Source organism: Caretta caretta, chromosome 1 (assembly GCF_965140235.1).
Source record: "Caretta caretta isolate rCarCar2 chromosome 1, rCarCar1.hap1, whole genome shotgun sequence".
Lineage (NCBI taxonomy): Eukaryota > Metazoa > Chordata > Testudines > Cheloniidae > Caretta > Caretta caretta.
This window is the reverse complement of record NC_134206.1, coordinates 197814876-197885598: the sequence shown is the minus strand read 5'-3', so window position 1 is coordinate 197885598 and position 70723 is coordinate 197814876. Positions and strand designations below refer to the sequence as shown.

The 70723-nt window shown below is 43.4% G+C and overlaps 3 protein-coding genes across 9 annotated transcripts in view; 2 read left to right on the top strand and 1 right to left on the bottom strand.

Moving 5' to 3' along the window:
- The window catches only part of RPL24 (ribosomal protein L24), a 6268-nt gene extending 4786 nt beyond the window's left edge, over window positions 1–1482 (bottom strand). Inside the window, exons 1-2 of the mRNA XM_048816676.2 lie at window positions 1368–1482; window positions 1164–1239 (exon numbers count right to left, since the gene is read on the bottom strand). Of these exons, the coding sequence (XP_048672633.1) occupies window positions 1164–1239; window positions 1368–1372 (81 nt within the window). The 5' untranslated portion in view covers window positions 1373–1482. The remainder of the gene's footprint in view (window positions 1–1163; window positions 1240–1367) is intronic.
- A 104-nt stretch (window positions 1483–1586) lies between these two features.
- CEP97 (centrosomal protein 97) lies at window positions 1587–20710 on the top strand. Of its 3 annotated transcripts, none has more exons than XM_048816461.2 (11): window positions 1587–1760; window positions 4587–4729; window positions 7062–7220; window positions 7677–7778; window positions 8882–8995; window positions 10116–10255; window positions 11013–11177; window positions 11469–11602; window positions 12192–12966; window positions 14657–14732; window positions 15600–20710. In XM_048816461.2, exons 1-11 carry the CDS (start codon window positions 1709–1711, stop codon window positions 16323–16325), a joined length of 2586 nt encoding a protein of 861 aa, XP_048672418.2. In that variant the 5' UTR covers window positions 1587–1708; the 3' UTR covers window positions 16326–20710. The 3 variants fall into 3 exon arrangements, with proteins under 3 accessions (XP_048672418.2, XP_048672409.2, XP_048672427.2); XM_048816452.2 differs by having other exon boundaries at window positions 10089–10255; XM_048816470.2 differs by lacking the exon at window positions 1587–1760 and adding an exon at window positions 3970–4391 and having other exon boundaries at window positions 10089–10255.
- A 7823-nt stretch (window positions 20711–28533) lies between these two features.
- On the top strand, window positions 28534–56753 carry NXPE3 (neurexophilin and PC-esterase domain family member 3). 5 transcript variants are annotated; one of them, XM_048816547.2, is made up of 8 exons: window positions 28545–28684; window positions 31810–32011; window positions 32985–33204; window positions 43066–43255; window positions 43697–43826; window positions 44973–45046; window positions 52079–52285; window positions 53804–56753. In XM_048816547.2, the coding sequence occupies exons 3-8, from the start codon at window positions 33112–33114 to the stop codon at window positions 54352–54354; spliced, it is 1245 nt and encodes a 414-aa protein (XP_048672504.2). In that variant the 5' UTR covers window positions 28545–28684; window positions 31810–32011; window positions 32985–33111; the 3' UTR covers window positions 54355–56753. The 5 variants fall into 5 exon arrangements, with proteins under 5 accessions (XP_074974512.1, XP_048672473.2, XP_048672504.2 ...); XM_048816524.2 differs by lacking the exon at window positions 28545–28684 and adding exons at window positions 28967–30287; window positions 30452–30595 and having other exon boundaries at window positions 43066–43826; XM_075118411.1 differs by having other exon boundaries at window positions 28534–28684; window positions 31876–32011; window positions 43066–43826.
- Window positions 56754–70723: the final 13970 nt, after the last annotated feature.

Below are 70723 nucleotides of genomic sequence, written 5' to 3'. Positions count from 1 at the left end.
AACTCCAACTTATATCCCTGCTTTCCATTTAAGCAACTGGGTGACCAATGAAAGCATAAACATTAAACACAAATTTCAAGACTTGAGTTGATGGTTATACTGCGTATCAAGCTAAATGTCTGACTCCTCCACTAAGTACAAACAACTTCCCAGTACACAGGAGCTGGAAGCAGGCAGTTCTTTGATAAAACTAACGATTAATGCTTTAATACTGATCCTTGATCACATGATAGTGAATGCCTAACATCAAAATTTCACCAAAATCCCCCCTCTCATAATGTTCACCACGTCAAGCTATGCTCTCAAGAGTAAGCAGGCCGATGTGGTACCAATTGTGTAGTACAATCTATGCTTTAAAAAAAAGTCATCCCCACCTGGGGGGCGAGAAGGGAAAAAGAGATAACGCCAAGATAAAAAATGTCAGTACATTTAGGCCAGTGTTTGCAGTGAGATTCACTACTGTACTACTCGAGGTGGGGTAAACCCTACTGGTTACAGGGAAACAAAAGACCTTCAGTCTCCAAAAAATGATCATCTGTCTGAAGTTTGGGGGAGGGATAGCTCAGTGGTTTGAGCATTGGCCTGCTAAACCCAGGGTTGTGAGTTCAATCCTTGAGGGGGCCATTTCGGGATCTGGGCCAAAATTGGGGATTGGTCCTGCTTTGAGCAGGGGGTTGGACTAGATGACTTCCTGAGGTCCCTTCCAACCCTGATATTCTATGATTCTAAGTTTAACCTTAGCGAGCCAGACACAGCGAACTCCTTTCCACTCAGCGTATTGGCCTTGGCAGCACAAACGGGTGAATCAACCTACTTGGGATTCAAAACTTTCGGCAGGGCCTAGTGATTTTCAGACCTGATGCGTAAAGCCACCCCTTTCCCAGCCCCGAGTGAACTACTCAGGCCACAGCATGGACCCTGCCTGCCAGACCCAGGCGCACCACAGACCCCTCGCCAGGGCGGCCAGGGCACGAGGCCCCAGCGCGCAGGCCCCCCCCCCGCTCGGGCAGCCGGGGCCGGCCCGTTCACCCAGTGGCCTCGGGCCGCCGGCCGCTTCCATCCAGCAGCCAGGCGGGATTCGAGCCGGTGCCACGACCCCGCGCAGGGCAGCGCTTGGCCCCACCCCCCCGGCCCTGGGCCCCGCTCCGAGCCCGGCCCCTCACCTTGCCGTCCGTGCGGGCGTAGCGGCGGCCGTGACCCGGGTAGATCTTGTAGCCGCTGAAGCTGCACAGCTCGACCCTGCGGGGGAGGGGAGGGGAGAGAAAGCAGAGCGGGTTAGCGCCGCGCAGGAGCCCGGCCCCGTGGCGGGGGCTCGGCCCGGAGGATGGGGCCGGATGGTCTCGCCGTTCGCCGGCGGCGGCACTTACTTCATGATGGCGCCGCCAGCCCCAACGACTCCAGCGGCCAAAAGAAAGAGAGGATCATGGGAAACTGCCTTCTATACCCGGCGCAGAGCACGCTGGGAAACGCCTGCCGCGCGGTGCATCACGGGAGGCAGCGGCCCGGCTTCAGTCCGAGAGGGAGTTTCTCTCCCCCCCGCCCCCCTCCCAACTCCTTTAAAAATGGCCGTTGGCGGCGACGCGGGGCTTCTCGTCCAGGGGGTTCGCAGCTAAAATACCCAGAAATTATTTTTTTTTCCTCGCGGCTTAAAGCAGCCAATCAGCGCGCGCGGCGCCCGGTTGCCTGGTGTCGTTAGCAAGCGGGAAGTATGGCGGCGGCAAGGAGCGAGGCGGCTACGTCGGCTCTGGGAGCCAGGGAAGGTATCGGGGGCACTGGGGACCGGCCGGGTGGGTTACAGGGATCCTGGGGACTCTTGGTAGCCGGGCTCAGGGGTTTACTTAGTGTCTTTTCTCCTACCCTTTTAGTAGGTTGGTCGCGCGTTGCATTATGGGATTTGTAGTGTTTTCCTTGGCACAGCCTGGGTGTTAGCTCAGGGAGTGGACTACAAATTCCAGAGGGCTTTGCGCTCCCCCCACAACAGTGCTGGTGCATGGGGCGCAGAGGGATCAACTAAAGGGGGGGCTGTGGTCGCTCGCGGAGCCCATTAATGGGGGTGCAACTGGGGGAGGGGAGGCTAGGCGAGTCGGTCCCTTCCCCATTCAGGTCATGTCAGAAAGGGGGGGGGGGGAGTTACCTGTCCTTTTCTCCCTTCCCCCACAAACGGTGAGCTGAGAGAGACCATGAGACAATAGCACTGGTTGCCATCCACCTTCCCGTTGCCGGAGTGGTGCTGAAATCACCCCACGAGCTGTGGCTGGGTTTCGGGTGTGGGGGAGGCTCTGTTGCAAGTAAGCAGCTGACATCCAGTCCCACAGGTGTATGTAAATAACAACAAACAGTTCCTAAAATATCCTGTTCACTGTTCGGGGGGCTTTCCTTCATGAGTGAGAGAGCTAAAATAGAAGTTGTTTTATCTGTTTAAAAATGTAGGCCTTATTGCAAAGATAACCTTATAAATAAGAAATATACCATGTTTCCCTGAATTTCCAGACAGCTTTTATGTTTCTATTGCTATTATAGCTTTTGTAGGTAGCATTGCCACTGCTGCTATTCAGAATTCTGTGGACAAGTGTGAACTTGACAAAAGTAATGTGCGGTTAACTCTGATTCTGTTTGGGAAAGCGACCAGCAGACATAACTGTTAATTTTGTATTTAGCCTATCAGTTCAGTGCTTGAAGACTGTTCTTCACCAACAGTCTCTTTTTAGCCATAGCATGCTTCCAGCAGGAGTATAAGAGTGTAGTCATATAGAACCTATATTGATTGTCAGAACTGATTGTTTCCTACTACCACAGAGTTTGACACTGGAGGGTCATGGTCTGCTACTGAGCTGATGGTGGGAGGGGAACCAGCAGTGGGTAGGAATGGGAGAGTGGTTTACATGTGCTGTAAATAGGATACAGTCAGTACCTCCTCCTAAGCTGGGCTAATATCTGAAAGAGATAATTGGAAGCTGTAGATCCTGAAGCTTTAGTGGTCTAAGTTTCACTTATTTTGGAGACTGCCCCTCCTTCTCAGCTCTGTTACGACAAGTGCTTTCATCTGGAATGTTTTAACTCTGTCCCCAGAGTTAAGTGGTGGGTCTCAACTTTTTAGAATTTTGTCTTGCCCAAAATATATCTGGACTCAAGCACTGCATACTTTTACTGTGTACTGTTTGCTCAGGCTTTCCACTAGAGGCAGTGCTGGAATCTGGAACAGTTAGCCCATCAGTTAGCATTTCCCGATTTCTGGACCTTATGGGAAAGTTAGTTTGATGCTGTGTAGAGTTGTAATATGCATTACAGCTGGCCAGAGAACAACTGTTCTGTTTTGTGACAACTTTTAAGGTTTTGAAATTTTTTGTTTCACATTGGAATGAAAACAAAACCTTTTGGACATTTTTTGTGAAACAGAATTGTGTCAAGTTTCCACCCAGAAAGTCCACTCGAAGATCAGAAATCTTGCCATCAGAAACTTTGTTGAAATCTGTGTCTCCTCAAAACATTAAAGCTTTGATGAAACAGCATTTTTCAAAAACAACAATAAAAAAATTTTGTGAAAAAAATTCCAACCAGTCTAGTATACATGCTCCCAGTTTAGCGGGTGGGGAGTGGGGAAAATCTTTCCAGCGACACATGGGAAGATTTCTCTGTGTTGGGACTTAAGCCATTTAAAAGAAAAAACTCCTTCCCCTTAAGTTGGTGTAAATAGACAACCTTCCAGATAAAAACAATGCAGTCATTTTCCTGAATGTGCAGACTGCCCCCAGCACTTCTGCTGCTCGTAGCTTTCCTAAGAAGCCACAGAATGAAATTAATAAGACTCTGCTCTGTTTTGTTATTGCTATTCAGAGTAGTGTCATGAATCTCCTCGACTTCCTATTAATGGGATTGCTCGCTGGGAAAGAATTACAAGTCTTTGTTAGCTCCTATTTCCACTAAATATAGTGATCCCTTTTTTGCAGTTTTCAGAGTAGCAGCCGTGTTAGTCTGTACTCGCAAAAAGAAAAGGAGTACTTGTGGCACCTTCTCTTATGACTACTACAACAAAGGTGATCGGATTTTTTGAAAGGCAAGGGTTATATTAAATTTTTCATTACCAGAATCATGGTAAAAGATGGTGAGTAGATTTGGTGACTGGGATGGAAAATTTTCACAGCATTTTTTCAAGGCTGAAGCATTATAATATTGTTTGTAGAGCCATTATAGCTACCTGTCAGTCTGAGATACTTATATGGCACCTGTTACTTTATTATCACAGTCTTGAATGTTTTACATACCCCTACATATCTGTGAGGTAGAGAATTATTGCTGCTTTAGAAGGGGAACTGAGATGCACAGAACCTAAGTGACTTGCCAAAGATCACACAGGAAAGTCTGTGGTGGAATATGGACTCCCAAGTCTCAAGGTAGTGTCCTAATCGCTGGGTCACCCTTCTTCTCGTTTATTCAGTCTGAAATATTCATTTGACAAAGTCTCAGAGATGCAAATGATAGAATTCAGTTATTTCTCTCTAGTCATGAATACAAGTCTGTTTATATTGCTTGCGAATTGGCCGCACACGTGCTCATAATTTACTTCTTTTTCCCCCCCTTTCTCCAAGGTTCGGTAGTTAATTGGTCAGGTCAGGGGTTGCAAAAGTTGGATCCAACATTACCCTGTGATGCTGACGTTCATACTCTAATTCTGGATAAAAACCAAATAATTAAACTGGAACACCTGGAGAAATGCAGGAACTTAATGCAGGTCAGTATTATATGGTTCGAGTTGGCCATGAAATAACTTAACCACACTGTGCTTGTTAAAATAATTCTGTCACAAGAATGAATTAATTGAGCTCAAAAAATTCCTTTTTCATAGTAAACTAACTACGCAACTTCTTATATTTCTGAATGGACGAGGTGATAGCTAAAAATTAGAGACTTTTTTTCAGTCCAGTACAGGTCTGCAGCTGATAGTAGCACAAATTGTCTCCCTGGTTACCTATATAATTCAGAGAAAAATTATTTCATTGTCTTAAAAAAATGCTGGTGCCTGGTACTCGGATATTGAGTGAACTCAGTTCCTAGTGAAGTCAAAAGTAATCTTAATGCTTAATGCTTGACTCAACCATAATAATGTTCTTTTAACATAAATTTTCCATGTGTAATAAATATGTATGTATATAGTACTTTCCATCCTTGGATTTCAGAGCAGTTTACAAAGAGAGTGCATCATTATCCTTATTTTACATGTGGTGTAGCTGAGGTGCTAGGAGGTTTAGTGTCTCAAAAGATCACACACACTGGCACAGCTAGATGTAGATGCCTATCTCATGACTGTTAGTGCTATGCCCTGTCACCAGACCATGCAGTCCTCCTTTCATTTGCACTCTCTTAAACAGGACTCTTTTCAGTTTAACCTATAGTTCATCTTTGTTCCGTTTTGTCAAAAAACTTTTTATTGGTGCTTAAAAAGAAAAATACTTAGTTTATTTTCATGCCTTTATAACTACTGCTATCACAAATTCCAATATCACTTTTAGGGCAATCTGTCTAATAGCCAGGCCTTTGCAACATAAAATGTAAGACCATAGTTATAAGTGAGTCCTGTGCTAACGTATGTAAACTTCCAAGTTACACAATTATACAACTGCTAAAATGAATTGACTGGTAAATTGAAATATGGTGTAAAAATTTATTAACACAAGTAGAGGTGAAGAAAAAAATAAATGTAAAACAGGATAAAATACAAGAAGCAAAAGTACTAACTGTAAAATTAAATGGTTTTACATTCTGACACTAATGCCCTGAGCCACTTAGGCCTTGATTCTGCAAATACTAATGTCCATGCTTAACTTTAGTCCCAGGAGTAGTCTGTTGAAATGAATAGGGCTATTCATAGTAGTAAAGTTAAACACGTGCATACGTGTTTGTACGATCAGGGCACTGGTCTCCACAGGACATCTCTAACAAGTCCAAGTCCATCATTAACTATCATTCGACGTACTTCCAGCCAGACATGAATAACAGTCTTTTTGAGTTCCCTTATTAGCTTCCAGAGGAGAATCTAAACTAATACATGAAAGGAGTCTTTCAAGCCCAGTGCTCACAATATTGGCTTAGGAGAATGTTGTTTTAATTTGTGCTTTGACTGTTCATGTAGGAATTCATCATTCCTAAAGCCCATACATTACATTTGAGATGGACTAGGATTTAGATTTATTATACTTGCTTGGAGCTACAAATGCACTGGGAGTTCACACAAGTAAATTTCAATTCCGGCTAAAATTACAGTAGAAAAACAGAGTAGTTAATCCTTTTCACAGCTGAATCACAGGTCCTATTGTATCAGAGTAACTATAACGAAGAAATTATCGGTTTTACTACTTGGTGTTGACGTATCAAAAATATGTACGAGGTCAGTTTTTCATGACGCTTTCATATTAAAGCATATATTGGTATCAGTGCATGGTAGCTTCACCATGGTTAAAGGGCAGTAAGTGTGTTTTCAATATGGATTCAAGTTTTCTGAGAGTTCTTGACTGTAGAATTAACATTTGCCTGGGTCTTAATCCTTGCTGACAAATTCTTAGAGTAGAAAGTGGCCATCATAAGTGGTCTGTATTTAAAACATAATTAAAAATTACTCTTTTCTGGGGATAAAAACTATTTTTTAACAGTTGTGTAAAATATTTTATTTTTTTATTCTCCACTATGGTGGGGATAAGCAAGTAGACTTTGATCCTGGAATAGTACATTTTCATGGTGAGTTTGCAAAGCTGATTTAAAATACTGATTAGCAGTTACTAAATTCATTCTAGGTTTCAGTTTCTTTGGTTTCAGCAGGTAAAAGCCCAGGTGAATTTGTCCCAGTTTGTTGTATGAGATTTTAAGAGTTTGATGAAGAAAGAGTCTGTATAGTTCTGCAATTTGTCTTGTCCACCTTATCCTTTTGTGTGAAAATGGAAAATCTAGATTCATAGTATTTTTGCTGGATTGGATATTTAGCTGTTAAATCAGAGCAAGATCTCTGATAGGCTGTGTTGTTCATACGCTTTGATAGTAAATATAAAACATTTCTTATATTCAATCTACAGCTATCTGTAGCCAACAATCGACTTGTAAGGATGATGGGTGTGGCAAAACTGACGCAGCTCCGGGTATTAAACTTGCCTCACAACAGTATTGGTTATGTGGAAGGGCTGAAGGATCTGGTGCACTTGGAGTGGCTAAACCTGGCAGGAAATAACCTTAAGGTGAAATATTTATTCTTTGTACGTTTTCTGAAATCTGTATTTCCGACGGTAGTGGGTAAATTGGAAAATACTGAAAAAACATCCCAGCATAGCCTGATTCTGTTCCATTTTTGTGCCCACTAAATTCCCATTCACTTTAATGGGATCATTTGTGTCTCTCCAGTCTCTGAAGGGGAGAAAGGTAGTATTTGTGTAAGGGATCTCCTAGAAAAACTGACCTAAATAACTGAATCCCAAAATATAAAGGGATTTGGGTAATCTTTTGACATGCAGGTTAGATACTAAACTTAATAATCTCATTTTTAATATAGTTATATTAATAATGTAGTTTTGAAATGGTACAGTTTGTCCAGTCTAATTGGCTTCAGAAAAGATTGCAGAATGTTGATATCAACTTTTATTTAATAGAAAAAGAAAGTCTTAGAGTAACTAATATGATTATTTCTCTTGTTGTAGACCATAGATCAGATCAATAGCTGCACATCTCTTCAACATCTTGATTTGTCAGACAACAATATACCTCAAATAGGAGATCTCTCCAAGCTTTTGTCTCTAAAGGTAAATGCTTCCTTACCTTTCTGTCTTTGGACTATTCTTTGCAAAAAACAGTTGTGACAGTAACTCTAAGCAGATAGCATTTTTCATTATCCATTCACTTTTAAAAGCATTTTAATTAATCACCATAATTGCTGTACTACAGAGGTATGTAAAAATTTATTATCCCCATTTTAAAGATGAAGAGATTGAGGCAGAGCATTTGTGATTCACTTGTGATCAATCTTTAATTTTTGTCCCAGGCCACATAGTGAATTGGTATGAGAGTAGTGGTGAGAACTTAAGTTCCTGGCTCCCAGTTCTCTTCTCGGGCTATGTCTACACTACTGCAGTAACTCCTAGAATATCAGGGTTGAAAGGGACCTCAGGAGATCATCAAGTCCAACCTCCTGCTCAAAGCAGGACCAATCCCCAATTTTTGTCCCAGATCCCTTAATGGCCCCCTCAAGGATTGAACTCACAACCCTGGGTTTAGCAGGTCAATGCTCAAATCCCTCCTCCCCCAACGTAGCTGGCGTCGACGTACCTTAGGTCGAGTTACTGTGGGGTCTACACCGTGAGGGGTCGACGGAAGAAAATCTCCCGTCGACTTACCTTACTTTTCTCGTCATGGGTAGAGTACAGGGATCGACTGGAGAGCGATCTGCAGTCAATTTGGTGGGTCTTTACTAGACTCGCTAAACCGATCGCTGGTGGATTGATCTCAGAGCGTCAATCCCCTCGGTAGTATAGACCTGCCCTCAGAATAAACTACTCCTCCTCCTCTTAAGTACTGGATCGGAACAAAGCAAGTTCTGCTACCTCTTTTGCACTGAACTATCTGCATAGGAGAAAGATACGTTTCCAAATGTACTTTTAAAAATATCGGTAGTTAGAAACTTTAAAACCGTACATTTTATAAAGGGAAATTTTGCTTTTAAATGTGAGGTTTTATCAAGGTATTGCTATTTCCCTGACTATAACAACCAATAATCTCTTTGCAAACACTGGCAAATCTTTACATTGTCATTTCACTGTGTGTGTGTTCTGCAGCTATCACTGTTCACAACGTTCATGTTTTGACAAAAAAAAGCATACATTTCATTACAATATTTTTTGTTTCATAGACTCTGCTGCTGCATGGAAATATTATAACCTCACTTCGTATGGCACCTGTTTGCCTGCCTCAAAGTCTGATTATTCTCTCTTTAGCAGAAAATGAAATCAGAGACTTGAACGAGGTAAGAATGTGGAATATTTATCCTCAAATTTTTACTTACAATAAAAAAGGATAGTTCTTTTGAGAGCAAAGTATCAAGAATGTATGTAAAATTGGCTTTGCTTTCTCCAAATATGCTAGACTACTGGAGTTTATTTGTACTCATTTGTTTCTGTAGTAAAGATTCATGCAGTGAACTACTGCACGAACCAGCTGATCCTCTGGTTTGGATGTTTTCCTTAAAACCAAAAAGAAATGTGTTGGGATGGAAGTTTTAACTTTCAGCTGTCATTTTTCCCCTTCCTTGTTTAATTGCTCAAAGATCCCAAAAGTCCAGTCCAAGGGCGAGATGTTGCCTACAAATTGATAAAATAACCTCTCCTGGCTTTTCTTCCTGTATCTACAGAGTGAGAACAAATCTGACCAGCTGCTGGCTTTCACAGCTGAGAAATCCAACAAACAATTTCTGTTCTCAAAAGGATAGGTCTGAAGTGCACAGCCTGGACCCAAACTTTTCCTAAATTTTGTATTCATAGTTTTGGTTTGGGCCCATCTCTGTTCTGTTCTTTTACCATGAAGCAGATGGCAAATAGTCTGGCTATAGTTGTTTGTTGTTGTTGTTTGTTTTATTTTAAAAATTATATAAATAAGTAGTTGCTCCTGCCAAATTGTCAGCATAGCCTTCGTATTGGAGGGACCCCTTAATTTGGTCGGATTTACGTTCCTCCGTCCTTTTCCTTAGGATCACATGGTCACAGTCCATCTTTTCTACTGATTGGCCTGACCATCATAAAACATTCTTCTCTCCTGTGCTGATGCAGAATAACACAAATATTTAATCATACTATACCTATCCGGGCACTGAAAGGAGGTGATTCTTTCCAAAGGCCATGGGAGTTGCTGTGTTACAGGAAAGTGGATGGTTACATGACAGTGGTGTTCACAGTATTGTTAGTATTTCTTTCTTTTTTTGAAGTAGTGTATGTGTTGCAAGTAAAAGTTACCGCATCTATAATGCTGGTACTCTGCCCAAGATGTCTAACCAATGGAAATGCATTACGTTTTATAAACATGGAGTAGTTCTCTTCTGTCAACAAAGACATCATTTGTTACAGATTTCTTTCTTGGCTTCCTTTCCTGAGTTGGAGCAGTTGTCAATTATGAACAACCCTTGTGTGATGGCCACACCTTCTATTCCTGGATTTGACTATCGGCCATATATTGTCAGCTGGTGTCTGAATCTTAAAGTTCTGGATGGATATGTGATTTCTCAGAAAGAGAGGTGAAATAATTTTTTTAATTGCTCTTTTTAAATTGGTTCATATGTCTGGATAAAGTGAAGTAGTATATTATTTTTGTGTGAGTGGAAATGTATCTCCGGATCAACTGTACTTATCCATTCTGTCTTTGTTTGTTTGCTACTATATGTTTCGAGTTTAGAGGAAAAAATACTCAGTCTCTGCTTTGTCATGATTCATTTAATTGTGAATAGATATTCTGGACATGGTGTGTATCTGTCGGTATATTACTGCTCCCTGACTGGATGAGCATAACTCTTATAAGGTTTACAGTGTGAATACTCACAATTTAAAATTCACTGTGTACTTTCTGTGAATATTCTGCAGTATATGCTTATAAAGTTTTTCAGTGAACATTCCTGCTAATAAACTCATTCATCCATATGTTTATAGACTACAAAAAGGGCCATAAACACAGGTGAAGTGAATAAATTTAAAAAATTGAACAGAGAATGGATAGGTGAAGAGCATTGCCAGCCCGCAGACTAGAATATCAGTTGCAGAATAGATCTTCTACTTCACAGCCTCTTTTTTTTTTTTTTTTGTGAGGGATTCTTATCCATCAGCTCCTCTGAAGATCCCAGTTTCTTTGGCCTTTGTGCAGGAGAACATGCTTTGCATTTATATGGCAAAGGCATACAGTAAAAGAAAAGTTACAAAGAGAGCTTAGCAATAAGAAAATGACTTGTATACAACTATGATTTTATGCCAAGACAATGACTGTGCGTTTTCTCCCCCCAGTTTGAAAGCAGAATGGCTTTACAGTCAAGGTAAAGGACGATCATATCGACCTGGCCAGCATGTTCAGTTAGTCCAGTATCTGGCCACTGTTTGTCCTCTTACCGCTACATTTGGTCTCCAGACTGAAGAGGATGCCAAACTGGAAAAAATACTGAATAAGCAGAGGTAAGGACATTTTAGCTTGAACTATTGATGGCACTTAGAAAGTACTGTTCTATTCAACTGAGGGGTTTTAAGGATAATCTAATTAATTTTGACAATTTAGGACCAGGTCTTGCGAGCCCTAACTGTTGTAAGGTGGCTTCAGTGAAACTTCTTGTATGTGTAAGGATTTGTACAGTCAGCCCCTTGTTTTAGAATGGTTTAACCAATTTTTTTCCCACAGAATAGCTGGTAGTTCCCTTCTGCACCACTAGAGAGAGATTTTAAAATTACTGGGATTTTGTTTCTGTTTAGGCTCCACCAGAAGCAGTTGATGTACCAAAGCCAAAATGAAGGGCTGCCTACATCCTCTATTCCCAACAAAGCAGTGCCTGCTACGTATGAACACAACAGTCCAACCCAAAGGCCCCAGATAATTCCTGAAAGTGGTAAGATCCAAATCTGCTACTGTGAGCTACTGTTCACTGTGGAAATGAACAAAATAGCTGTTTGCACACAAATAACTTTTGTGAAGGGAAAATTGGCAATGTAGTCCCACTCTGGAACAGATCCTTCAGATCTTTATTGTATTTGTTTGGATTGTTTTTAACTTAAGTAATACACGTATTGATATACTTTGTTGTCTAATACCACTTTCATCACTTATTCAGATCTTGAAAACAGTCACTAATGAGATTAATAAGTAACTAATAATAATACCTTCTATTAACTCATTACTTCCGTTATGTGCCTACTACTTTTTGACTGTTCTGTCTAGTTAGACATTTCTTCTTTGGAGGGACAATTTCTTACTGTTTTTGTATAGTATACAGCACCCTGGCATATAATGGGGTTCCCAAATGCTACTGCAATATCTATGTTAAATAATCATATGATTGCCATTGTTAGCACTTCAGATACTATTATTATTCAGTAAGTACTTGGGTTGATTTAAATAAATAAATACCTATTGATTTAAATAAACAAATTATATATTTAAATACTGTGTAGTCTAAATTTGGCTTTCTGGTCATCTAGAACCTGTTATCCAAAGGAATTCTTGGGTTGGGCCAGGCTCCAGTGATGACCATTCCTATGCAGTTAAGAATGTCTTTCCGGCTTCAGTGCAAGCTGAAAGAAGCTGTCACAATGAGCTGTACCTGGAGGACATACAGACTGATGAGGACAAACTGAACTGCAGCCTTCTGTCCTCAGAGTCTACTTTTATGCCAGTAGCTTCAGGACTGTCTCCAGTATCTCCCACTACAGAATTAAGGCTACATGGAATCAATTTGAACCTAGAAGAAGATGATAATACAGTGATTGTATTTGTGAAGGAGGTCAATAAAGATGAGGATGATAAGCAGGAAAAGACTTCTTGGGTTACAAATGAGTGTTCCATCAAAACAGCAGAAATTGTGGAAACTCAAGAGGAAGATAATGAGGATGGAATATTGCCTTCCCCTAGTCCAGCAACAGTCACTGCTAACCCAACTGCGAGTATTAATGACTGTTTCGCATCATCTGTTGACCAAGTTCTGTGCAGCCACCTCAAGCCACCATTAACTGATGAACCATTAATTAAAAATCTTTATACTGAGCAAACTATAGAGAGAAATTCTACTGATGCATCAGCTGCTGTTGACCAAGATGCTGAACTTCAAAGAATGAACAAAGCGGCCACCAAGCTTCAAGCCTGTTGGAGGGGATTCCACACAAGAAACTACCATCCCAGAGCCAAGGAAGTGCGTTACGAAATTCGGCTAAGCAGAATGCAAGAGCATATTGTTTTCTTAACTGATGAAGTAAGAAAGTAAGTCAGAAGTCTTATTTTATGTTCTTAGTCTCAAAACTGAATTAATGTAATTAGAACAGAAAAAATAACTTGTTCTAATGCATTTCAGAATGAGTATAAAATTATCTTGGCTTATGGAACTATTTCTATGGCTGTGACTCTATGCACAGTAGTTCTTTTGTATGCTAACACAGAACTACTATGATCACAGCAGGAGTCAGCTTTCTCTTCCGTCTCCCTTATCAGCATGTATGTAACTCCCCTCTCTTCACTCTATAGCTCTATCTACACGCGTTTGGTTAAAGGGAAATTTTCTCTCTTCTTCATCCTCCCACACTCAGGACAATAGACTCTAATATTAAGGCAAAATAAGGGAGCATAAAGCAACTATACTTTGACATTCTCTTAAAGTTCAGCAAGAGTATGAGTGGTTCTGAATGTGAAAGATGGTCGTCCAGGATCCATGCTGAGATCACAGTAAATCAGTGTTTGGGGTATTTGTTTTTAATATGAGGTTCTTCTCTGAAAAGTGGCTATGTAACAAGGCATCATAGGAGTCCAACGTTTGTATGATTTCATCTCAAAGTTGCTCAGTTTACAAGATTATTTTGTCAGCCCTGCAGACTCAACCTGGGATCTGAGTGAAGATCTAGGATCATTCTATCTCATTACAAGTAATAAAGATTCTGTGAGTCAAATTAAGCCCTCAGTGACACCTGTGAAATCCCATTGCTTTCAGATGATGCCTATGGTTATATAGGTGCAATCCATTAACCTATGGTTGGGTTTGAAGAGGTTCATGCAGAACCTTTATTACTGATGTTGATGCATGAAAAGGGAAATATCTCAGCTTGGCTCTTGGAGCTCAGTTTGAGTTATGGAGCTAGAAGTTAGAAAAGCATTGGATAAAGTGAGCAAACTTTATACAAAACCAATGAGACACAATAAAATACGACCTCATAATGCCACTTTCAGTGGTACTTTACAGAAGAGAAACACTTCACAGTCGTTTGTTTGTAATTACCCATGTCTTAAAGCTGATGGGAAGCAAAATTGACCTGGCCTGGTGGATCCCTTACTAGAAAGTTGTCTGCTAATAGCTGTATTGTTTGTCACTAGCAGTTTGAAAAATGTGTGTAGAAACCCACAGTGGGTTTCACTTTTTTCCATGACTGACCAAAATGATGGATGTGTCTGTGAAAAGAAGAGGAGGACTTGTGGCACCTTAGAGACTAACAAATTTATTTGCTCAAATAAATTTGTTAGTCTCTAAGGTGCTACAAGTCCTCCTTTTCTTTTTGCGGATACAGACTAACACGGCTGCTACTCTGAAAGCTGTGAAAAGAGTAGCTCTCTGATAAGTGAGAGCTCTCTGATAAGGAGTTCTATAGAAACAGTTAAACAGTATGAGGACCCTGTGTCCTTCAGATACAAAGGATGTTCAGTAGACCATGGAGAATGGAGTACAAAAAGCTTTAATGGTGAGCAGGATAGTAGTTTTCTCCAACAGTATTTGAAGTCTGTTCAGCAGCTAAAGGATGCTGATAAGTCAAGTTGCAATATTTAAATGTTTGCCCAGTAGTATCTATCAAGAATAGCTTCATATAAAATTATACATTTATACAAATGTACTGGTATTTTCAACCAAAAAAAACACTGCTTTATTTCAGTATTTAAAATGAAATATCTTGGTCGTGTGTGTGTGTAGATTAAGAAAAGAAAGAGAAGAAGAGAGGATTCAAAAACTTGTACAAGAGGAGGCTGTCAGATACCTTTGGAACCAGGTAAGCCTCTTTCTTTCTCTCTCCCTCTTTTTCCTATTTAAAGATTAACTAAAAAGCATGCTTCTAAATACATATTCTTTTTAAGTATGAAAAGTATAGCTCATCCTTGCAAAACTGACCTTGCATGCTAGATGCATTACTAGAAGGTTATCTGCTAATTGGCTATATTGCCTGCCATTAGAACTCTAGAAAAAGTACGCAGAACTCTCTGCAACATTAGAAACTTAAATATGTTCTAATAACTAAAAGTGAGTTTAGAATAGAAGTAAGGAGAAAATACAGAAGAAGGTAAATGAGTCAAGTGGGCGAAAATGGGAAACAAAACTGACTTGGCATGGTGGATCCCTTACTAGAAAGTTCTGTTAATGGCTATATTGTCTGCCGCTAGCAGTTTGAAAATGCGTGTAGAAATCCACATTGGGCTTAGTGAAAGAATAACTGGCTATTGCCAGATTATTCTCTGAGTGACTTAAGACTATGAAGCCATACTAATTGTTCTTTAACTAAATTCTAACTCTGAAAGGTTGATGCTACATCTTATAGGTGGACCTCTTTCAAAGAGTTGGGTACTTCTGTAGTTGTAGTACCAGGAAAGTGAAACCTTTATATTCTTTTAAACATGTCTTGTCCCTTCTTAAAATCTTCCTCAGTGGTTTTGCTTCTTTTCCCTTTCATCCCGTCCCCTCCCCTCTTCTGTTCAACAGTGGGAAGTTCATCTTTCCCTTCTTTGAGGCAAAGTGCACTTACTTTTTATTTAGTCCTTGTATCTTACATTGAATATTAGATTGACTGCCAATTTACAAAACATTCTTAAGAAGCAAAGTATGTTATTCCATCATGAAATCTTTTTTTCCCTATGGTTTACAGGTTAGATCCCTTCAGCAGTGGCAACTTTCAGTGAACCAAAACCTTAGCACTTGGCAGCTTGGTGCTTCTGCATCAAGTACTTTGTGTCCATCCAAACTATCTGTCCAGTCATCTGGGCTCAATCAAGAAAACTCTCCTGTTGGTAGTTCTACCTGGTTGGTTTCAGCTACTGAAGCTCTTCATGAGAAAACTTTACCTGAGTTCCCAGATTCTGGCTTTCACTCCTCTATAACTGACCAAACTCATGTTAATGACTCTCATGGCTCTGAAAAGAGTTCCACAGAAGGAAATGAGAGCTCTCTGATTGGGAATTCTATAGAAACAGGCAAACTGTGTGGAGATCCTGTCTCAGAATGTATTTCAGATACAGAGGGTGTCCAGGCAGACCATGAGGAATGGAGTCAAGAGAGCTCAAATAGTGAGCAGGACAGTAGTCTTCTCCAACAATACTTGAAGTCAGTTCAGCAGCTCGAAGAGGCTGATGACAGGACAAATTGGAGTGATGGGACAGAAAGGAGTAGGCCACAGACAGCTGCATCAGCAGAAAAACAGGATTCTTTGTCAGACTCTGTTTCTGTAAATGTCTCTCAAGATGTACCTTCACCTGCACAAAATGAAATTAATCCGACACCAGAAAGTTACAAATTGAATTCAGGAGTAGTGGAAGGGAAGCAAACAGAATGTGATGCTTCATTTCAGGAGCTGCATGTTGGCATAGCTGTGTAGTGGGCTTAGCTCCATGGAAAATTAGGGAATACAGTTAACTTTTTTTTGCCATTTATACAGAATTTGTATTCTTTTCATATATTCTATTCTGGATTCCCAAACCCATTTTACCGGAAAGGCTTAACTTTTAATAGCATCTTGAATGTTGATGCTAACTATGCTAAAATGCATATTTATTGAATGTTGATGTTAACTATGCTAAACTGAAATGAGCAAAGTTCTCTGTGGTGGACGTAATGCACTTTATTTCTGAATGACTCTTATAGCTTAATAACTGCTTTTCATAAATTATAATTCAAAGGATTATGATTTTCCTATTGGCTCAATTCAGCTAAAGTAGATAAGCTTTAGTAAGTTTTTATTTTTCCTAAAAGTCCGAGCTTAAGTTCATGTTCTGTGCAAATAAGGAAACAGCATGGGAAAAGACAGGAATAGAGGAAGAATGAAGACTATCTCTGCATGTATTGGTATAAACTGACAGGAAACAGGACAACAGAGATCACTTAATAGAGCTTCTGTGGACCCAAACTTAGGTATCTGTCAAGATTTTCAAAAATAAGTGCTCTAAAACTTGAATCCCAAGTCACTGACAGGACAAGTTGCAAGTGATGGGGCAGTAGGCCACAGACAGCTGCATCCACAGAAAAACAAGATTCTTTTAGGTCTTTTTTTTTTTTTTTTTAAGACAATTGAAGCTCCTGGGTGCTCTGAACCTTTGAAAATAGGCCATTTATTTAGAAGCCTAAATATGGACTTAGGAGAGTCAAACTTTAGGGATGCATCTTTAAAACAAGTCTTGACCCTTGTCTCCCGTTCGGCCCAATCGTACTGTCCTTTCTCAGGTAAGACTCATGGTAGGGTCAATGGCAGTATTTCGTGAGTTAGGGCTCCAAAAGGACCTAGTAACATAAGCATATGCAGTGTCCCTCTCTGCCAAGTGAACCGCAGCCATGTGTGGTAGGAACAAGATGAAAACATAGTTTTGGAGGGAGCCATACTGGTGTGATTAAAATAGAGGCCTGATTACCTAATTAGAAGTATTGAACCTCCACGGAGATGGCCCTGTTATCTGCTGGTATCTCAGGTGTAAATATTAGAAGGAAATTCCATGAGTTGAAACTGTTTCCTGCCCCTTAGTTGTTTTTTTCCCATGTAAAGGAGCATTAAACATTTGACACTAATTGGTTTTAATTAATTGTAAACGTGTGTGTCTCAATGTGCTGATTTAGTTTTGCTTCACCTTCCTTTTAAACTCTGGGGAAGCGGTGACAGCAGATAAAGTATAAATGGCAGTTAGGCATAATGCAAACCCCACTTTATCCTGTTATACCTTGTTCAGGGAAATAAAATAATCTTCAGTATGGCACAAAAGTAGCAATAGAAAATTATTGTGCCATGTAATTTGGAAAGGTCAACAGTAAAATAAAAAAAATCAGCAAACGCACTGTGAGGCTGAACCTCCAGATAATAATGCTCTTTGAATTATGTGTGTGAATTTCTCTGAGGTCAGTGCAACTAATCGCATGAACAAAGATAATTTTCACAAGGTCAGCTATTGCTCCTTCAAATATAAAGTGATTTTTCCAAACATGTCACCCTATTAAATTCTGGAGATTATTATTTTTTAAAAGTCTTGATTCCCAGTCCCTATTAGGTCCTAAGGATGGAATTCATCCCTGTGCAGACAGTTGGCAGAAAGCCACTGAACCACTTAAGTCCCCAAAATAGAGCTGAAGTGGAACTCAAGTAGTGTATGGGCCTTTTACCAGCCCAGTGCACAGGCGTGAACTTCACCTTGAAAGAATAAAGCTTATCTTTATATATAGTACAACCTTCTTTTTTTCTAGAAGTCATGGGGATGTTATATACATATTGGGTAATCTGGGAATTCTTGTTGTAATTAAGAAGCTAGGGCACTTGACTGTTTTGAATAACGAGAATATTTAGATAATTGAGGTTGAAATATATTAAATATACATCTTGCCACCTAATGCTAGTTAAAACATATCTGTAGTGTAACTGAGTTGGCATTTAGATGATCTAAGGAGATGTGAGTTCTCTACTTCCATTGAAATCAATGGCTGTTGGGGATCTCTACCTCTTTTAGGATGGGACCCTTAGGGGGGCTGGTGATTTTGTATCAATCTGGTGTGGAACTCTCAGGTATCTCTTTAAAGGGACTTGGAGCATTCCATTAAGTGTGAGAGGATTTCTCTGCTGTACACAAAACAGTTGCCAAATGTTGAAAGGAATCATTAAGTTCTCACTCTAGTGACAGAATGAGAGTGTAATAGATCTCATGTTGAAAATTTAATTTCTTTGGATAAGAACAGTATCAATTACTGAAGACTTTAATTTTGCTATTTTATATAAAAGTGCCTCATTTGCTGCCAGGAACTAAGCTGAGAAGAGTCAACATATGTTGTGTAAGTGCCAAAAGGTAATACCTTCATAAAACTAATTTTCCATGGAAGCCATAGAAGTTCATAGTATTCCCTGTAGTCGTAGGACTTGCAAACACAAATGCACAAAGACTTTTATTTTACCTGATATCTATATCAACTGTTACTTGTAACCTGTACATCCAACTCTCTATATAATATCCAAAAATCTTTCATTTTGTGAAGATTTAGCAAAATATATACCAACTTATAATATTCAGCTGTATCTTGTTACTTTTTCAAAAGCTTTGAAGCACAAAATATCTCTTCTGTTGTTGTGCGGTATATCTTGCATGTGTAGAAAATAAATTGCCTAAATTTAGCATATTTAAATGTCAGAGAAAGATTTGGATTAATAACTTTTGCAGGATTAGAAGTAATTAGTTGTACATAAGCAAAAGTATTGTGTTGAGCAGCATGAAATAAAAGGCTAAATAATACCTTAAATATGGAAAGGAAAAGAGATAATGAAAGATAAAGCTGAAAAATAGCAAACAGCATGATGAAATAGTGAAATCAATGGGAGTTCTGAGTATATAATGAATTTAGAATCTGTTGCTGTAGATACTTGAGTGGTGACTAATCTGTCCTCTACATCTCCCCACCCTTTATGCTGTTTGGTAAACAAAATGAATGAGCGCTCTAAGGGAGAGCTTTCCAAAAGCATGAAGCAGTGGTCTAACACCGCTCTCATTCACTTCAAAGGAAGCAGAGTTAGGCTTACACTGAGTGCTCTTGCAAATCCCACCCTAGATTTATCGTCGTTACAGAAATGCTTTTCTCACAGTGCAGGGAAAACATTAAGATTACAAGTTTGGTTTGATCATTCTAAAACATAAGTATCGCTGGACAAATAGCTGTGGAAGCCCTTGATAAGTTAAATGGTGCAAGTGTAATAACTTTTTTATATTTATTTCTAGGAGACCCCATAACATGCATGCTACATCTAATAAGAAAATGTACTTATCAGCCAATCTGTGTGTATGTATGCAAATAAGCTCATTTTTCTGAATAATATAGAATGCCATTGAGCTTGCAAGTTGTTCATGATTATATTATTTTAGGTATATTGACTTTTGTGACCTTTTTGTACACTATCTATAGAACTCCAAGCCTTATTGCCACTTGTGGCAGATTGTTTGGGGAACTGGCCAAACTCAAGAAATGGAAGATGTGTTCCTCTGAGTCTACTTTAGTTCATTTTGAGTTGAAAATATGTCTAATTTGAAATGGAGATGACTTGAATGAAAATGCAGTATAAAGCCGGTCAGTTCCTCTGCTTTAACTAGTGGAAAGGAGACACTTCTATTTATTTTTTCCTTGAGGATTGTGCCACTCAATTAAGTAAACTTATAGTGAAGCATTTTCAAAAATATTTTAATAGACCATTTTCCTACTGTAACTTTCTCAGAAGTTTTTCACACAACATTTTTTGGTCCCATGGTTTGTCTTGGTGGCCAAGACTTATGCTATCTTAAGTGTTCACATCACTTCAGCAAAAAGTAAAGGACTTTAGACACTTAACTCTTATAAACTATTTAATAGTATTACAATAAGAGGTGCTTTAACCGTGAATAAGTGCCATACTAAATCTTAACTTACAGAACTAATAGATGTAAATAGTGATATAGGAGACTACTCTATGGCTTCATTACATATAAATTCAGTGGGCCAAATTCACCCTTAGTGTAATTTCTCTGAAATTAATTTTAAGTTTGAATTTTTCACAGTAGTATTCTACCTCTAACCTAGTCTTAAAAAACAACAATTAGGCCTTGATTTGTCTTTATACTTCTCACTATTTTCTGTGAAGAATGTTGAGTGGTTAAACTGGTACAATTTGTATATTTTCTATGATTGTTTAGATGTATGAATTTATTGGTTCTGATATTTAGTTTGTACCTCTGAGTTTTGATTTTTAAATAAATTTGTACACTGATTGGATGTTTGAGCTTGGTGTTAAGTTTATACAAATGTCAGTCACGTTTTCTGTAGTGCCTTTAATTTGAAGCTCTAAGTGATTTACAAATATGAAAATCAATAAATCATAGTAGTCAGTAAGGTAGGTATTTTATGCTTGGATGCAGAGAGGTAAAGAGGTTAAGGGCCCACCTTACCACTGATGAAAGTTGGAGCAGGACTGGGTCTTAAGTGACTTGCCTAAAGTTATTAATCAAATTGACAGTCATGATTTTTGGGGTCCTGACTCCCAGTCCCCTGCTTCAAACTCTGTTTTTCAGGTTGTCTTCTGATCAGATTAGGAGGGCTTAAAGGTGTTTTGCACAAAACCATGATTTCTGGGCAGAGGATACAACAAATTTGCTCCTCCATTTTTAGATCTTTTGCCTTACATTGTTGGTTGTCCCTGCACAATCTTCTTTCCTCACAAAGGACTAAGGCAATGGATGACATCCTGGGGGGGAAAAAAAGCAGAGCTTAAACAGTTGAAGCAAGTAGCTGTTGAGCTGAATTAATTTAGAAGTGCAGAGAGTTAAAGTCAAAGCAACATGACTTTGCTTTTTTCAAAGTGAATATAAGGTGTGAAAAGGCAATTGCACAGGGGGGAAGGGCAGTGGGATGGTTAGTGCCCAATCAAAATCCTGGGGCACACAGCCAAGATTTATTTGAAGTACATCGTACCACGGTTCTAGAAATATTTTTAATGAAAAAGAGCAAGATCAGCTCTGACTAGGTTGAAGAGCCAGACTGGCAGTTGAAAAATTATAGTTCCAGTGTGGAGTTTTCACTTAGTGCAGTTAAGGAACCATTTCTAAGCTTTAAGAGTGCTGTACTCTGGGTGGCACATGAGCATTAGCAGAGAAGTGTCTCTTGATTCACTACTGCAGCCTTTAGTGACCAAGAACCTTCAGAGATGGGGATTTCAGTCCTCCTTGAGCTAGGGAGCACAAGGTCCAGGAATAAGAATCCTGCCAGGAAATAGAGATACAGAATTACAGGGTAAATTAATCCCCCTCCTGGTACTATAGAACTGCCAGGTGGCTGCCACACAATTAAAAAAATAATTCTAAAGGTCACTTGGATTTTACCAAACCAGCCAACCCACCTCCTTCAAAATATTCTAGCAGCTCAGGACTGTGCAGAGCCATATAGAATTGCTTTGCTAAATTTACACCAGTTAAAGACCCAGCCCTTTTGTCAATCCTGATACTGAAAAAATGAGTATTGCTAAAGCCTTTGGGGGCCCCTGTTGGGTTCTTAGAATAAGTATGGGGTGAGTTTGAATGCCACCTTTAAGTAATGTGGCTTTAATACTGCAAATGCTTAGTTCCAATATCAGTCATGTCCATGTTTTGACTTTCATGTTTATAGAGGTGAATGACCTTTTAATCTTCAGACACAGGAGGAAAACATAGGCATTACTATCTCAGAGACAATTCTATGACTACCTGCATGCAGAAAATCGCTGGTGTAATCTTTGTGGATAGCAATCTGTTCAAACTTGCTGACAGCAGTGGATTTCTTTTTCAAAGTCTCATTTAGAAAGCAGAAAAGTATCTGGTAAATAAATAGAAACCTGAGCTAGGTTGCAAATTTCCTTCTCATAGGCCTTCCTCTATAGGGAAGCTCACAGTGGTGCAATACACAGATGTAAGTACTGCTATGTAGCTAGAACAGTGCACATCCCTGTTTTGCTACTTCTGATAAACTGATTTAATCCTTCTCTTTCCATTCCTTACTTCCTACCTCTGCATTCCGTAAAGAATCCTGTGATGTAGTGTATGAAGGGGTTAAGGAACAGTTGTGAAACCATGTGACTCCACCCCTATGTTACAAGATGGCCTTCCCCCCCCCAGTGGGTTCCATGGGTAAACACCAGCTTCATATATTGCTGATGCTGTTGTATATATTGGAAAGAATTAATAATTTCAGGAAGGGTTAAAGGTATGAATGCAGAATAAAAGGTTTCTTCACAGGCAGTGTGACAGGGTTGGGACTCACCACTGCAGCACCTCCTGCTGGTACATCCAGGAATTAGCTCAGTCCACATGGAGCGCACTACATTGGTGGTATCCCATCCATCTTTTGCCCTCCGTTAGCATCTGGACCCACATTGCTTCCTTCTCACAGCCTATTCTTCAGGACACTGCTCTCCCGCAGTGCCCCCTAGTCCATGCTCACCCCCTTCCAGAGGGAGCAGGGGTGTTAACAGCAGTCCTTTGACTTTGCCCCAGCAGCCAACCACACCCCCCAAAGTCTAACCCCTTTTGGCAGGGGTCTGGTGCAGTCCATGATAGCTACTCCTAACAGCGAGGTGTAAGTGCAAGCGGGGGGGGAGACCCAGACCCACCCTCTATTCTGGGTCCCAACCCGGGGACCCTTTGGCAGCAGCCTTCCTGTCTGCCCTCCTTCTCTCCCTTTGTCCATCTCTCTCCTTGGGCTATTTCCCCTTTGCACCAGCTAGGCCCTTTCCTTGCAGCCTAGCAGGTACCAGGCTGGAGTTCCCTTCTGCTTCCCTGACCTAACCAGTACTGTATTGTTCCTAGTGCTAGTCTCCTCACACAGAAGACAGACTTTCACCCTCCAAAGGCCTGGCGGATACAGCCTGCCTTTTGCCTGGGCAGCCTTTATATAGGGCCTAGCCTGGCCCTGATTGGTTGCCTCTTGCTCAGCTATGATTGGCTCCCCACAGGCCCTCTCTGATGGGCTGATTGGCTGCCTGTCTGCACAGCTGCTCTGTCCTGCTGTAGCCCAATCTGGCCTGGGGAGGAAAGGATAAAGGCTGTCACACCCAGCTCCCCCTCGCCCTCGCTGTGCTCCAGGTGGAGGAAGGAGCTTAAGTGGGAGCCAGATAACTCAAAAGGGTGCAGGCAGGGTAGGAGGATAGACTTCTCCCCAAAGCTCTTGAACAATGTCTGTCTGTTTGACCCTTCCTCTCAGGAATGAGGAAAGAATAGAGACATCCAGAGCCCCAAGCTGAGGGCAAGCCACCCATCAGGGTCCAGAGGTGGGCTGCAGACCCTTCCTATTATGAGGATGTGGGATTCTTTGTATCAGTTTGGACTTCATTAGGCTGGAAGGGGGTGAACCAAAGTGGTAACCTGGCCTGAGGGCTGATTCGTCATCCACCTAAAGGCTGGCTGTCATGTTATCAGAGAAGATGCTGAAGAAAGGCACCGGGTAAAGTGGGGCCTGAATGTGGTGGACTGCCATTTCAGCACTATACAGAAACAAAAAGGCATCATTCACATGGCATGACCTCACAAGTACACTGTGTGTCAGGTCATGCTGTATGGGGGATAACACTTTGTAGAGAAAAATGGTTAAGCAGGACTCTATGTGCCCCATACATGTAAGGTCATGCCAGTAGGTATGGGGGCAAGCTGGCAGGAGCAGAAAAACCTGTACTTAAAAAAAAATCATAACTGCACCCTGGAACGGACACCAGTGGTAAGCCCAGCCTGCTATCATATGCCCCCTTTACAGGGATCAACCTCTGTCCATGAAAAAGCATGCAGGGAGAGGGAGTACTTCCATTGGTGCCCTGCACAAAACCAGGATCTGTGCAAGGAAAGATAGGAGAGTGTGTACATGTGTGTGAGGTGGGGAAGTTGTTAACATGCATCCTTACATACATGAGTTGCCCCAATCACTTATTTATTTGTACTGAGATAGCATCAAAAAGCCCTAATTAGGATCAAGGCCCTGTTGAGCATATCTGTACAAATACATAAAATACAGGCCTTGTCCTAACATGTTCACGATCTAGTGACTAGTCACATGAATAATAGTTGCAGGTTTGTGCTCTCTAACCTTTACGTCCTCACTAGGCACGAGACAGCCTCTTTATATGTCCTTTTTTTTTTTGGAGAAAAACACATAATACATTCCTATAAATCTAATATTTTAGACAGTTCAGAATAAATTGATAAATGCTACATGAATGATCACTGGGTAGTGAGATGTCATAGTGACAGCAAGCATTGTGCTTTCGTGATATAATAGACTTTAATAAGTCATAAGAGTGGCCATAATGGGTCAGACAAGAGGTCTATCTAGCTCAGTATCCAGACTTCTGACAGTGGCAATCTAGTATCCAAAGGCTGAATCGGTAGAACAACTTACAAAAGCAACATGGCTTGAAAGATGCTTAATATTGATCTTTTGTGTCTCTCCGTGATGAATCATCACATTAGCCCCATCCCTGATTTATACTTCTTGACCTCATCTGCTGTGAAATCCGTGTCAAATCTTCCCGTAAATTCTCTTAGCTAAATCTCTAACACCAAACCTATAGAGAATCTAACAAGATTTAACCATAACAATAAGGATCTCTAATTTTGTGTAAAGTTCTATGTACAAGCAGGGCTTCCCAGAGGATTCGGGGGCCTGGGGTCTTCAGCAGCGGGGTCTCGTGGGGGCCCCTGAAAATGCTCGCAGGGGCCCCTGCGGGGCCTGGGGCAAATTGCCCCATTTGCCCCCCCACTTCCGGGCAGCCCTGGGTACAACTCCATTGCTATATAATAATAATTAGATCCTAAGATAGAGAACAAAAATAGACCTCTTTTCAGATTAAATCAACATGTATCTCCTGTTCTACACCCCATTCCACATTTCATCATTTTTGGTGTGAGATCTTTCTTATCTGCATCAGCCTTCTGGTATTGCTACATCTTGCCAACTCTCCCTTTCAAAATTGAATCTCCATTCTCTGTTGTCTCTACCTTGTTTTTTATGGTTTAACTTTACTGCGAGCGTTGCTTCCCTCAGTTTATTCTGGTGTGGTTTCATATTGTAAGCTGAACATGCTCATTATAGGAACATGCTCATTATAGGAAAAAAAACAGGATGTGTGGAAATTAATAATAAAAATGCTTTCTTGGGTGGAGAAAGAAGTGTTTGTTTACATTGCCACATCAACAGGAAATGGATGCTGAGGACAGCAGAACGGGGTCACCTGCACGTCCTCCAATGTAATATATGGCATCATGTGCCAGCCATGCCCCTCTGCTATGTACATTGGCCAAACTAGACAATCCCTATGTAAAAGGATAAATGGACACAAATCAAATATTAGGAATGGCAATATACAAAAACCTGTAGGAGAACCCTTCAACCTCCCTGGACACACAATAGCAGATTTAAAGGTAGCAGCATCCTGCAGCAAAAAAACATCAGGACCAGACTTCAAAGAGAAACTGATGCATCCGATGAAGTGAGCTGTACCTCACGAAAGCTTATGCTCAAATAAATTGGTTAGTCTCTAAGGTGCCACAAGTACTCCTTTTCTTTTTGCTGAGCTTCAGTTCATTTGCAAATTTGACACCATCAGCTCAGGATTAAACAAAGACTGTGAATGGCTGGCCAACTACAAAAGCAGTTTCTCCTCCCTCCGTGTTCACACCTCAACTGCTAGAAGAGGGGCTCATCCTCCCTGATTGAACTAACCTCGTTATCCCTAGCCTGATTCTTGCTTGCATATTTATACCTGCCTCTGGAAATTTCTACTACATGCATCTGACGAAGTGGGTATTCACCCACGAAAGCTTATGCTCCAATACGTATGTTAGTCTATAAGGTGCCACCGGACTCTTTGCCACAACGGGTTGGTGGCTCTCAAATGTTCTCATATTGTGGTTCTCTTTTGTAATTCTCTCACAAGGCCAAATTTTCAAAAAGTGTTCAGCATTCTCAGTTGCAGTCAGATTTTCAGAAGAGTTTAGCTCTCATTAGGCACCTAAATAAATGGCTGTTTTTAAAATAATTCCTCACATTGATTCTTATGGCCAAGTTTTCAAGTGTCAGAATGGCAGCTACTGAATGCTGAACAGTTTTGGAGAATCTGGCCTAAATTGTGAATGCTGAGAACCTGAAACTGTGGCTTTGAGCTCTTTCGAAAATCTGACCCAGAGACTTCAGCTCCTGCTTGGTTATTAAATGAAAAAATAATTGAAATGAGACTACAAGGGAGATAGAAAAGTTAAAATTAACTTGCCTTAAGAGGATGGTTTTAGCTGTTTACTTACATTCCTCTCCTGTTATATATCTGGGTCCCTTATTTTCTATTCTAGCATGTAGGAATTCCTATTTACCAAATCTTCCTGCCTGAGTTACAGCCCCCTCCCCTCTCTCGAGGTGTCATAAATATAAAGGGAAGGGTAAACCCCTTTGAAATCCCTCCTGGCCAGGGGAAAGCTCCTCTCACCTGTAAAGGGTTGAGAAGCTGGGGGTGGCCTCGCTGGCACCTGACCAGGGTGACCAGTGAGGAGACAGGATACTTTCGGGGGCTGGGAGGAGGGAGAGAGGCAGGAGGTCTGTGTCTGTCTGTGTGCTGCTCTTGCCAGGGACAGAACAGGAATGGAGTCTTAGAACTTTTAGTAAGTAATCTAGCTAGGTATGTGTTAGATTATGATTTCTTTAAATGGCTGAGAAAAGAATTGTGCTGAATAGAATAACTATTTCTGTCTGTATATCTTTTTTGTAACTTAAGGTTTTGCCTAGAGGGGTTCTCTATGTTTTTGAATCTAATTACCCTGTAAGATATCTACCATCCTGATTTTACAGGGGGGATTTCTTTATTTCTATTTACTGCTATTTTTTATTAAAAGTCTTCTTGTAAAAAACTGAATGCTTTTTCATTGTTCTCAGATCCAAGGGTTTGGGTCTGTGGTCACCTATGCAAATTGGTGAGGCTTTTTATCCAACATTTCCCAGGAGAGGGGGGGGGTGCAAGTGTTGGGAGGATTGTTCATTGTTCTTAAGATCCAAGGGTCTGGGTCTGTAGTCACCTAGGCAAATTGGTGAGGCTTTTTACCAAACCTTGTCCAGGAAGTGGGGTGCAAGGTTTTGGGAAGTATTTTGGGGGGAAGGACGCGTCCAAACAGCTCTTCCCCAGTAACCAGTATTAGTTTGGTGGTGGTAGCGGCCATTCCAAGGATAACGGGTGTAATATTTTGTACCTTGGGGAAGTTTTGACCTAAGCTGGTAAAGATAAGCTTAGGAGGTTTTTCATGCAGGTCCCCACATCTGTACCCTAGAGTTCAGAGTGGGGGAGGAACCTTGACAGGAGGTCACTTTGAAAATTTGGAACTACAAGTGAGGATGTATGTTAGCTAAACGTCATAAGGATACCCAGTTTCTGTTGCATCTGCGTATTTCACTGTAGTTGAATTCGCAGCACAGAAACTTATGGGAAAGAAATACACGAAGCAGCTCTGCAGGGTCCAGAAATGGGCTTGTTTTTATTCCTAGTTGAGATTGAAAGAAATCCGAAGGGACTACAGGGCTGCACGTAGCGGCAGATGTCAGTGTTGGATGTCTGGTCCAGCCTACGCTCTTGTGACAGAAACCGCTTTCCAGGGCCCCTGAAAAGCGCTTGGTGTGGCTGTTGGAAACCCCTTGAAGGAAGGGCAGCCGCAGCCAGCACTAGAAGCCAGGGGCTATGAAGAATGCAATGTAGCGGAAAGGGGACGTCCCGTGCAGGACGCAAGTGGAGGGGGACAGGCGCACGAAGCCGAGGGGAGACGATGCCAGGGAGAGTGGGTAGAGGCAGCCATAGCGAGCCCAGAGGCAGCGTGCGCACGCCTCACTGGAAAACGACTACAGCCAGGCCCGTGCAACGCGCAGGAGCTGTCGGCGCCGTGCGCGGGGGAGGCGGAGCGATGCGGGCGGGCGGGCGGGAGCTCGCTGCGGTGGGCCCGGGGGCTGCTGTGCAGGAGGGGCGCGCCGGGCTCTGCCCAAGCTGCACGGGGGCTGCGTGGTGCGGTGTAATAGGGGATAGGTGGGGGCAGGGCTGCTGACGCGCTTTCCGCAGCCGCCTCCTTCCCAGGGTCAGTCCCGCCCAGTTCCCGCCTCCGGCCGGCGCCAGCCAGTGTTTGTTCCGCCGCGCGGGGGCCGGGCGCGGGCCGTGGAGCGCTGGGAGTCGGGCGGGGACGGCGCTGGCTGGGACCCCTGGAGCCGGTGAGCGAGCGGGGCAAGGGTCCAGCGCAGCCTCCCCTTGCGGCGGGGGCTCTAGGAAGTCCCCCCCCCTCCGGGCGTGCTCGGAGGGGGGATGTAGAGGTGGCTTCACGGCTTAGGCGGACTGGGCTAGTGGGGTTCAGGGGGTCTGGTGTTGGGCCTGGCGGGCCGTCTTGGGGGAGACTGCCTGGTACTGGGGAGACTAGCGCTGGGCTGGCGGGGGCTGGAGTGGGGTCTGGGTGCGTGGCTAGGAGTGGGGTTTAGGAGAGGTGGGGAGACAAGGGGTGACAGTGGGTGAGCTGGTAGGGTGCATGATGAGGTACCAGGGTGCTGGAGTGAGTGGGGTTTGTGCAGGGCCAGATTAATCTTTTGTGGGCCTGGCGCCAAACATATTTGTGGGCCCCCATTGAGGCAGTGGAGCATGGTGCGGGGAGGTCAGCCCCCAGACCGAGGGGCCAGCCAAAGGCAAAGGGGCATGGCAAGGGCGGCCCCGCTCTGCCCAGCCCAGTGTGAGGGCACTATTTCCAACTGGCAGTTGCCAGATGCACAGTGGCCCTGTGATGCCAGCATGCCCCTTCCCCTCGGGGGGGACAGGCCCATGCCACAGACCCCCTGCCCAACACCCCTGGACTTTCTATGACTAGAGCCCCCCTGGACCCACTATGTCCAGTGCTCCCCCAGAAATGTACAGCACCCTGCACAACACCTCCCCTACCTACAGCCCCACCCCAACTGCCCAGCACAGAACCCCTATATTGCCCCAATACATACATCTTCCTTGCCCCCTCAAGCCCAGCAACCCCACCCCCGAGACCCCATGCCCTGCCTCCTGGCTGCACTCCCCTGCCCTGCTGGAAGGTGACTGTGTCTGCTGGGCTGAGCAGGCAGCGCAGCCAGGGCTGGTCCCAGGGCCAGGAATTGCTCCGTCCCTTCAGGAGTGGTGTGATCAGCCGGCCAAGGCCTGCCCTGGCCGGGCTCCCTCAAGATGCACTTGCCTGGAGGGGCCCAGCCAAGCTGGCCCCCCCGTCAGCTTCCCCAGGCTGAGATTGGCCAGGCTTCTGCACCAGTCCCAGGCAGTTCATCTCCGAGGAGACAGGCGGGGCCCCACAGGTCTGGAGCCAGAGGTGCACTGGGGTCCTGCCAGGGGGCAGTGAGGAGCATGGGGGTGGGCCAGGGGAGTAGAGGAGCCCTCTGCCAGCAGGCAGGCCGAGAGGAGCAAGTGGTAGGCAGGGGGAGGATCGGGGTCTCGGGGTACAGTGCAAGTGGAGTAGGCTGGGGCCCCTTGTGAGCCTGGGCCCGGCTCCAAAGAGCCACTGATGCCATTGTAAACCTGGCACTGGGTCTGTGGGGTTGGAGTGTGTGTCTAGGGTCTGGGTCTGTATCCACTTCTGCAGTTCAGCTCTTGCTCAGCTCAGACTTGCCATTTATAAGCCTATGCGTTTTAGCAGGTGCACTTGAGTGCCTGTCAGTTTCATCCCAGTTTCCTCTGCAAGGTGCTTCCAGCAACTGCAGATGTTGAAATTTACTTGCAGCCTCTTGAAGGGTTTTATTCTGTGTGCAAATGAGGAAACCTACCAGCACACAAGATGTACGCAAATCCGCCTGTGTATCCTTATAGCAATGAATTTATATGCTTGCTCCAGGAATGATGAGTGGGATAAAAAAGAAGATAAATCTTGAAGCCCTAATTAAATTGGTAGCAGCAGTGGCTCCTTCTTCCAGTTCACCCCCACTGCACATATGGACCTTGTCCTTATAAAATGAGATTAGACACTAGCTGCGTCATATTTGTGAAAGCTGTCATGCTTCCCTGAAAAAAAGCTCATTGCAAGGAACCAAAACGTGGGGTCTTTAACGACTGGAAGTGGGTACTTCTTCATCCATCAGAATGTTGGAAATATCCTCTTTTCCATGGTATAATAATGCATTTGTTTCTATCCCTCTAATGGCAAAAGACATGGGACCTTAAGCATGTCTTTATGCATAGAAAAGCCATCATTGGCCCAGGATTGAACGTTAACTGTATTGGACCTCAAATGGCGATAACTTGGGTCGGGGGGAGAAGAGTCTAGTCAGAATTTGTTGGGAGGACATTTCTCTAGGAGACTTTTTTTTTTAAAGCAGTCCATTAAAGTTTCTCAGATGGTTGGGATGGAAGAATACACTCAAAGGTGCATGATAAATACATTGAATCATAAATCTCTTATCAATTTATTGTATGACTATCATTTGTGTTTGCCTGCCATTTCAATTATACTAGTATGTGTATTATACCTTTGTATTTTTAAAAAAGATTTCAGGATCAAAGCAATCAAGTGTCTCTTTGTTTTGTTTAGAAAATATATAGAAAGCATCCTTCAGGAATGTTGCACAATATTTACTTTTAAACAAATTATGGTGTGTAGCTTGGAGTCTTTTTTGCCCATGTCCATTTAAATTGCTTTTTGTTACTGCACTGAAAGCATGTCAGAGTGCAGAGAGCAGGTGCTGTAATTTGATTTAAATATGCAAACCAGATTTTCTTGTTGCTGTAAAAACAGTGCAATTATTGTATTGTACTGCAGTTGACTCTTGAGCTCTGGTTTTTCAGATTACTGTAAAGATAGTTCTAACAAAGCTGCAGCTTTTTGTATGTTCAGTCATTAAAACTTTATTAAATCCTTTTTTTTTAAATGGCAGTCATAGTTCATCAATCAAAAATATAGTGTGATCTCTGTAATCTCTTTGGAAAGCAGTTGAAGTATAATCTGGATAGGAGTGCTTGTAAAGCAATTCCATGTGCATTCTATTTTATTATTACAGAATATTACCGATATAATCAGGAATCTTTTATTCTATGTGCATGTAGTGACTTATTTAAAAACTGTAACTGTACAGCTGTTATCCAGTTTAGCATGCAATCTTCAATTTAAGCATCCTTCACTTAAATTTTTAACAAATAGTCTGACTTCTCAATCAAAGTTGATCTAATCATATAACTCTATTGAGATACTTTGTGGTTGTTTATACTAGTCAAATTGCACTGAGAATATTTTATTTTAAGAAGCTAATTTTTTTTAAGAAGCTAATATTTTATTTTAAGAGTCTTTTGACTCCTCTTTTTTTAATGACTACTCTCTGTTTTCAAGTGTCAAGTTGCACTACAGGAATGGTGAACTTGTATGCAAAAATGACTTCCAAAATTAACCCCAAAGGAGGAAGAATGATGTAAAACTGAGGATGCGTCAGGCTGTGAGCATTTTGTCAACAATTGTGGATAAATCCCTGCCCCTATAACATTTTTGAAAAAAATCTAACAACATTGAGGAAGCTCTTTACATTTCATAAAAGGTAAGTGTCTACGTTGTTTAACCTTAAAAGAAGTATTATAAAAGAAATATTCATAGTAATTGGTTATAAAAATAATCCTCCCTGATCTTCAGTGCACCCCTTAAACATCTTTCTATCTTTTTTCATGTCCCTGTGAATGGAGACTGTGTCTCTCATATAGAAACTTTAAAAGATGGTGCAGCTTAACATAAAAAAACAATGGTGTACTTTGTTTCATAAATTTTCAGTTAATGCTAAGACAAGAAGTTCTGATTAATACAGATGACACTTGTCTAATTATCAGCTTTTATAGTTGCCTTTATGTTTGGGGAAAAACTAACTTGCATAGTTTGTATGGGGAAATATGTAGGTTCCAATCCTGGACTCTGGCAGATTTGGGGGGAATTTTGTTTGAAAATAGATGAAAGATTGGAGCAGCAGTCTGTCTTGGTCAGTCTGTCCCGGATTTGAAGAAGACTAGTAATCATTTGGTGCCCCAATCTGAGATACCTTTAAAGGAGCCTGATTTTCAGAAAGTGCTGAACACCTGCCCTGTGCAAATCAGGTCCTATGAAGGTGTCTCAGATTGGACATCTAGAAATGGAGATAACCTAAGTCACCAGTCACTGCTGAAATCTTGGCCCCTTTGGGATGGATTGTGGCTGTGGAGTCAACCTACATTATGAGTACAATTTCTATTGTTAGTTACAGGCAAGAGATCGTGCAACGCTCTTCCATGGGTGATGCTATTAAGTATAGGTAGCCACGTTTGATTTTATGGTAAGATGGTGAGTCTAAACACTGAAGGGCGTAACTTAGTAATGTAACTGTGAGTATTGTCTAGGTAAAATAATAGTGCCATAAAAATATATTATCTAGTCTATTTTTCCCTTTCTCCTTGGTTCAGCATTTAGACATTCCTAATTCAATGTTAAACCCAACACACTCGAATACATCTAGGGACTTAGTAAAATCCTTGTAAATGCATTCACAGGAAGAGACTAATGAAGTAGAAGTCAACTGAATCTCTTGTGTAATACTGAAACACGATGACATTGGTGCCTGTGGGATATGGAAATCATGACAGCAACTAACATGGTTGAGAAAGATATGAGTGGACAATGTGGCCCAGTTTCTGTAGACTACAGGTTTTCTGCATGAGCCTAGCAGTGCTGGCTGTTCTGGTGTTGGTACACAACTTCCATCAGTTTGAGGTGAGTCAAGCAGTTTTCTTTAACAGTGGAAGAGGTTGAGTAACAGTCTTCCTGTTTAGCTTATGCCGCTCGGGGAGAATTCTGTGGGACTGCATGCTGCAGAAAACGCCACTTCTCCGTGCAGAATTCCTGTGCTTCCCTGCAGAAAACAGCAGGTAAGCAAAGGGAAACTGTGTGGAGGACGGGAAACGATCATGGGTGCAGTTTTTTGGTAGGGATTTCCCCCCTAAACAGAAGCGAGCCATATCTCCGCTCCACTGACTTTGCAGCTGAATGCCGCCTCCTGGGTCCTAGTGCCAGTCAAGCTCCCGTTTTGTGTGCTGGGAGCCTTCCTGTTTTCTGTTAAACAGTGAGTGCTGGCTGTGGGGGTGGGGGAAATGAGGCAGTGGGGAAGGAAGGGGGGGTGGAATAGGGGAGGGGAATGTGGGAGTGAAGGAAGGGGCATGGGGCAGTGCGGGAGAGGGATGAGATGGGGAAGAAAACGGGATAGGGGAATCGTGGGGTGAAACAGGAGCCCGGCATGTGGTGTCCCCTTGGCAGGAGCTGGGGTTTCCCCATTAACGCATCAAACCCTCACCCTGACAAGCCCTATCTGCCTACATCTGGACCCCCGATCAGCCCCCCTTCACCCAGACCCCCACCCCACTGAGGCCCAACCAGCTGCACCTGGACCCCCACCCCATCAAGCCCACTCACCCAGCACCCAGACCTCCCCACTGAGCCCCCAGCACCCAACCCCCCCGCTGAACCCCATCTCCTCACACCCAGACACCCCCCCCCCCCCCCGCTGAGCCCCAGCCACCTACACCTGGATCCCCTGAAGAGTCCCATTGCCTCTGCACCCGGAACTCCCAATGAGCCCCTGTGCATCCAGATCCCCCACTGAGCTGCCTGCACCCAGATTGCCCCACACTAAGCCCCTCCACACTTGGATCCTGCTGGGCTGAGCCTGCCCACCAACACCTGGTGTGCCTGGTGCAGAGGGTCAGGATCCTGGGGTGTCTCTGGGTGAGACCCAGCCCTTGCACTGTGTCAGGGTTGGCTGCAGCCTCGCTGTCGAGTCCCTGTACCAGGGGAGGTGGGGGTTTAGGGTGATCTTCCACTTCAGTGCAACCGGTGGCTTGTGCTCCCCACTGCTATGCTGGAGCCACATTTATTTATTGACAAATAAAATTTGTAGAATTTTAACATATTGTGCGCATAATTTTTATTTTTTTGGCACAGTATTTTTAAATTTTTGGTGCAGAATTCCCTGAGGAGTAATATTATGTTTTGACTATGGCTTAACTGTAGTTGATATACAATTTCTCTTCCCCAAATCTGTGTTTGGACTAAATAAAACAGGCAAACTATACTTTCAAACCACATTAACCTATAACACTTTAAATAACTGGTTTAATTAACATTATTTCGTTTAGTTTACAATACTACCTGAATTACCTTTATGTATCAACTTCCTGCTGTGGTGCTTTCCTATCTGCCAGCTCTTATTGTTTATCACTTTGCCACTAAGCTCTTCCTGTAGTATCAGTACTTCCGCTTTGACCTTCTGTGTAAATTGGTCCCCACTAAACGATAATGTGTCCATTTCCTATTGAACTGCTCATTCTTCATGTGTTATATATAGGTCTTGTACATACATTTTCTCTGGCTTTACGTGTGCTAACGCTCTCTTATCAGAGTGTTGTCCACGTCTTTTTGTGTGTGTGTGTGTGTGTGTGTGACCGATGCCCCAAAAGGTCCTTGTGTAGCTCATACTAAAATCATATTACCAGTGAAAGTTTGTGTTTTGCTTTGTTCTTGTTTAAGGTAGCTCTTAGAGGTCAATGGGACAGTGGTTGGTCTACTCTTCTGTTTACATCCTAATCTCCTTTCATCCAGAATTGCTTCATCATAATGTTTATCAGTTATATCCAGCAAGTTCAGTCCATCTCATCCCCTCTTTCTCCCATCCTCCATTGTTCCATACACAGCTATCTAGATACATTAATTTCACAGAATAGAACTGCTACAACAAAGGGGTTTGTGTGTGTTAGGGATAGAAAGTATTAATCTCCCAGCAATTTGAAATTTAGGATTCTGGCGCTGAAGAGAAATGAAATTTTTATATTAAATAACTGTTAGCCGGGTATAATTGGAAATGCTTATTCAACTTTTATTCAATCTGTTGAATATGTAGTACTCTTTTCAAGAAGACTGAACAGCATCTTGCAATAAATGTTTGCTATATTTCTGAAGTTATATGTTCATTTTGTTTGATATCAGAATTTTTGTGTTGCAAACATTTTGTTGCTTGCCAGCTTGGTGAATGCTTTAGAGCATCAAATATTGGGACACATTTTGTTACATATGGGGAATAAAAACAGCATCATAAAAAGTTTTTAAAATATTCCAGCTTTGAAAGTCAGCACATATTAAGGCTGTCTCTGAGCAGACGCATTTAAAGTTTCTGGCCATGAAGGCTGCACTGCCTTTCATAGTTAGATACAGTGCAGCCTAATCTTGACTCTCAAGAAGGCAGATGTCTTCCTGTTTTCATAGATATTTGGATGATTGCATTTGGCAACTTCCCCACAAACGGCTGCAAAAATCAAGAGCAAGCCTTTCGGCTTTCATTCTGTGGATTCCATTGTCTTCTACTAAGCACTGCATATTTGTGTGCAGTGACACACCTTTAAGAAGGGCTCTTAGAAATTAACACAGTTTCAGTTGATTGTGCTAAAGCCAAATCTTGTTGGGGAGATACACTAACAGCTGTTTCTAAATGCTGAATACATCTAATTCAAGTATTATCTTTAAATGGACAGTTAGTACCCAGTCTGACATTGAGTAGGACACCATAGGTTTCCTTTGCTGATCTTCGCAACTAGTTCTGTTATCTACCAAATAGGAATTTGACATCATAACTGATTTTTATAACATAGTGGGTTAGGCAGACTGTCTTGGGAGTGTCAAGTACCTTTCCTATGGCATTTGCTTGTAGTGAAAACTGGTGATCCGTCTTTGTTTCTTCTTTTCGTTTCCTGTTGCTATCTCTTACAGATTTTTCATTTACAGTAGGATATTGGGCTATTCTTGTCTCTGGCAACACATTTAATTTTTTATTACTTGTCCTAGAAATATATGCTCTGACTCTTATTTTTGGGGATTCAAATTCACAAATACATTTTGGGGGGAGGTATGTTCTCATATATATACCACATTGTATAAATCCCACATTCCCCAACCAAGTTATATGTTGCTATTAAATCACTCCAATGTCAGATACATTAAAAAGGTTCTGATTCTGTTATTGTCCTTGACTTCTCTAAATGCATCTGCTGCAACATTGTTTCTTTTTTGGGGGCATAGCCCTCCAGTCAATTTAGCACAGGTTTATATGTTGATATTCTTCAAATGAATAATGCTCTCAGAAAAGATCTGGTTTGAGAGAGCTTTTAGAGAATCAGAGGTAGTCAGAATGCAGTTTATTCTGGAAGTCTCCTTTCCTACTGATTACTGTTTAAAATGTGGATGCAGATGCAAACCACTTATTGTTTTAATAGTCTAGTGCTAAGAAATGTCACTTCTCTTTGAACTCTTTCAGCCAACTTTTTAGCTTCAGTTAAGACCTCGAGCTGCCCATTAAGTGTTTTGATAGACTAAGGCTGAGCTGCTCCCATATTGAGATCCATGGTTAAGTGCTGCATTATAGTAACAGATGTGGTGTGGTTCTTGAAGATAAAACAGAATGAAAGAATATTCTTAACTGTCTTCTGTGGAGCATTAGGTTGTTGCATCAAAGAGGTGACTTGTTTATAGAAAGCAAACAAATATTTACATACCAAATGTTACGTGGACCAACAGAGCCACTTCAGGATTGGTTAGGAATGTCCTTGGGTGCCCCACTATGTGTGGATATCTCCCAATTTTCTGTGTGTGTATGACAGAGGTGGGCAAGGCCTGTGGGACTGTCCTGCCTGGCCCCTGAACTCCCGGCCCCTCCACCGCAGTCTCAGCTTGCCGCGCGGGCAGCACACCTTGCACCCACCCACCTCCCAGGCTTTCAGGGGACAGGGAGCGGTTGGATGGGGCAGAGGTTTGGGGAGGGCATCGGGGGGTCCCAGGAGAGGGCGGTGAGGGGACAAGGAGCAGGGCGGGTTGGATGGGTCAGGGGTTCTGAGGGGGGCAGTTGGGGTGGAGGGGGGGCGGGAAGTGGGAGGGGATGGATAGGGGGCTGGAGCCAGGCTGTTTTGGGAGGCACAGCTTTCCCTACCCAGCCCTCCATACTGTTTCGCAACCCTGATATGGCCCTCGAGCCAAAAAGTTTGCCCACCCCTGTTTTATGAGAACACCTTTTGTAATGCCTTCCTGTTATATATTGCTTTCCTCAATGACCATCTGTGCTTCTCCGTCATTTGATCTGTTAGACCAGGTGTTGTATCTGTATGAATTAGATTGTGAAAGTTTTGACACAGGGATTCTGCAATATGTTCTCTATTAAGTCAAGTTCACCTGGGCATTATATATAAATTAGTAACAAACCTTCCTAAGCTTGTTGAAAAAGATTTTTATGGAGAATAGGGAGTGGGGGGCAGAATGCTTCTGCAGGGATGAGAGACGACTGATTCCTTTTGGTAAACCTGATTCATTGGTATGTGGAGTGAGACAGAGCTGAAAACATAACAAGATAACTACATTAACATTCCTTTTTCATAGCTGGTGCAAATGCCAGGGAAAGAGAATGGCTATCCCCACTCAGCTAATGGTTGTTTTAGGGACATCTAATGCTGCTACTTTGTGGTGTGGTGAGGAGAGGAAAAAATAAGCATTTGAGTCTTCAGTGTGGTCAGTTCAGGTTACCTGCCTTTGAAGAGCTTTTGCAGCAGAGGAGGAAAATTTTCCCTGGGGATACTGATATACTCTTGAGTCAGACTGGAGTTTCTTTGAAAGAAGTGTCCAACAAACCTGAAGTCTAAAAGTAGTGACTTAAAACCCGTGAGGTAAGGCATCCAGGACCCTGCATACTAGAGGCTTATGGTGGTCCTTGGTGAACAAGGATAACATGCCTTTCTTCTGTGTTCAGAATTCTCAGCTTTAAAGCATAGTGCACTCATTGTTAACTCAGGCTGACTAATGCCAGTATGTGTCTGCAAAACTTAACAAATACCTTATGTAGTATTGTTGGCATACAGGAGGCTCAGTTGGCTGTACAGACGGTGCTTGTGTGCTGCAGCTCTTCTTTGTTACAATAGAAATGTCACCTGAATAGTCACACAGCCACCTTAGCAGATAAGCAAGAGTGTAGGCAGGGCTGAAAGCCCCATGTGTAGATCAGGTCACAGTGTTTCTGGTTGGGATTTCTCTCCAGGGATGCTAAAATGACACTGTGCAATGAGGCCATACCTAAGCTTAAGGAGTTCTGCTGTCATTCCATTGATTCAGAGCTGAAATCCCTTTGAAAAATCCAAAATAGCTTCCTCAGCCCTATAAGCAGAATGTTGGTGTGGAATCAGGTTTTCTATTTCATGGAGAGAGATATTAAAACAGAGTTTTGTCTTGCCCATTTGGAGATAAATGTGTACTTGGCCTAACTACTTCCAGTGATCTGGAGAATCAAAGCCAGAATCTTTACCATACTGCTGGGGCCATTGTACCATTTGGGTTAAATATTGTACCAAGCTATTAATATGATTCTGTCCAAAAGTATTTTACTTTTCAATAAGTGCGCATATCCTTTGGCAACAATTTCTTGTGCAGACTCTTTGGTTTTGTTTGTGCATAGGGAAATAATCATCCAATAGGATTAATGTAGTGAAGCAGGTATTTCTTTATGTAACACCTAATAATGTGTGTGCTTTAGGTATGTGCAAATCCCTGCCCTGGATGTGCCAAGTGAAACTTAAAGCATGATTAAACATAACAATTACTGAAAGGATGAGAATAAAGTACAAAGTTTCTGTTGTCTGGGTCTATAGTATTGCAGTGCAGAGTCTTAAACAGTGCTGCTACTTATTTTCCTGCTCCTAGCTTTTAACATTTATCACTGTTCAGGGCAGCTGTGTCCATATTCCCCCTTGCTCCAGCAAAGGCACCCGCTCCCAAGCTTCTACACCCCATTCATCACCTCTCTTGGGCAGAGAAATGTCTCTTCCCCCTCGAGACCTGGATTTTTCCAGGCTACGCTATTCCTTGCCTACACTGTGAATTACCCAGCAAGTGAGACTGCCTCAGCAGTCCTGCTCTGCCTTCTTCTCAGAGACAGTTATTGCTCACAGTTATGTTACCACACAGCTCTTTCTAAGCAAGCAAATTTATATTAAGGTAAAAGCGCTACAGAGAAAACATATTAAAACAATGGAAGAACCTACCTTCATGCTAATAAGCTTACCGGAGATCACTCCCAACTTCAATAAGAACTGTAGTGCAGGATCAGTCCTTCAAACAATGAACTCCTAAGAGACTTAAACCTAATTCAGTAAGGTTAGTCCAGGAAGTTGCCTTATCTGTCATTACAAATTAGGCAAGTCTTTGTGATGTTGTGAAGGTCAATAGTATAACTGGGTTAAGAAAAATATTAGATACGTTCATGGAGGATAAGTCTATCATTGGTTATTAGCCCGAATAGCCAGGGATGCAACCCCATGCTCCAGGTGTCCCTAAACCTCTGACTGCCAGAAGCTGGGACTAGACAACGGGATGGATCACTCAATATTGCCCTGTTCTGAAGCATCTGGCATTGGCCACTGTCAAAAGACCGGATACTGGGCTACATAGACCATTGGTTTGACCCAGTGTGGCCATTCGTGTGTTCTTAGGTCAAGCCGACGGTTCCCAAACATCCAAGACAGCCAACCAGCTCTAGAAAGTTTGTTTTTTCTATAGGGTGTTAGCTTTTTAGAATTGTCTTCAACATTTAGAAAAACTTATTTACATAGCATCAGCCATGTGCTGTGATGTCAGAAATGACCTGTTCCTGTCTAAGCCGGCAGTGAGTAGGCACGAGGTACAAAGGATATGATACTATAAAAATAAGATGACTAAGCTATTGGGTTGGGCATGTTTTGTTCCATATAGTATCTTCTATATTTTTATGGGGATAAAAATCTCTTGAAGGAAGGAGTAGAGTGTTTACTCTTCTCCACACTTGTTCAGAATTGGTCTCTACCATTTGGACACTTTTTTCCTCCCCATTGCGATTTGTTGCTTTTAATGTTATTGTGACGAATGCTGGTTTGCAACAATGAGACATCCAGATATGTTAAGACGTGCTAAGAATTATAACTGAAACAGGATTATGGGCATTAGAACAGAGCTGAAGTTTCATCTGCTTGGAAGCATACTGAAATTTTAAAAGGATCTTTTTCAAACTTTTCTATTCCGCCCTGTATTGGGTGCTTACCTGGATAGTCAACTACAGGTTTTCATTTGTACATGAGAGGGTTACTCCCACACTGTAATTCCTCCCCACCAACCCTTCCTCAGAGGCTCCACAGGAGGTCAACTAATCCGTCCTCCAAGTAGCGTATGTCTCAGGCCTTTTGATGCAGCTTTGGGTCATTTATTCATGGAAACTGCGAAGCAACTTTGTTGCCTTCACAGTGCTGTCATTGTTGGCCAGTTTTTGGAGAGTTTAGCACCTGAAATTAAACATGAGGGCAATCCAGAAAGTCATTAACTTTTTAAAACTGTCTCCCAGACCACTGACAATAGGACATAGAACATTTCACCTCTGTGTTTCCAGTTTGAATCCATCTTTGGTCAGTGGAAGCCAAAAGCCATTGCTATCCGATGGCTTTCTGGTTGTGTGGGTGAAAATTGATCTCAGTCCAACTGTTAGTGGAAAGTGGCCACATCACAAAAGATGTCCCATCTGACACTAACTCGCTTTGCACTGCTTTGTACATTTATTGGTAAACCATGGCAGAGACCAGACACTGAAAGGGCATGGTATCTTCTGATTTTGAAAAGTGTACCCTCCAAGATAGTACTGTGGCACGCTAGTGGGGCAGTGTGAGGAAGCTTGCAATGCCTGTATAATGCCTGTTGTGTGGATAAGTATAAGACTTCCCAGGGCTGCACACTGCCAGCACTACATTGAGACTAAAAAAAACCCTCTGCTAATGACCAAAGTGTATTCCATGCATTCTTATTCTTAAAAATATCTAGTACCCATAAGCACCTCTAAGAGCATAAAGACACAATCCCTGCTTGGAATAGTTGAAAATTTAAATAATGATAGTGTAGGGAGACATATTGGGAATGGATGAATAAAGATACAAAATAATGTCCTGTGCTACCATGTCATGTAGAGGATTGAGTTACATTAGAACTTCACTAATTCTCATCAATTACTGGGAAATCCACTGTATTTCTGAATCTTGTGAATTATTGGGCAAGCAAACAAAAATCTTTGGTTTGTTTTAATAAAAAAACCTTTCTATTGTATCTTATCTCTTTTTGGATACTGTAGATCTATTTTTTTGAAACTTTATAAAGTATCAGAGGGGTAGCCGTGTTAGTCTGTATCCACAAAAACAACGAGGAGTCTGGTGGCACTTTAAAGACTAACAGATTTATTTGGGCATAAACTTTTGTGGGTAAAAAATCCACTTCTTCAGATACTTTGTAAAGTTGATGAGGCATTAGTAAGTAAGGTAAAGAGATCTCACATTAAGCCTTCACCAAGAAGTAAGAAGGGTTTCCCTATTTTGTGTATCAATTAGCGAGGTTCTGTCACATACAGGAAAATATCTCCATAACCCCTGACTTGATGCATGTTTGAACTGAGGTCTGAAGCTGGAGGGTGTACTTGGCAAGTAGAAGCCACCATGAATTCTCTGGTGTCTTAATGTTTTTCCTAAAACTTATTTTTGGGAATACTTTCAGTTTGCTGAAATTCCAGCAACTTCCTTGGCCCTGGTCTACACTGTCGTAGCTGAAGTCGGAGTATCTTAGGTCGACTTACCTGGCCGTGAGGATGGCAGCAAGTCCACCACTACCGCTCCCCCATCGACTCCGCTTCCGCCTCTCACAAGCTGGAGTTCCGGAGTCAACGGGGAGCGTGTTCGGGAATTGATTTATCGTGTCTAGATGAGACACGATAAATCGATCCCCAATAGATGGATCACTACCCGCTGATGGAACACTTGATCTCTGCTACTTTCTCCCCTACAATGTTGTGTTTACTGATTTAGAGCTTTAGCAGCATGTGAAATCATAGTCTGTCCTGATCAATGTTTTCTGGGGCTTGTCACTCACTATTCTATTTGTGTAACCACTAACCAGTTCATGTGTTCAGTCATGTCTTTCAATCATTTTTTGAATTTCTGTAACTTCTTTTAATTCCTGACTTTAAACAAGGAGATGCATGTTTACACAAGGATGATGAAAAGTAATGTGGGGTGACTAGACAAATACAGCATGATCGCCAAAGGCAGTGGGCAGTCTAAAAAGCATGCAATGTGCAGGATCAGTTTTGTCTCTGGAGTAATGTAACCAACTTCCCTTGCTTCATGTTGGTGATAAATTTGGCCTGTTGTGCCTTAGTTTTAAAATAAAACGTTAGATAACCTTTATTTCTTAGGCAAAGGAAGCCTTATAATGATTACCTTATTGATACTTTGCTGCATAGATGTTCAAAATGTAACCATAAAATCTTTGGGCCTAATTTTCAGAGCCTTTGTGCAAATGAAAAATCAGGCACCTAGTTTCTCAGAAATCGTAAGGTGAATATAATCATCTTCTGTGTTCCTGTGAAACTAAGATATTTAATCACCACCTACACGATCTAAAACAAAGCACAGTTTTTATGGTTTTATATCCTAACAAAACACTTGTAATGTTAATAGCCTATTTTCTAATAGTCCTCTTCCTTTGCAGCACTTGGATCACAACACGGTCTCGGGGTTAAATTGGATAATAGAGACCAGTGACCAGCAGTCTTCATCGCCAACAACTAAAACTACCCGAAGGCACTACTGTGATTATGAACATCAAACTTTGTCCAAAAGAGAACAAGCTGAGGAGGAATCCTTATTTGCTGCTATACAGTGGCCAAACCCCCCTTTAGGTAAAATCCCATTTATAAGAAGCACTGATCCTGCCCACAGCAGTTTTGTGATTTTGAATTCCCATGTGCGTTTCAAGGTGGGAGATCAGTTAGAGGTGCTTGTCCACATGAAGGATTTTCAAGGCAAACCAAAACAGTATGGTGGAGACTACATACAGGCAAGAATTCACTCTCCGCTACTGAAAGCTGGAGCAACGGGAAGGGTTGTAGATGATCAGAATGGGTTTTACAAAGTCTTTTTCACTCTACTTTGGCCAGGGGATGTCAGAGTCTCTGTGTCTCTGGTCCACCCCAGTGAAGGGATACAAGTCCTGCAGCGCTTACGGGAAGAAAGGCCAGACAGAGTCTTCTTTAAAAGCTTATTCAGGTCTGGTAGTACTTCAGAAACCACTGTATGCAATGTGTGTTTGCCTGGAGAGCTTCCTGTCTGTAACTTCACAGACCTCTTCACTGGTGAGCCATGGTTCTGCTACAAGCCAAGAAAACTGTCCTGTGCCAGCAGAATCAACCATGCCAAGGGAGGATATCAAAAGGGCCTTCTGACACCTTCTGAGAGTCTCTTTTTCCAAACGTATGTATGTTCCTAAATATAAGCATAACCACACACTTTTTTTTTAATGGCCCTTAAGTTATATCTGTGTCTTTATGTTGACAAGATCAAGCAACAAGTTAGTTGTAATGTTGATGAAAGGTGCTGGACTGACATTTCTGGAGATCAAAATCTTCTCTTTATTTGCAGAAACAGATACTGCTTAAGTAGTAGCAGCGAAAGTTTTCCTCATGCTGCTCAGCCTGCATGCTTCAGTCTTAAACTGAAGAAACTAGGAGAGAGGTAGTGGAGTCTCTGTGCCCTGAAGTCAGTACTAGGCTTGTCTGCTGACAGTGATGAGTGTTACTGCCACTGTGATGGTGGTTGGGCTTGTTTGTTTGTTTGTTTTTTGTTTTGTTTTGTTGTTGGTCCATTTATTTCAGTCATAATTTCAGTTTATGTTCATAACTCTTAATATGCATTTGGTACATACATTACATAAGAATATTGATGATCAGTGTTGTTAGTGTTCATATACCTCACAAGGCATATTTTGTACAAAAAATATTTCAGTAGTGTGTGAATGCAAGGGTGATTTCAGTCACAGTAATTTTTTCTTAGAAAATCAGCATGTTGTTGCTAAATTGATTGCCTACTGTGCTCTTCACTCCTCAATCACCATGGCCTGAAATGACAGAAAATGGGTGCATGATAGCCTTCAATTATGAATTATTCCTATAGTAGAACTGGAGGTTACTGTGTAGCATCTATGGCTCTGCCTTCCCAATACAAGAATGTGTGGGTCTCAGCCAGGAAAAGCCCATCATGGCTTAAGGACTCCATGGAATCTATGAGGTAGCTCCCCTAGTGACTTGTACAGACTTCTGATTACTAGAAGTAATGTACCCTGCTGGCTTTGTGCAAGTAAAAATGGGTTTATGAAGTCAAATCTAATATCCTAGGACTACCAAAATGTTAAATCTTTGGCTAAGTGGGATTAAGAGAGTTGTCTCAAGGAGATTAATACGTACTGATTGGAGCTTTAGAAAGTAGGCTGCGTCTTAGAAATAAAAAATGTATCCCACATGCAGTGCATACACACAAGTAAGGAGAAACTGATGCTAAAAATGAACTTGAAATATCCAGCATTGCTTTATTACATTTATATTTTTCTTACTGTTCTTCAAGTGATGTGAATATCAAAGTGCCAGTACTTCCCAGTGGCCCTGATTCAGTGACTGTGGAACCCTTAGGATTTACAGGTAAAGTGTGTTTTTAAATATCGTTTTGTAAATCATAGTGAAATCAATAGAAAGGGAAACAGGCATGATTAAATAATACTGGAGACTTTGTTTTCCCAGCTATTTGGCAAAAAATAGTTTTTTAAATTTATGCATTGAATACAATTAGATGGTAAAGCTCTTTTTAAAAAAACTATTTATTTAGGAAGTATTAACAAGTTTACAAATCCTTGCCATGTAAATAGAAACTAAACAACTTACAACTGTGAGCTTTTGTTTAACGAGGCGTCGTCTAGGAATGGAGTCATCAGTTGATCGTACACTCTTCTGTCACAAAAAGAAAAGGAGTACTTGTGGCACCTTACAGACTAACAAATTTATTTGAGCATAAGCTTTCGTGTCACAAACTCTCTCTTATTAGGATTTGTTACTCCTGGGGGAATTCTGCACCATTGTGCATGTGCATATTTAATGCGCTGCGCATATTTTAATCCCCATCCATTCCTCCTCCCCCCCCCCCCCCCACCAATAGCTTCTGCCAGAAAGTTGCTGCAGTTCCACCTTTTGCCCACCAGATGGTGCTATGGCACGAGAACAGAGTAGCCACTCTCCTGCCAGCTAGGGAAAAGAGAGAGCCTGCAGTGCCTTCTTCACAGCACCTGTCAGGCCAGGTCAGGAGATGGGGGATATGGAGACAGACAGCGTGGAGCTGCTGGGGGTCACAGACGGGCTCATAAGGTCTAGTGGGGGAGGACAGACTGGGGCACCTCCTGTGGGGCGGAAGCCCCAAGATCTCCCTTCCTGCAGGCAGAAGCTCCTCCAAACAGGCTGGTGGGCAGAGAATGGGGAAGGGGGGGCGGAGGGCTCTGAGAGCTGCACTCTAACTGTAAAAGAGCTGCATGTGGCTCACAAGCCACGGTTTGGCCACCCCTGTTATATGTTCACTGCACAGCTCCCATTGACTTCAGTTGCAAATACTCAGACTCAGGGTCTCAAGCTGGGCATTAGAAAATGAGGAACACACAGTTAGTGACCACTTGTGAAAAATTTGGTTTAGGTGATATGATGAGCATCAAGTTGGACCTCTGTGGCAAAGGCAGGGTTAGAAGCCTCCAGGGCAGTATAAAACTGACTCAATCATGAGACCATCCTTCTCTTCCTGCAATTCCTTGCTTCATTCACTATGCATCTTCCAACTTCTGCAATGAATGAAGGAATTGTCACGCTGTCCAGAGTGGCTCACGACTGTGAGTGCCAACCTTAGGGCAGACTGTCAAGAAGCAGGGCAAAACCCCCAGTCTGGTTGTGTGTTCTATAATTAGATGTCTCCAACCCATTAACAAGTATGAACTCCTCAAGCAGTATAATAACAGGTTTCAGAGTAGCAGCTGTTTTAGTCTGTATTCGCAAAAAGAAAAGGAGTACTTGTGGCACCTTAGAGACCAACAAATTTATTTGAGCATAAGCTTTTGTGAGCTACAGCTCACTTCATCGGATGCATTCAGTGGAAAATACAGTAGGGAGATTTATATACATAGAGAACATGAAACAATGGGTGTTACCATACACACTGTAACAAGAGAGTGATCACTTAAGGTGAGACATTACCAGCAGGAGAGCGGGGAGGAGTGGGTGGGGGGGACGGGACACCTTTTGTAGTGATAATCAAGGTGGGCCATTTCCAGCAGTTGACAAGAATGTCTGAGGAACAGTAGGGGGTGGAGAGAGGGGGAATAAACATGGGGAAATAGTTTTACTTTGTGTAATGACCTATCCACTTCCAGTCTCTATTCAAGCCTAAGTTAATTGTATCCAGTTTGCAAATTAATTCCAATTCAGCAGACTCTCGTTGGAGTCTGTTTTTGAAGTTTTTTTGTTGAAGATTTGCAACCTTTAGGTCTGTAATCGAGTGACCAAAGAGATTGAAGTGTTCTCCAACTGGTTTTTGAATGTTATAATTCTTGACGTCTGATTTGTGTCCATTTATTCTTTTACGTAGAGACTGTCCGGTTTGACCAATGTACATGGCAGAGGGGCATTGCTGGCACATGATGGCCTATATCTCATTGGTAGATGTGCAGGTGAACGAGCCTCTGATAGTGTGGCTCATGTGATTAGGCCCTGTGATGGTGTCCCCTGAATAGATATGTGGGCACAGTTGGCAACGGGCTTTGTTGCAAGGATAGGTTCCTGGGTTAGTGGTTCTGTTGTGTGGTGTGTGATTGCCAGTGAGTATTTGCTTCAGGTTGGGGGGCTGTCTGTAAGCAAGGACTGGCCTGTCTTCCAAGATCTGTGAGAGTGATGGGTCGTCCTTCAGGATAGGTTGTAGATCCTTGATGATGCGTTGGAGAGGTTTTAGTTGGGGGCTGAAGGTGATGGCTAGTGGCGTTCTGTTATATTCTTTGTTGGGCCTGTCCTATAGTAGGTGACTACTGGGTACTCTTCTGGCTCTGTCAATCTGTTTCTTCACTTCAGCAGGTGGGTACTGTAGTTGTAAGAACTCTTGATAGAGATCTTGTAGGTGTTTGTCTCTGTCTGAGGGGTTGGAGCAAATGCGGTTGTATCGTAGAGCTTGGCTGTAGACAATGGATCGTGTGGTGTTGTCTGGATGAAAGCTGGAGGCAAGTAGGTAGGAATAGCAGTCAGTAGGTTTCTGGTATAGGGTGGTGTTTATGTGACCATCGCTTATTAGCACGGTAGTGTCCAGGAAGTGGATCTCTTGTGTGGACTGGTCCAGGATGAGGTTGATGGTGGGATGGAAATTGTTGAAATCATGGTGGAATTCCTCAAGGTCTTCTTTTCCATGGGTCCAGATGATGAAGAAGTCATCAATGTAGCGCAAGTAGAGTAGGGGCATTAGGGGACGAGAGCTGAGGAAGTGTTGTTCTAAGTCAGCCATAAAAGTGTTGGCATACTGTGGGGCCATGCGGATACCCATAGCAGTGCCGCTGATTTGAGGGTATACATTGTCCGCAAATGTGAAATAGTTATGGGTGAGGACAAAGTCACAAAGTTCAGCCACCAACTAAAACCTCTCCAATGCATCATCCAACCTATCCTGAAGGACGACCCATCACTCTCACAGATCTTGGGAGACAGGCCAGTACTTGCTTACAGACAGCCCCCAACCTGAAGCAAATACTCACTGGCAACCACACACCACACAACAAAACCACTAACCCAGGAACCTATCCTTGCAACAAAGCCCGTTGCCAACTGTGCCCACATACCTATTCAGGGGACACCATCATAGGGCCTAATCACATCAGCCACACTATCAGAGGCTCATTCACCTGCACATCTACCAATGAGATATAGGCCATCATGTGCCAGCAATGCCCATCTGCCATGTACATTGGTCAAACTGGACAGTCTCTACATAAAAGAATGAATGGACACAAATCAGACGTCAAGAATTATAACATTCAAAAACCAGTCGGAGAACACTTCAATCTCTTTGGTCACTCGATTACAGACCTAAAGGTTGCAAATCTTCAACAAAAAAACTTCAAAAACAGACTCCAACGAGAGTCTGCTGAATTGGAATTAATTTGCAAACTGGATACAATTAACTTAGGCTTGAATAGAGACTGGGAGTGGATGGATCATTACACAAAGTAAAACTATTTCCCCATGTTTATTCCCCCCCTCTCCACTCCTCAGACGTTCTTGTCAACTGCTGGAAATGGCCCACCTTGATTGTCACTACAAAAGGTTCCCCCTCTCCCCTCCCTGCTCTCCTGCTGGTAATGTCTCACCTTAAGTGATCACTCTCGTTACCGTCTGTATGGTAACACCCATTGTTTCATGTTCTCTATGTATATAAATCTCCCCACTGTATTTTCCACTGAATGCATCTGATGAAGTGAGCTGTAGCTCACGAAAGCTTATGCTCAAATAAATTGGTTAGTCTCTAAGGTGCCACAAGTACTCCTTTTCTTAAAGCAGTATAACAGTCCTACCATGGTTTCAGAGTAGCAGCCGTTTTAGACTGTATTTGCAAAAAGAACAGGAGTACTTGTGGCACCTTAGAGACTAACCAATTTATTTGAGCATAAGTTTTCATGAGCTACAGCTCGCTTCATCGGATGCATTCAGTGGAAAATACAGTGGGGAGATTTATATACATAGAGAACATAAAACAATGCGTGTTACCATACACACTGTAACCAGAACAATCACTTAGGTGAGACTGTCTATCTTGGCACACAGGCAAGCTGGAATTTTGTGATTATTGGTTGCTTATACCAAAAATCAAATCAGTAATCTGGTTACTCCTAGTCCGAAAGGACCAGTCATTTACCCAAGCTCAGCTGTATTTAGATTGTAAGCCAAGGACAACACTTGTAGCCACCCCTGTAATAAACTCACCAAAGGCTTATTACTTGGGAAAAGCATATAAGAGTTATTTACAAGATTAAAGCAGATAAATTTACGCACACAAATGACTTAATCTTAGATTTCAAAAGATAATAGAAACTTCTCTCATAAGCAAAGTCTCTGTGTCCTTTTGGGCTAACCCAAGCTAAACACTTGGGGACTCCTTGCTTAAGCTTAGAAATCCTCACCCCTCAGAGTTCAAGCAGCTTAGGAATAACAATTTCTCCTTAACAGGCATTTTTATTTCCTTCCTCCAGCATTCAAGCTGTGATGGGATGTGGGCTTGTTGCATGTACCCTCTTCAGGGGTGTGGGGAAGCAAGCTGCAAAGTCGTTTGTCCACAATGTTTGGCTGATGTCTGTAGACCATCTTTTGTCAGGGAGAAGATAACTCCTCTTGTGGTGAACTAGAATTTCAAACTTGGTAATGCTCCTCCTCTGACTAATTTTATAGTCTTAGGCTATGTCTACACTATGCAGCTTTTAGTGACAGGACTGTGCTGCTAGCCATGCCGCTAAATGACGTGCAGTGTAGCCGCTGTTTGTCGGCAGGAGAGAGCTCTCCTGCCGACGACAAAATGCCATCCCCAACGAGCGGCAGCAGCTTTGTCGGCAGGAGAGCACTCTTGCTGACAAAGTGCTGTTCACACCAGCACTTTTCATGAGTAACACTTTTGTTGTTTGGGGGGGGGTTGTTTTTTAGCACACCTGAACAACAAAAGTTTTGCCGACTAAGTTTCGGTGTAGACAAAGCCTTAGCAAACATTTTTATAGTTCTAGAGCCAACATTTCAATGTTACTTCATAACATGCAGATATTACAATTAATTGCAATACATGCAGCATCCCACACTCTCACACAGGTAAACCAGATTGGTTTCCACCTATATGTTTGTCAGTATTCAGTGACACCTAGGGGCCTAGATATGAGATGGATCCTATAGACAACATCTTCCTTCACTACACAATCTTGATTCATCTGGAAGTATAGTTCATCTTGTGTGCGGACTGAGGCAGGGGTCCTGTGGAAAGAATACTATGTGATCATGTAATTAAAGACTGCAACATAATGCATGCATACATGAGGGCTGAATTAACATTGCCCTTGCAACTTTAAGGTCGCATGGGCAACTTTACCTTTGGTATTTCCTAACTTTTGAGTGCTTGACTTTGCAACTTAAATGTTGTTTTAACAGTTTTTATATGTAACTTCCTAGTTTTTTGGAAAAAACAAACTGAAAAAACAGTACTATCATGTGGCATAATATTGACACCCACATGGGTCCTCAAGGGTTGGAACCTTCTGTCCACTGCAGAAGTGACCTCTGCCACTTAAGCTAATGGAGTAACTGACAGCAATATTAGGTTGTCATCCTTTATATGGGCCAGCCATGAAGGTGCTTTGAGGTGAAAGGCAATTGGAATGAATTTGTGATCCAATCTGAGACCTCATATACCAGGTTACAGCACCTCTCAAATTTGGTGTGGCTGGCCAGTAATCTGGGCCTGCTCCTTAGCTGTGTCCCTGCCAGCCACTAGAGGGGGATGAGAGAGAGAGAGACTTTGCCCAGTGGGTTTCACAGGTGTTTGCTAACCGCGGAGAAATGGTGAGACAAGGGAATCTTTTGTTCTTTCCACTCTGGAGGGAAGTGTGCTGTAGTGGGCACAGACCTTTCTGCCCTTGTTTCCCCCCCCTCCAACCTTGACCCTGTTTGCTCCTGTTCCCTTCAGTCTCTCCTTGCCCCAGTCCCAGGCGCCTTGCCCAGCCAGTTCCAATCTGTCGCTCCTTCCCCATCCTAGCAGCTCCTTGTCCCAGTCTCCCCGTCTTCTTTGTTTTTGAGTTAGGCTGCTTCCTTCTCCATGCTAACTGGGAGCCAGCAGGTGGACCTCTGAGACCACAGGAGAGACAGGTTCCTGCCCTCGGTTCTGATGCTTGGTACCACAGCAATCCACAACAGCTGGGAGGAGCAATTGCAGCTCCATCCCTGCAGCCCCGGGATGGGGCATGCTCAGCGAGGAATGGTATCTTAGGAGAATTTAGCTGCCAAACTCAAACAAGTCTCTACTGCACATGTGCAAATTTGAGATTTTTTCAAAGGCTTATAACTTGGCCAATTTTGGTCTGATGATTTTTCATGGCACATCCCTGACAAAGATAACCTCCGCTCATCCAGATTTCAGTTCCTTTCTCTAAGGCGTGGAGATTCTAGAGCTTATCAACTAAATGATTGTAAGATTTTTTTATTTTTTTTTAAACCTGGGAGAAACTATTCTTCCCTAATCTTGGTCTCAGAAATAGCTAAACCATTTTTGCTGAAACATTTAAAAAAAAAAAAAAAATCCAGCCTCAGGCAGACAGCTTGCATGGAACGTTTCACCCTGAACCGTTAAAGGAGGGCAAAGTTACAAGAAATTTACAATGGGGCCTTTTAACGTGAAGTATGCTTAAGTAACCTTAACTGTTGGTGAAGCTGGTAGAGATGTCTGTAACTGTCTTTTGTTGTAGAAGGAGGAAAAAATGTGTTAGATTGGGGTGTTTAATCAGTTTGTTTTGTCATGCTGCTTTGCGTTAGGATAAGGGTTGATGCTTTTGCTTGGTTGGATATACTTCCATGAAAATTATCGAGATTATTTTTATAATTGTGTATTAATTTGGAATCATTTTCTTCTTCCAGAATCAGCAAATCTGGACAGATCTCAAGGCCCAGATATTTTCCCTTTGGGTTACTATTACCAAGACGAGTGGAGGCCAAGAACACGTTGGATCCGTCATTTTAACAAGACAGCTGATATAAGCAAATGCTTACAAGGAAAAGTAGTCCACTTGTTTGGAGATTCTACAATAAGACAGTGGTTTGAATATCTGACCACATTTGTTCCAGGTTGGTTATTTTCTTGCTTTGTGCCGATTGCTTTCAAAAAGTCTTTACGTCTCTCACTCCATAGTGATTTTATATCCTAATATCAAAATAATGGAAGAAATAAAGAGGGATGGAGGGCAAATGGATTTTCAATAAATAGTCATTGATAGGATGAGTCATCCAAATTCCTTAGTAAAGATTGGAAATATATGGGACCAAATCCAAATGAACAAATATATATGCAATACACCAGAGGTGGACAAACTATGACCTGCGGGCCAGATGTGCCTGCCCAGCCCCGGAGCTTCTGGCCCAGGAGGCTAGCCCCCGGCCCCTCCCCCGCTGTCATGCAGAGCAGCGCAGCAGCGTGTCTGGCTCCGGCCGGGCAGTGCAACAGCCAGATATGTTGCTTTGAGTGGCATGGTAAGGGGGCCAGGGGTTTGAATAAGGGGCAGGAGGTACCGGGGGGGCAGTCAAGGGATGGGGTGGTTGGATGGGGCGGAGGTGGGGGTGGTGGTCAGGGGACGGAGAACAGGGATTGGTTGGATGGGGAAGAGGTTCTGGGGGGAGGCAGTCAGGGGACAGGGAGCGGGAAGGGTTAGATGGGGTGGTTAGGGGTGGGGGTCCCAGGAGGGGGCGGTCAGGGGACAAGGAGCAGGGGAGGTTGCATGGGTCGGGGGTTTTGAGCGGGGCAGGCAGGCGGCGGGAAGTGGGAGGGGGCGGGGCCAGGCTTTTTGGGGATGTGGCCCTCGGGCCAAAAAGTTTGCCTACTCCTGCAATACACCCTCAAAACCAGCACCATGGAGTGTGTTCTGCTTACATCTATAAAGACCATTTCTATTACTTTGAAATAAGCGAGCATGTTAATATACAACCACCAGGGGGCATGATGTAGCTTCTATAAGACATGGTAGCAATTGCAATGTCCCAGTAATGTAACTTTTTCAATTATTGTGGGTCAGTGTTGGACTCTTACTTCTTTCATTTCACTCAGAATTTTGACCTTCCTTATTAGATGGCATAATTTAACAGCCAGTAATTGAATTAACCATCATAACTGCATAAAGGAATCAATTTTATTTAGATAAAGGGTGGAAATCATTTTAATACAGTTGACGTAGCTCCTGAAGTGATAATTAAATTAAATGGAGGTTAAAAGTTGGCAGAGAAGGCTTTCTGCTGGCACTTTATACGGCAGGGTATTTATGATGGAAAGAATCTGCTCAGAAAATCCCTTTATTTGTAAGGTGGTGGGGGAAAAACAATTTATCTGAAGTCAATCAAAGATATAGCTTTTCATTGATAGCATTTCAGCTTTAGAGAGATGCCAATCTTAGTGGGTATATGTTTCGGTGCTCAGGTCGCAAAACATCGGAGTTCAGAAAGTGTACCATGTGCTTATTCATCTGTGTTTTTTAACTGCATTTAGTATTCTATTCAAACACTCTTTTCTAGCACCAGAACTTTCATACTGTCCAAATTATTTATGGATAGTAACAGATGGCAAGTGAGGAAACCTTTCTTCTTCTTGTGTTTCAGATCTAGTGGAATTTAACCTTGGGAGTCCTAAAAACGTAGGTCCTTTCCTGTCCGTGGACCTGAAGCACAATGTCCTGCTGAAGTTCCGCTGTCATGGGCCACCCATTCGCTTTACCACTGTCTTCAGTAGCGAGCTACGCTATATTGCCAATGAGCTGAATGGCATTGTAGGCGGAAGAAACACCGTGATAGCCATCACCGTATGGTCCCACTTCAGCACCTTCCCTGTGGAGGTGTACATCCGGAGACTGAGGAACATTCGCAGGTCCATAATTCAGCTGCTCGATCGCAGCCCCAAAACTCTAGTGGTCATCAGAACAGCCAATGTTCAGGAGCTTGGCCCAGAAGTGAGTCTCTTCAACAGTGACTGGTATTCCTTTCAGCTTGACACAGTCATGAGGAAGATGTTCTCAGGGATTGCTGTGTTCTTTGTGGATGCCTGGGAGATGTCTCTGGCCCATTACTTGCCACACAACTTGCACCCACAGGACATCATTGTTAAGAATCAGATAGACGCATTCCTGTCTTTCGTTTGTCCTTCAGAAACGTAGCACAATTGGTGGAGAGGAGCCCCGTGAGAGAGAGAGATAGATAGATAGTGTTTTGCTGCAGCATAACCAAGTCATTCTCTATCAGAGCTATAAAATGTAGCTACATGCAAACTGTATGGTTCCTGTTCCCATATGTGATCTCAGTTGCTTGGCCATGAAGACAGATGACTGTGAGGAGGAATGGACTAATTCTGACCACTTTTATATCTTCCTGTAGGGATGGTTCCTCTTAACCTTGTAATTTGTCTCAGATTACTAGGGTGCTCCTTAAATCAAAACTACAAGACTCACTACAGAAGTACTTAAATTATTAGCTTTATTAATTGTCTGTCTGCACTGCATGATTATTCATACAGTACTGATTCAGTTCCCAAAGTCCTTTCTTACTATCCAGAGTACAGTGTGAAACCTGGGAAGGATTGTTTGGGAACAGCGTTTTCTTTGGTTGTTCCAAGGTTGTATTGGGTATTTGGAACAACCAAAGATGTTTCATATTGTGCTTCTTTGATTGAAGTAATCTGGGGATACCTCTTCCAAAGTCCTAATCAGGAATCTAAAGGGGATGTCCTAAAACCACTAGATCAGTCCAGAAAGCACAACCTAAAAAGCCTGCAGAATTATCAGAATATTTATTGGATGTGTCGGCACTGATGTTAATCAACCAGCATGTTAATCAATCATCCACAATGTTTACAGAATGGCTTCTAAATAATACAAATAGCCAGCACCAGTTGTAGGTAGTTTCTTCTTCAGCAGCAACAACAAATTTGCAATAACTCATTGGAATGTTTCCTTACATTTACAGTTCATAGATCATAGAATCATAGAATATCAGGGTTGGAAGGGACCTCAGGAGGTCATCTAGTCCAACCCCCTGCTCAAAGCAGGACCAATCCCCAATTTTTGCCCCAGATTCCTAAATGGCCCCCTCAAGGATTGAACTCACAACCCTGAGTTTAGCAGGCCAATGCTCAAACCAGTGAGCTAAATGTTTTCTCCTCCTGTCATGTGCTCACTCTGTTTTAGTACTTCACTGCTGCTTATGGGACCCGGCTTCTGTTTATATTAAGGAATATATTTGTTTTGAGGGGTAGGAACACACACAATTACATGGACTTCACAAACGGCTAAGGTGGGGGAGAGAGTCAAATTTTGATCCTACAGCTCTTGACAGCGTCACTATAAATTCTTGCTCTGACTGATCTTTGTTCTTCCACTTTTATGTTGGGCATTCTTTGCACCATTTTCATATCTGCCAGCTATATGGGGTACAAAATACCTTCAGTGTTGCCCTGTGTATTTGGTAAATCCCACCTGAATTTCCAATGTTAAGCTGAAAATTTATTGCTGAGTGGCCCTTTTAGAGAAAGGGTTAATAGATTTGCACATTGCACTTTCTGTTTTGACTGGATCTGGTTACAGTGTAAGTCACACTTTGATTTATTGGCTTGATGAAGTTCAATTCCCAGATTGAACACTAACAATGAGATCTTCAGAAGGCTGCTCCCATTGAAACCAATGGAAATTCTACCATTGACTTCAGTGGGAACAGAGCATTGCCATCTTTCTCTCTTTGTAGCCCTTCTGTTTCTCTGCCACAGTCTTGCTCCCCTGTCGCTGTGCAACAGGTGTGAGCAGAGTCCTAAGTTTTTTCCCCCCAATTTTAAAAGTTCTAGCCTTCCCATTGGCTCTTTTGGTCAGGTGCCCACTCCCTTTCCTTTACCTGGGGGACTTTTTAACCTTTTACAAGTTAAGCAAGTAGAGAACAGCTACCAAGAGGAATTTTACAGCCAAGTGGCTGACTGGGTGTCCATCAAAGGGAGCTACCGCCCCCCCCGCCCCTCCCCCACACTTCATTTATCACAAATGTATACATGTGTACCATAACCATTGAATTGTCAGATAACTGACCTACGCCATGGCAGCTTAACTTGAGCCTTTGTTGGTGTGGTTATTTCTCTTGTATCAGACATAAGTATGTGCAAACCAGCAAAGAGGAGCATCTGCCCCTTTGCAAGATATTGTGGTGACACAGATAGTTTTGGTTTGGGAGCAACAGTAATTGAAAAACTAAATCCCTTTATGGGTCCAGTATGCAATTGTTCCTATTTTAGCAGTTTCAAAAGGGGGTGAAAGACTGCTACAAGGGGTATTTTTGCTTTTTAAAAATCTAATTGAAATTGGTTTCAATCACATTTATGACCAACTTCTTTTAAGTCATGAATTTTAAAATAAGAAAGTTGCCAGTTTACTCAAGTTAAGGACCAATATTTCATTACTTTGGGAATGGGGATTGACAGGAAAGGAAAAATAAACTGGAGTTTCCAGTGTTCAACATTTTTAACAGTGGTCACATTATACTTCTAAATCAGTAAAATTTAATTGCAATGCTGTTTTCATCTCTATAGTTGTCAATGATCTCACCTGTTGTATATTGACGTAGCTATAGCAGTGGTGGGCAAATTTTTTGGGCCGAGGGCCACATCTGGGTGGGGAAATTGTATGCAGGGCCGGAGCAGGGGGTTGGGGTGCGGGATGTGGGAGGGGGTGCAGTGTGCAGGAACGGGCTCAGGGCAAGGGATTGGGGCAGAGGAGGGGTATAAGGGGACTCAGGGAAGGGGGTTGAGGCGCAGGAGGGGTGCGGAGTGCAGGAGGGGGCTCAAGGCAGGGGTGTAGGAGAGGTGCGGACTGCAGGAGGGAGCTCAGGGCGCAGGGGTTGGAGTGCAGGAACAGTGCGGGGTGTGGCAGGGGGCTCAGGGCAGGGGGTTGGGGTGCACAGGGGTGTGGCAGGGGGCTCAGGGCAGGGGGTTGGGGTGCACAGGAGTGCAGCAGGGAGCTCAGGGCAGGGGGTTGGGGTACAGGAGCGGTGCAGGGTGTGGCAGGGTGCTCAGGGCAGGGGGTTGGGATGCACGGGTGTGCAGGGTGCAGCGGGGGCTCAGGGCAGGGAGTTGGGGTGTACGGGAGTGCAGCAGGGAGCTCAGAGCAGGGGGTTGGGGTACAGGAGGGGTGCGAGGTGCAGGCAGGGAGTTGGGGGGTGGGGTGCAAGAGGGGTTCGGGCTCCAGCCCAGCACTGCCACTTACCTAAAGCGGTGCCGGGGTGGCAGCGGCATGCGCCGGGGCAGGCTCCCTGCCTGCCCTGGCCCCTCGCCACGCCACTCCGGGAAGCAGCCAGACCTACGTCCCTGCACGGCCCCTGGGGAAGGGGGGGGCACAGGGCTCCATGCACTGCCCTTGCCACATCTCCAGGTACCTCCCCTGCAGCTCCCATTGGCCGCGGATCCGGCTTGCGGGCCGTAGTTTGGCCACCCCGATCTACAGAATCACAACAATAAGTAATAAAATATTTTTAAATCAATTACTTCATGGTTTCTGTCGTTATGAGCTAAATAAACTGCTTTAAGGTTTGAGAAGTGGTTATATAAACTTCCTGATAAAATTTTAAATGGCTACAATCTTATCTTCCAGCCCCTTAACACTCACCTCTATCATGCCAACAAAACCCAGCCTGCTGATAATGGCTAGCCAAGTGAGAAGCTGTGACTATTTCTCTTTCCCCTATTTGCCTACTCCCTGCCCATAACCGGAACAAAAAATACAATACACAGCTGAGACAATTCTTCACCATTCTTGTGCTTGTGTGTATTATTCTCATCCCTGATCTATTTACATCTTTAAATTGTAAACCCTTTGGGGCAGGCACTGTTTTTTTTTTTTAATACCGTTTCCCACACCCTAAACCCTAATCCCGATTGTAAATATCTAAAAATAACAGGGATTTTTAATGAAAAATACCTAGCACTTTCATGGTGGTCTTCAGCTGAAGATTTCAAAATGCTTTACAAAAAGTGGGTAAGAATCATTTCCCCCAAGTTCCAGACAAGGAGATGGAGGCACAGTGGCGTTAAGTTATTTGCTGCTGCTCAAGGTCATACAGTGAGTCAGTGGCAAATGGTTCTAGAACGCTGGTCTCCTCACACTTATTTCAGCTGAGGCTGTTTTTTGGAACCTGTGGTGAAAAAGTCTAGTTGAAATTTTTTGACCAAGAAAAAGGGAAAAGTCTGAAAACTTTCTCGTTCTTTGTCAAGTAATGACCCTATGGGCACACCATTTCAGGTGTGCTTGTACCTTGTGTACCTTTGAGTGGAGACTTTTAGTAACAGTGTCTGTTTGACCTGTGCACACGTCCTACACATCCTTGTGCCCTGCAAAACTGAACTTGATAAATTTATGGAGGGGATGGTATGATGAGACTGCCTACAGTGGCATGTAGCTGATCTGTGACTGCTAGCAACCAGTATCTCCAATGGCTGGAGATGGGACACTAGATGGAGAGGGTTCTGAGTTACTACAGAGAGAATTATTTTCTAGATGTCTGGCTCATGGGACTTGCCCACATGCTCAGCTCTAACTGATCGCCATATTTGGGGTCGGGAAGGAATTTCTGCCAAACTGACCTAGGGGGAGACCCTGGAGGTTTTTCACCTTCCTCTGCAGCATGGGACATGAGTCACTTGCAGGTTTAAACTAGTGTAAATGGTGGATTCTCTGTAACTTTGAAGTCTTTAAATCATGATTTGAAAATTTGAGTAACTCAGCCAGAGATGGGGGTGGGGGTGTGTGTCCATTATAGGAGCGGGTGCGGGAGGTTCTGTGGCCTGCAATGTGCATGAGGTCAGACTAGATGATCACGATAGTCCCTTCTGACCTCAAAGTCTATGAATCTATGTATAGAGCTGCATGGACAAACTGCTCTCAGTTCCTTCTCTATGGCCTTTCTTTTAGTTTAATTATCCTCTTCTTTGTTCTATAAAATAAATTAAATAAAACAGTTTGTTTTACAATCTCTTTTCCTCTTACAGAAGCACTTTCCTTTCAAGGTCCCCGTTGTTCCAGGGTCTCCAGGCTTCAAAAGTTCCCTCTCTTGGCAGAAAGCTATCCTGGTCAGTGATGGGTATTCCCAGTATATCTTCTGCTTGTTGCGGGGGGAGATATATTTCAAGTGTTCCATCTGCTCAGCATTCAAAAGCAGGGCTGGAAAGAATTAAGAAATACAACATAGTCTTTTAACGATGAAGCATTCTCTCCATCTGGTTGCGGATCCAGACCAGGAAACCACCCCTGGGCAATGGTTTCTGAGGGAGCATAGGGCCCCATCAACTTCAGTATGCTCACCTGGATCTACTTGGGAAAGATCCTCAGAGACGACTCATAGAAAGAGGACTCGTTCTCATAAACCATCTACCTCCAAGAAGTCTCCATCTCTTCAAAATAAGACTGCATTGGAGACCTCACATCCTGCTATGGGTACAGTTGAGGCTCCAGGCTCCATTGGTACTGACCCGGTGCCCAGGGAGCCGAGCTGCTCTAAGAACAAGGGCACCAGACATGCTTCTGTACCAAGACCCTCTGTACCCCAGAAACAGAACACTGCAGCAAGGGAGTCTAAGAACTCCACTTCTAAGGGGGCAGTACCTACAACTCCTTTAGTACCCTCTGTACCTAAGCCAACCACCAAGACACCCTCAGTACCAGCAAGACACCATGCTTCTCATGTGATCTTGGCTCTTTCCAAGACATCCTCATCAGTAGAATCATAGAAATGTAGGACTCAGAGACATCAGTAGGTTACCTAATCCAGTCTCCTGCACCGAGGCAGGGCTAAGTATTCTAGACCAGGGGCAGGCAAACTTATTGGCCTGAGGGCTGCATCGGGTTTCGGAAATTGTATGGAGGGCTGGTTAGGGGAGGCTGTGCCTCCCCAAACAGCCAGGCGTGGCCCAGCCCCTGCCCCCCTGTTTCTCGCCCCCTGATGGCCCCGCCCCGGGACTCCTGCCCTATCCAACCCCCCTGTTTCCTGACTGCCCCCTGCTTCCTAATCCCTCCTCTCCTTCCTGACTGGCTCCCCCGGAACCCCTCCCCCATCCATCCCCCCTGTTCCCTGCCCTCTGACCACCCCCCCCAACTCACCTGCTCTCTATCCACCACCCCCCCTGCTCCCTGCCCCCTTACCACACTGCCTGGAGCACTGGTGGCTGACGGCACTATAGCTGCGAGGCCCAGAGCACCAGGACAGGCAGACACGCTGCCCGGCTGGAGCCAGCCACGCACCACAGAGCACCAGGTCAGGCCGGGCTCTGCAGCTGCGCTGCCTCAGGAGCTTGCAGCCGCGCCACTCAGAGCATTGTGCCAGGCTGCAGAGGGAGGGGACAGCGGGGGAAGGGCCGGGGGCGAGCTGGCCGGGTCAGGAGCTCAGGGGCCGGGCAGGAGGGTCCCGCAGGCCGGATGTGGCCCACGGGCCGTAGTTTGCCCACCTCTGTTCTAGATCATCACCCTCCACTTCTGTCAGGAGAGACTTGCTGGAGCAGTCTATGCTCTCGGTACTAATGGCAGAACCTTACCACGTGTGATCTCAAGCCCACCTGATATCATAGGAATTCAGATACTCTAGGGACTTCTGCATTTCAGATTGGCTGGAGTCTTCCCTGCTAGTGGGTACCGAATGTTTTACCATATCAAGAGAGAGAGACGGTCACCAAGATTGGACTTTTTCCCAGTACCATTTGATTCTCCACCATGTTCTGAACTTGGTAGAGCTCTCCCTTTGGATGACGAGGAGTTCTCCAACTCTCAAATCTCAGCACAGTCCCCCTATTCATGAGCCAAGGGACTTTCTTCCTGATACTTCTGAGAGGAGAGGAGTTACATCCAAGATGAGCTCCTACTCCCCCGCAATTCCCTCCCCGCAAAAAAAAACAAACTGGTTCAAGCACCAATGGATGCCATGTCTGATGCCTTATGGACTACCTCAGTGGCCACACTGGGATCCTTGGGCTGCATATTGACAACAATTCTCTCAAGTCCTTAATCTTTTTTGAGGGGACCACAGAAGAAGATATTCCCCAACTCCATCTATACCTCAAGTACAGGAATGGTTTGGTGAGCAGGAGGCCAGAGCAGATAAGGAGGCTACTCCATAGAGGAATATTTCCTCATCTTCTCCAGATGAGGTGATTATGCCTCACTGACCTTCTCTGGTTGATGATTTCAGACAGTTCCAGAATGAACACATTGCAGACTCCTTACAGATCCCCTTAGAGGAGAGTAGAAAGTCACAACATAAGCTCCTGGATATTCTTTAATAGACACCCTCTGCTCCAGCTGCCAATCAGTGTGGCCCTGTTGGACCCTACCATGACGATCTGGCAGACTGAAGCAACGATACAACCAACAAACATGCCAATAAAAAAAATATTACATCCCAGCTAAGGACTTTGAATTTTTATTTACTTATCCTGTACCTAACTCCCTGGTTGTGGAAGCAGTGAATAAATGTGGCAGGCAACGCAATGGAAAATCCACTCCATACAATAAGAATCAGAAATGTCTTGACCTGTTCAGCCATAAGACCTACTTATCTGTGACAATTTGCTTTAGGATCACAAATTACTCAGCTCTTCTGGCAAAATATGACCACTCAAATTATTCCAAGTTTACATCTTTATTGAACATCTGCTGCCAGAGCACTGTGAGCAGTTTCAGGCTATCGTTAACGAGGGCCAACTATTAGCTAGGATGTCTCCGCAAGCCTCTTTGGGTGCAGCTGACACACCGTGGGTTGTTCCGTTTCTACAGCCATAGTCACGCATAGGCCATCCTGGTTTCAAACGTCTTGATTCCCAAGGGAGGTCTAAAACACAGTCTAGGACCTTTGATGGTTTCAAACTTTTTGCTGAATAGACTGATTAATCCTTACACGCCTTTAAATGATTCCAGGGTTACCTTGAGATCGCTTGGGATTGAAACACCTGCAAGCAAACAAGTTTAGCAGATGGCACTGAGATCCCATCCTGCTCCATTATCAGGATTTCAGAGACTCTCTAAGCCACCCAGAAAGAAATCAAGGTTTCAGAGGAAAAGACTATCTACTCAACCTTCATTGTTATCAAAATTATAGCTTTGATGGGCTCGTCAAAGGCCCAGAACAACTACACACAAAAACCAAGCTGCATTTACACCATTCTACCCATCTTCAGCTATTTGGAGACCATCTCTCCCATTTTCAGTCCGTATGGGAGCAGATTACATCAGACAAATGGGTGTTGGAGGTTAAAGATTGGGGTACTGCATCCATTTAAGTCCCTGTTTAAGGACCCCTCTTGGGAGCACTAGCTGACTCAGGAAATCAACTCCCTTTCTGTGCATAGGAGCCATAGAACTAGTACCAGCTCAACATGGGGAGGGGCTTTTACTCCAACTGTTTTCTAGTCCTGAAAAAGAATGGGTGGAGGGGAAGATGAATTCTAGATCTAAGAATCATAAATAACTTTGTGAAATCACAAACATCAGAATGGTGACTCTCATTGCTAGAATTAACTGGGAGACTGGATTTCGACCCTCGACCTTCAGGATGCCTATTTTCATGCTGCCATTCATACATCTCAGAAGTGATTCCTTGCTATCATTCCTCTCTCCAGTGAGTAGTCAGGATCCCGTCTGTTATTGGGTGATTCCTTTCAGCCTTTCTTCTGCCCCAAGAGTATTCTTGAAAGTATTGACAGTGGTCACCACTTATCTTTGATGTCTGCGGATAATTGTATTTCTGTACCTTGATGACTGACTTCTGAAGAGATGGTCTTACAACGAGGATCTCTCTGCCGTAAAGACAGCAATGTCCTTGTTCCATAGACTAGGACTGCAGCTCCACATCAAGAAATCTACTCTGAGGCCAGTGCAAATGATAGAGTTCATAGGCACTTCCCTAGATGCAGTTGATCAGTCAGAGCTTCCCTTCCCACAGAGAGGTTCTTGACATTAACACACCTTTTATGTTTAAAAAAAAATATTCAAATCCATCCACAGATATAAAAAAAAAATTTCCTTCAGTTACTCAGGCAGCTTGTACATTTGTGATACAGCATGCCAGGTTATTCCTTCGTTGTTTCCAGGGCTGGCTCAAAAACCCCAAACAAACACAGCTTGAACAAGCTGGCATTGGTCCCTTGTCAAATATGAGACGCTCAAAGGGTAGAAAGACCCAGACAATGTCTGCACTGGTGTTCCATTCATCCAGCCTTCCCCTTCCATCACCATAATGACAGCATCTCTGGGCTGGGTGGCACATTTAGGGATCCATGCCATTCAGGGCAAATGATCTGCCAAAAAAGTACGGTTACACATCAACCTCCTCGAGCTGAGGGCGGTCAGGGATGCCTGTATCCACGTCCTGCCTTTAATCAGAAAAAGATCCATAAAAATTACGACAGTGTTGTCTGTATGTTCTATATTAACGGGGGTGGGAGGGTGGTGAGATCCCCTTCTCTTTGTGCCAAAGAGATGGAGCTATGATACTGGTGCCTGGTCAATCCCATCCTCATCTCTGCAGTCTACCTTCTAAGTGTACACAACGCTGTGGCTGATGGCCTCCGCAGGCCCATCTCCTGAGACGATGAATGGGAGTTGGACTCTCACGCACATTTTTTCCTGACTGGGGAAGTTCCAGAAATGGATCCCTTTGCCACTGCTACCAACGGGATATGCAGATGATTTTGCTGGAGTTGGGGATTAGGCCCTCATCTACTGGGCGATACTTCTGTATGCATTTCCTCCAATGCCTTGGAGGTGGTAAACAAATCGAGCAAGAAAAAACCAAGATCATACTCATGGTTCCAGCATGGCCGAGAGCGATCTTGAACCTTTGCCTGATTCACCTGGCCATTTGTGTGGCCATATGCCTTCCGTCCATTCCCCAGCCTTTTCTCTCCAAATCCCAGGCGGACGCACCATCCCAATTCGGAAATTCTTCACCACAAGGCTTGGCTCGTCAAAGGTGCACAGGAATAGAGACCCTCTGTCATTAAATAGTAAAAAAAAAAAGGTCGACACAAGATACCTACTTGCAAAAATTGAAAAGATTTCACCATCAGTGTGCCCTGTGATGTCTTTCATCTATTCATTATCCACTCTCCGCTGTTCTTGATGATCTATTGGAAATAAAGTAAGGATTATCGATGACTAAGGCTGCAATTTAGTCACGGAGGTTACGGATTCCGTGACTTCCAAAGACCTCCATGACTTCAGCCAGTGCTGGCTGGGAGCTGCAGGGTCCTCTGCTGCCTGCAGAGGCAGGGAGTTGGGGGGTACCCTACCAGGTGGCGGGAGCCCCCCGCAGCTCCTGGCCAACGGTGGCAGCAGGAGAGACCCCTGCACCTTCCTGCTGCCGTGGGATCCCAGGAGTTCCCAGCTGCTGCAGGCTGCCTCTGTGTGTGGCAGGGGGGACCTCCTGGAGCTCCCACGGGGGGCGGGGAGACCCCCGTAGCTCCCCGCTGCCACAAGGGACAGGGGAAACTCCCCGCAGCTCCTGGCTGCCATGGGCGGCAGGGGGGATCCCTGCAGCTCTCTGTCTCCGCGGGCAGCAGGGGGACTCCATGTGACCAGAGACTAGGGGGAGCCAGCTGAGGTCACTCAATTAGAGTGAACTGCAAAGAATGGGGAAGACAACCCCAAAGCTGGTGTATATTCTAATGCTTAGATTTACCAAGCCAGCACTAACAGCTTTTGTTATACCTTACTGGTTACTCAGAAGTTCAAAACACAGTTCCCTTAAAGTAACCCAGCCTCAGGCCTCCACCTAGTTACCCAGGTCAGATATGATGAAGATTAATGAAAATCTTATTTCATTATATAAAAATGTTCTACCAATCCCAAAGGATCGGACACATTACGTCCCAGGTTAATGAATATTCCAGATCTTACCCAAATATATGCTTACAGCCAATTCTTATTAACTAAACTAAAATTTATTAAAAAAGAAAAGAGAGAGAGAGTATGGTTAAAAGATCACTATACGTTCAGAGATGAGTTCAATTCTTGAGGTTCAGATTTATAACAGAGATGGTGATCTTAATAATTGCAAAGAGTTCTTTTAGAATTTAGTCCATAGGTTATAGTCCAATGTCCAATACCATATCCAGGGTGTACCAGCTTAAGTGGGATCTCATCTTGCACCTCAAACGTCCCCGATGTTGCTTAAGCACATCTGAGATGACAGGATCAGGACCCAAGGATCTCTTATACAATTCCAAGTCTTCTTTGACAGATCGGAATCCTTAGGTGAACAATATGCAATCAGGGCAACTTTGAAGTAGGTCCATCACTGGTAATTAGTGACATGAATTAGCATAAGGCAATTGCCTGTTTTCCATCATTCGCAGATGATTGGCTGTACATTTCAAAGAGAGATGAATACAGAGAGATCTTGTGTTTACAATTCATTGAAATGCTAGGATGTTCTTTTGATCTCTGAATTAACGGAATACAGCATAGACAGGGACTGTTGATTACACTGTCCACCCTACTCATACATATGTAAATATACAAAAACACAAACATTATTTTCCTCGATGTCTTAATGTTTGAATTTGAGTCATTCATCCTGGAGGACGCTTAACCCTTGCTGGTCATGCTTCACACCCCGCAGCTCTCCGCCTCAGCAGCCCGCGGGAGGCAGGGTGGACCCCCGCAGCTCGGAGACACCAGCAGAGGGGGACCCTGGAGCTCCCAAGTCTCCATAGGTGGTGGGGGGCCCCTGGAGCTCCCAGCCTGCAGCTGCGCAGGCTCCTCATTTTGTCACAGGTATTTTTAGAGAAAGTCAGGGACTGGTCACAGGCTTCTGTGAATTTTTCGTTATTGCCTGTGACCTGTCCATGATTTTTACTAAAAGTATCAGTGACAAAATCTTAGCCTTAACCAGGAGTTCCATCAGGGTCCACTTGGTATCTATAACAGCCTTTCATTCCCGGGTTGAGGGATTCTCAGTATTTGCTCATCCCACCACAGTGAGATTCATTAAAGAATTGAGAAATCATTTCCCTCACATCAGAGAACCCACCCCGTATGGGATTTAAACTTTGTACTCAGATGTCTTATGAACTCCCCTTTTCAAACTGATGGCCACGTATTCCCTTCTTCACCTATCCATGAAAACAGCCCTTATTGGTGACCGTCATTTTTGGTAGAAGAGTTGGGGAACTAGGTGCTGTAATGGCAGACACCCCCATCCCCTTTACAGTATTCTTCAAGGACAAAGTCTCATTATGTCTGGATACAAAATTTTTACCTGAGGTATTATCTGAATTTCATTTTAATCAGGTCATCCATCTCTCAATTTTCTTCCCCAAACCACATCAGACATGGGAAAGTGCTGCCTTCCATACCCTGGATGTTACAAGGGCACTAGCCTTTAAGTTGGATGGAATCAGGTCATTCAGAAAATTTGCAAGACTGTTAATGTTAATCACTAACAGGTCCAAAGGGTCCACAGTCTCCACCCAGTGGCACTCTAGGCGGATTTCTGAATGTACTATTTCTTGCTATGAATCTCCAGTTTACATCTTCCTCCTAGGGTACTGGCCCATTCCACAAGGTCTCTTTCTACCTCTATAGCAACTTGGTCTTCCACACATACATTATCCAAGCACTACGTGGTGGTTCATTCTTCTCGATCAAATGCTGCCGTTGGGAACGCAGTCTTGTCTCCAGTATTGGACTTGGGTCCAAAGCTTCCTTCTCCTGTTGAATATAGTGTTCGGGAGACTTCTGAAATGGAACATGCATAGTGACACTACTTGAGGAAGGAGAGGTTACCCATCTTGTGGGGTATCCATCTTGTGGCGTTCTTCAGAATGTGTCCCTCGATGGGTGCTCCACTACCCGCCCTCCTTCCCCTCTGCTTTGGTGTTTCCTCTGTGAGACTCTCTGCAGTGGAGAAGGGGACGCTTTGCCCACAGAGCCCTATATAGCCTCAATGCAGGGCATGAGGATGTGTAGGGTGCATGCATGGGTCAAACAACCACTACTACCAAAAATCTCCAATCAAAAGTGTAAGCATACCAGCAGTGGAGCACCCATCGGGGGACACATCTCAAAGAACTCCAGTTACTGCATAAGCTAAGTTAACTCTTTCCCTCCCCCCCACTCACGTTTTCAACCAGCTCTAATTCAAACCACTATACTGCACTCTGACATCCTTCCCTTATTAGATTATAATAACAATTTTGTAGGGTTTTAAAAAAATGTCTGCAGCACTCATCTTCAACAATAACATCTTCAAGCACTCGGGGTGATGTACGACTCATTACCCTCTATATGCAAAATTATACTGTAAATTATTTGAAGCTTCAGTTTTATTTAAAAGTTTTTGTTGTTTTTGTTTTGCCTAGGAAGGTATTTCTCTTTTTGTTTATGATGTAGTAACTTCAAAGAGTTTAGAGAATGAAGTTATGTCCCCTTTAATTGAGCCACACTATGTACTTAATTTTGTTTATAAACAAGGCCACTGCACTAAAATAAAACCACAACCCTGTTTAGTACTTTTAAAAGTGTAGTTTGTATATATTTCTAGCCTATTTGTTAGGATACTTCTAAGTCTGTTGCTCATCTGTTGGATGGTAGCAGTGAGATACCTCATGGCTGCCCACTGGTGGAAAAAAAGGTTGCTTGGTTTAAATGGGTTTAAAATACATTTGTTATGGAAAAGCTTACAAAGAATACAAACAAGAAGAGCTCGGCTATTTCCTGTTTGTTAGATATGAGCAAAATAATACCTCAGACACCAAAAATATACCAGAGAAGTATATTTTTCTTAATGCTAGAAGTGTAATCTTACACATTATTAAAACTCCTACTTTCCTTTTAATTTATCTTGTTTGCTGTAACTCCACATACTTTTCTTTTGTGTTCTTATAGCCTCTCTGTAAGTAAGTGTGTCATATTTCCTGTTCCTGGAAAGTAATTTATTTAAAACACTGTGTTGTGTAGACATCTTGCAGAATGCGCCTGTAGATTAAAATGGAAAAGAGAGCTTGGGAAAAGTGTTTTTACAGTTTAGTTTTTGTTATTGGTAAGTGGGGGGGTCTGTCTGCAGGGTATAAACGTAATGCTCACATTCAAGTGCCAGCACTCTCATATGATGCCTGGTGTCTAAATGTGAATACCAGTTGGGATGCAGCCTCAGAGGGCTTTGAATAGAACATAGGACTCCAGGATTGAAGGCTTTAAAAACGTACACCTCCAGCTTAAAGCCCGCTTGCGGTTGCCATATTGTAGGCAGCCAGCCTGAAGAAGATAGGGAAGGCACAATATGGTCCTAGCTGTTCTGCCCTGTAAGCAGGTGGGTTGCTGTATTCTGCAGTGCTGGGGATGCTGTGCTTGGAGCTCCCACAGAACTGCTGCTGTCTGCAGTGCCTCCCAGCAGTGACTAGGTGACAGGCAGCAACCAGCCTCCCTAAGGCCTGGCTCTTGCCCAGGAAGCTGAAGCAAGTAGATACCAGCTTATGCAGAAGGACAGGTTTCAGAGTAACAGCCGTGTTAGTCTGTATTCGCAAAAAGAAAAGGAGTACTTGTGGCACCTTAGAGACTAACCAATTTATTTGGCATAAGGTGCCACAAGTACTCCTTTTCTTATGCAGAAGGGCTCTCAGCACCAGCAGTTCCTGATTTAGGCCTGGTCTACAGTATGTGGTTATTTCAGAATTAGCCGAGTTAATTCGAAATAAAACGGATTCTGTCCCCATGACCAAACCGTTTTTTTCAATTTAAAGGGCTCTTTAATCCAATTTCTGTACTCCACCTCAGCAATGGGAGTAGCGCTAAAATCGAGATCGCAGTTCCGGGTTACAGGTACTGTGGACGCAATTTGACGTTATTGGCCTCCGGGAGCTATCCCAGAATGCTCCCTTGTGACCGCTCTGGACAACACTCTCAACTCCGATGCACTAGCCAGGTAGGCGGTAAAAGCCCCAGGAACTTTTGAATTTCAGGTCCTCAAAGAATCAATCCTGAAGCACTTGCATGAGAGGAAAGTGATCAGGAACAGCCAGCATGGATTCACCAAGGGAAGGTCATGCCTGACTAATCTAATCGCCTTTTATGATGAGATTACTGGTTCTGTGGATGAAGGGAAAGCAGTGGATGTATTGTTTCTTGACTTTAGCAAAGCTTTTGACACGGTCTCCCACAGTCTTCTTGTCAGCAAGTTAAGGAAGTATGGGCTGGATGAATGCACTACAAGGTGGGTAGAAAGCTGGCTAGATTGTAGGTCTCAACGGGTAGTGATCAATGGCTCCATATCTAGTTGGCAGCCGGTATCAAGTGGAGTATCCCAAGGGTCAGTCCTGGGGCCGGTTTTGTTCAATATCTTCATAAATGATCTGGAGGATGGTGTGGATTGCACTCTCAGCAAATTTGCGGATGATACTAAACTGGGAGGAGTGGTAGATACGCTGGAGGGGAGGGATAGGATACAGAAAGACCTAGACAAATTGGAGGATTGGGCCAAAAGAAATCTGATGAGGTTCAATAAGGATAAGTGCAGGGTCCTGCACTTAGGACGGAAGAACCCAATGCACAGCTACAGACTAGGGACCGAATGGCTAGGCAGCAGTTCTGCGGAAAAGGACCTAGGGGTGACAGTGGACGAGAAGCTGGATATGAGTCAGCAGTGTGCCCTTGTTGCCAAGAAGGCCAATGGCATTTTGGGATGTATAAGTAGGGGCATAGCGAGCAGATCGAGGGACGTGATCATTCCCCTCTATTCGACATTGGTGAGGCCTCATCTGGAGTACTGTGTCCAGTTTTGGGCCCCACACTTCAAGAAGGATGTGGATAAATTGGAGAGAGTCCAGCGAAGGGCAACAAAAATGATTAGGGGACTGGAACACATGAGTTATGAGGAGAGGCTGAGGGAGCTGGGATTGTTTAGCCTGCAGAAGAGAAGAATGAGGGGGGATTTGATAGCTGCTTTCAACTACCTAAAAGGGGGTTCCAAAGAGGATGGCTCTAGACTGTTCTCAATTGTAGCAGATGACAGAACGAGGAGTAATGGTCTCAAGTTGCAGTGGGGGAGGTTTAGATTGGATATTAGGAAAAACTTTTTCACTAAGAGGGTGGTGAAACACTGGAATGCGTTACCTAGGGAGGTGGTAGAATCTCCTTCCTTAGAGGTTTTTAAGGTCAGGCTTGACAAAGCCCTGGCTGGGATGATTTAACTGGGAATTGGTCCTGCTTTGAGCAGGGGGTTGGACTAGATGACCTTCTGGGGTCCCTTCCAACCCTGATATTCTATGATTCTATGATTCATTTCCTGTTTGGTTACCATCAGCACAGGTGACCATCAGCACAGTCCACCATCACAGGCGACCATGCAGAGTCCACCATCACAAGAGACCACGCAGTCCCGGATTTGCAGACGAGCTCCAGCGTGATCCAGACGGGAGGTACTGGATCTCATTGCATGCTGGGGAGACGAATCTGTTATGGCAGAACTACGTTCCAAAAAAAGAAACGCAAATACGTAAGCTAAAGTCTCCAGGGC

Coding starts and splice junctions, on each gene's coding strand:
- CEP97 (XM_048816452.2), top strand. CDS start 1,709: ATGGCGGCGGCAAGGAGCGAGGCGGCTACGTCGGCTCTGGGAGCCAGG. Junction 12,967..14,656: donor TTAACTGATGAAGTAAGAAA/GTAAGTCAGAAG, acceptor GTGTGTGTGTAG/ATTAAGAAAAGAAAGAGAAG. Junction 14,733..15,599: donor TCAGATACCTTTGGAACCAG/GTAAGCCTCTTT, acceptor TATGGTTTACAG/GTTAGATCCCTTCAGCAGTG.
- NXPE3 (XM_075118411.1), top strand. CDS start 33,112: ATGTGGCCCAGTTTCTGTAGACTACAGGTTTTCTGCATGAGCCTAGCA. Junction 45,047..52,078: donor GGAACCCTTAGGATTTACAG/GTAAAGTGTGTT, acceptor TTCTTCTTCCAG/AATCAGCAAATCTGGACAGA. Junction 52,286..53,803: donor TCTGACCACATTTGTTCCAG/GTTGGTTATTTT, acceptor CTTGTGTTTCAG/ATCTAGTGGAATTTAACCTT.